Below are 72,089 nucleotides of genomic sequence, written 5' to 3'. Positions count from 1 at the left end.
TTGGTCATTTTGCTGGGTATGAAAGACAGGTGACAGCCATCCAAATTGTGCTCCTGCTCCAAAATGGTTGGGTGACTCTGGATGGTGAGAAAGGCAGAGTAGAAATGTTTTAATAAATAAGTAGTTGAGCAAGGGGAAAGCAGAAGTAGATGCGCGCCAGAGTTGTGCAGATTCTGAATTCCACAGCAAGCTACTCAGACATCAGGGTGGCAAATGATCTCTGGCAAATTGTCAGAACCATTAGTTCAAGTGGTAAATTATTTACCGGTAGAGAAATAGCTTGTTTTATAGGCTGAATCCACACTGAGACTGATCTCTGCAAGCCAATCTGTACTAGTCCAACATTAGTTGTGTATAAAATTACAAGAGGATCCACACATCGGCAACTATGACACTGCTGAAATAATTTCCTGGATTTTTCTATCAATACAGTGGTCCTGTTATGTTGACTACATTCCTACTGTTCGTTAATGGATGAATTCCTAGAACATTGTGACATCAATTCCAGTTACAAACTGGAAGTGATGTCACTACCTTGCTCCCTGGAATGAAGGGCCTTGGTGATGCCTGGATCCTGGGGATGGGAGTTAGCCTGTTGCACACGGGCAAATGTCAAACTTACTTTCATTGCCACTGCAAATGCAAAGGCATTCACAGCAGCAATGGAGTCTTCATACAGGAATTGAATCCATGCCTTCCCCTTCTGTCTGCTATTTCTTATAGTCACCACTAGTGGAACTTTAAAAGTATTTTATATATATCAGGAGTGAGGATATTGCTATAGCAGTTTAACACTATAGTGATGTATCATTGATTTTTTAAAAAAATGACAGAAAACCTCCCTGCAGTATAGGGGACAATGGTGAGAAGGAAAGCAAAAGCATCCGAATGCGGAACTGAATGTGGGTGCAGAGGTGGAGAAATCCGTATCTTTCAATATCTTTCATATACTTTCAATATATCTTCCAGGAAAGATTGTACCAAAGCAGGTTTGGGGGAACCCTCAACGGAGCAAGGGAAAACACAGAAGGTTGGCAGATGTATGACAATGTCTTGTGGAAGCCAAAATTAAATCCACTGTAGTTTGGAAGGGAATATGGAGCAAGATGTCTGTGTGGAAGCAATGTGAAATTCCATCACATCTGCATGAATGGTTTCTGATATGTTTTGCCAAGGGAACAATTCCAGACTAATTCCACCAGATGTCAGTATACTGAAATAAAAGCAAAACAAACAAAAAAATGCTCTCCTGATCTTTATCTTAAGGCAGTAATAGGTTTTCAAACAAAATTTCTTTCTAAAGATTTTTTACAACATCTGCGAGTACAGCCTGCCCTGCCTATTTTCATTCTCATTTATTTTCTCTTGCTTGCATTGGGATTGTTTACTCTGTTTTTCCTTGTCCAGAATCAGTTTCCTTGTTGCTTTCCTTTTGTCTGTTTCTTGGCCAAATGTCCCTCAGTTTCCATATCTTTGCTGTCTACAATTAGACAGGGCACTATTCACTAGATCACCACTACAGTAGCATAGCCGTATTCTGGTAGCATAGTCGTATTCCATGTGGCAATTATATATGTACTCATGGTCTTGGTAATGGGGGTTGGGTGGGGTGGTAGGTGGGGCAGGGGGCAGGAGTCATGTATCATATTTGGTAACAACCAGTCATTGTAACTTGAGAGCTGGGAAAAGGCAATATCCCCTTCAATAGAAATGCAACCTTGAGGAAAGACACTGAAATTATTTGCAATATGAGACGTATTCTATAGTATGAGTATGCAAGCGCAGAAGGTGTGATGAAGCCAGTCTAGATAAACCTGACACAGAATTACACAGGGTATTAAGTTAAGTAGCAGTGTTACAGTGCAATCCTAAATAGAGTTACGTGACTCTAACTCTGTTTAGCATTGCACTTTGAATCTGTTACAAGAATTATAAATTATACAAGCAAGGGGTCTGCAAGAATGCAGGAGGATTTCATTTTCCACTCAACCACAATTCTCTCTTTCTCTTTCCTGAAAATCCCCATAGCCTTTTCCCTTTTCCTGTCTCCTTCTCTTCTTCCCATATACCAGGCAACTCACCTTTATCTCTTCACCCCTATCTTCAGTATCCCCTCCTTCCCTACCCCTGGCAGCCTCTCCCTGGGAAAATTCTGGTCAAGTGCATAGTGCCAACAGCCAGGCCAGACCCAGTTGCATGGCTGGAAACCTGCGAAGGCTTGCATAAGGCACTTTACTTCCCCTGACTTCCCCTTGGCAGCTCCCATATGCTCACCTTCTCTTGCTTCCTTTTCTCCTTCCCATCCACCAACTAACCTACATTTTATGTGCCCCCCATCTTCAGTTAAATTTATTATTTATGTATACCCCACTTTTTTCCACAATGGAGACCCAAAGCAGCTTAAATCATTCTCCTCCATTTTATCTTCACAACAACCTTGCAAGGTAGGGGTAGACAGAGTGTGTGTGACTGACCCAAGGTCACCCAGCAAGCTTCCATGGCAGAGTGGAGGCTCTTTTTGCATGCAGCACCACCAAAATCCCACAGAACACAGTCCTCCCTCTAAACCAGCCAGTCATTTATTATTACAGCAAAAGCCAGTAAAACAAAACAAATCTGCGATAGACTTCCTCTAAACCATCGACCCACTGAGTTTGAGAGAGCACGCAAGAACAGGGTTCTGTGTTTATGGACCCCAAGGAAGGCTTGGGGAAGGCAATGGACCCCAAAGAAGGTGACTGTTGGTGGGTGCACACAATGGTGGGAAACTTACTGGAAAAGTGAAACCGGAATGCCAATGGCACAGAAGCAGGAAAGCACTCCTTTACCAATCAGCACAGTGCAGCAAAAAAAATTTAAAATTGCTTTTTTATGCTAGTGACAAAGTCAATAAATTATTACTTTTAAGTCCTGCTATTATGCAACCTTTCCCTGTGCCTTGTAGTTTTGTTTCCACGATGGGGGTGGGTGAATCCCCCTCACCCTTATCTGCTTTGCAGCAGCCTGGGACTCCCAGTTTAAACCCACCAGCCAGCAGCTGTCCTTGCACTGTGAGTAAAAGTACAGAAGGGGAGGGCTAGATGTTGGTTTTTCCTTCAAAGGAAGGGAAGAAGAGGGGGGATGGCACCTCAGCAAAGGACAGCAGCAGCAGAAGGCCACTGAATAAGCAAGAACCAGCTCTGCATGCCTGAGACCTCCTCGGTGTGGCTCTCCCTTAATAATGTCTTTTTCTTTCCAATTTTCACCCTAATCTACATAATATGAGATTAATACATAATAATATATGTTATATTGTAATATATTACAATATAATATATTAATACATAATAATATATGTTTGCAACAGCTGAGGGCCCAGAGTCTGGAGGTGACCCCTCCCTCCTCAAACCCATATGTGCACACCTGTGTGGATGTTGCCGGGCCAGCCTTTCCTTGCATTGTCCGTAAAAATGCACAGAAAGGGAAGGGTAGATGTTTTGTTTTTTCCTTCATAGGAAGGGAAGTACATGGAGGATGGCCCTTTTTTTCTGTAGTTTTTGCTAGGAAAAGCGGGAGACTAGACAGGTTGCTGGCGGACAGTCGCCCTTTCCAACTAAAACTGTTAGTCCTTGCATTGTGCGTTAAAACACACAGAAAGTGATAGTAATTGCAACACTGGCACTGATGGCAACATGCCGTCTGCTGCTCCCCTCTCTAGTGCAAAGCAAACCTTTGATCCTTAAGAGCCACTCAATGCCAATGCCATTGCCCAGGAAGCACTGAAGAAAAAATGCAGTCATGCATGCCACGCGCATCCCCTTCTCACCAACAGAGTTAACGCTAAGGGCTTATACTTACTAGAAGTTCAATACTTTGATGAGTGTAGACAGACTTGCCAATAAGGAAAACAAAATGCTGCTGGATGGTCCACCCCACTGCCTGGCCTGCCTGTGCAACTGCTACATGGTAGGAACCGAAACAAAACACACAAGCTTTTCAGTGGGGTGGGGAGGTCGTTACAGCCTCATTTCCGGATTCAGTTCATTTTTCTGGAAGCTGCTTTAACAAGCTGAACCGGAGATTTCTGCTTGTATTTTCCGCTCATTCTTTCGTTACGCGCATCCCTACAACCTACCTCCCACACTTTCCCCAAACTCCCTTTTAGTTGCCCTCTGACTGCTCACCTCTCAGGAAAATAATCTCTCCTTGATTCAAAAGATGGGCAGGCCTTGATGACTGCCCAAGCACAATACATTAATCAAGGAGCAAGAGGTTTTTCAATGTCACAAATTCAGGCCAGAGCACCATTGACTTTTATGAGGGAGTAACTAATGCGAACAAATTTTGTGACATCTGAAGGTGCCATTAAGGACCAAACAAACCATAACACATAATAACAGACTATCTCAAACCCAACCACAAGATAAGATGCTACCTGATACAGACTGGGATCAGCAAAAAGAGCAAATGTCATTTCAGCAAGCAAAATATTAACCTTGGGGGAGAGGAAAATGTAAATGTTCCCTCTTTTGCATTGCTGGTGAGACTTCAGCCTTTTGCCAGGCAGTGCTGTCATTGTCATTTATCAGGCACTAAATGTTAGCAGCAGCACAATTTTTTCTTTAATAAAGCCGGAGTCAACGGAGGAAGCAAATGGAAACCAGATCGTTCAAGACGATAACACACCATTTGTAAACAAGAAGTGTTTTTCTGGTTGAATCTTCCCATGGGCATAAATGTGAAATTGGCCTGTTGTGATTAAGATCTTTGTTATTTCCAGTTGGGGCAAAATCTGTACTACCAGTTGTTGTTTCTTGTACACTAAGCAGTGGTGATTACAAATGCGCATAGTGGAACAGAGCGTTAGGTAGCTTACATTCTCTTTATAGCCAAATAATGACTTTATTCTCGGTATGATGGATGGCTCTGGGTTCAACTCACTGAATACCATTCTTTGTGTTCTACCATAAGGTTGCCATCTTCCAGGTGGGGCCTGGAGATCTCATGGAATTATAGCAGATCTCCAGATGACAGATTTTATTTATTTATTTTACTTCATTTATACACCACCTTTTCCTCCAAGGAGGACCCAAAGCAGCTTACATCCTTCTCATCTCCTCCATTTTTTGCTCACAAAATTTTTTTGCCTGTGAGGTAGGTTAGGCTGAGGGGGTTTGACTGGCCCTGGGTCACTCAGACCCTAATCTGACATTCTAGCCGCTAGACAACATTGGCTCTCCAATTCATTCTCCTGGAGAAAATGGCTGCTTTGGAGGATGGGCGGTATGGCATTGGACCCTGCTGAGGCCCCTCCCCTCCCAAACCCCGCCCTCCAGAAGCTTCACCTCCAGAATTTCCAGGGATGCTTTTGAACAGGCCCCTTTATATATCCAAGTATGGGTTGCTCAGGAGATGTTCCTGGGGGGTTATGGTGGTTTTCTCTTCTGTTATCTTATGGGACAAAACAATTTGGTCCCAGTGGCAGAAACCATATAACAAGTCGATGGCTTAGATCCTATCTAGAATTTCCACAGGCACACAGAGGAGCAATTTTCACCAATTCCTGAGGTTGCCAACCCCACTTTGGGAATTCCTGGAGATTTATGGGGTGAAGCCTGGGAAGGGTGTGGTTTAGGGAAGAGAGGGACTTCAGCATGGTATAATGCATTAGAGTCAACTCTCCAAAGCAATCATTTTATCCAGAGGTACTGAACTCTGTCGTCTGGAGATCCATTGTAATTCTGGAAGATCTCCAGACCCTGCCTGGAAGTTGGCCACCTTACCAATTCTACCTCCTGAAAGAGACCTCTGATTCTCCCCAAGATATTCTTAGGGGTCCTCTGTCCCTCAGGAACGGCATTTCAAGGAGCATTTGCAGCTGTCACAGGAGGGAGGAATTGGCAGATATTGCTCCCTACATGCACGCGGTTAGACTGTCACACCACAGGCTAACCCTGGCTATCTAAAAGATATTTCCCTAAGTGTTGGAGAGCGAGTGTGGTATTAGAGTATTACACTACGCCAGGAAGGACCCGGGTTAAAATTCATGTTTGCCATGAAATACTCACTGGGTAACCTTCAGCTAGCTGTAATTTCTCAGTCTAACCTAACTCATAGAGTTGTGATAATCATGTTACCACCCTAAACACCTTAAAAGAACATTCTGCAGGCTAAAGGTCTAGAGCCAAATGTGGCTCAATACAGAACCAAACAGGGCTCTTGAAAAAGGAGTTAAATCTTTAACTTCAGCTATGATAGCACTTTCTAGCCCTGATCTGGATAGCCCAGGCAATCCCGATCTCATTACATCTCAAAAGTTAAGCCAAGTTGACCTTGGTTAGTAATTGAATGGGAGACCTCCAAGGAAGTCCAGGGTTGCAGAGGCAGGCAATGGCAAACCACCTCTGTTAGTCTCTTGCTTTAAAAACTAGGGGTCGTCATGTCAGCTATGACTTTATGGCGGTCTCTACCAGCACCATGTTGGAGGGGTAGGTGAGATGCTAGAAGAACTGGTATATGAAGGAAATGGCAAGAAAAGATTTTTATGGACTAAAGAGCTTATAGAGATGCTTTACAAAGGTTGCCAGACTTAGGTTGGGACATTCCTGGAGATTTGTCGATGGAGCCTGGGGTGGACAGGGTTTGGGAAGGGATTTTATTGGATTATAATGTCATAGAGTCTTCCCCATGAAGCTGCCATTTCCTCTGGGGAAACTGATCTTTGTAGTCTTTGCAGTTGTGATTCTGGGAGAACTGCAGGCCCCACCTGGAGGTTGGCAACTATATGTTTTACAGAAAGGGAAATGATGGAGACGAATAGTTGCCAGTAGTCAGCCATGTATGAACTATGCACATGCCAGTGCAATAAAACAATTTCTCAATGTGCTCCATGTGTATACTTATTGGGTATTGTTAGACTTCTTATATGTCGCTTCTTAATAAAGGACTCGTAACAACCAGCATTTGGGCTGTAGACAATTTATGGATTCTTAACATTTCACTTATCAGTAATGTTAGGTTGTATATTTGTAAATAGGCTTTGTTATACTGGCTCATCGTTGCTCCCTTGTGAATTATGAATACAAAAGATGGACCTACTGGCAAAGGTAACTGACAAGGTGAAAGCACACCAGTAGGAAAAAACAATCACAGAATGTATCAAAAATAATGTAATGGAGTATCAACTATATACAATCAAGAGAATCAATAAGAATCAAATATAAATGCAAACCCAGGTGCACTCAATCAAACCATGTGCACCTGTATATCATACAAGCAGTACAAGAAATTCAACAGGAAGACATCCAAAAGGTAAGTCCAAAAGGTCCATAATGCTCGGAAGAATCAATGAAGTTCAATGACGCTGTGTTTTCCTTCCAGGTGGAGCTGTACTAAAGGGCTGCCGCGAAGAAGCCCAAAGCGCCTGACAGACAGTGCCAGCTGGATTCTGCTGTTTCGTATTTGCCACGTCATCAGGGGCGACATATAACGACCATAAACAGAAATTAATCAAAAGTCTCAAATTACATATTTAAAGCAGTCAATTTCCAAATGGACACAATGAATCTCTCTCAGCGTCCTTGCTGTAATGACCCCAGAAAATTAGCTGTAATGACCCCAGAAAATGAAATAGAGTTGGACTGAAAAAACATAGCTCCAAAGAGTTCTGTTTAAAAAACCATTCCATGTGGATTTTTATTCCATGTAAATCCAAGTTTGGCCAGGACATGCTTTGAATTGATCCTTGACTTTTTTTACTACAATCATATCACACATACTGCTTTGTCAGAAAAAAAAAGCTAGTAGTTTCCTTTTTTTCCTTTGGATGTTGAACTGTAAAATGCTGCATCAGGCTGAAATTTATCCCATGAAAATAATTCAGCAAAAACTTGGCACTGTTGTATACATTAAAGGAACTCCAGATTGTTTTAAGTTTACCAAACTTATAACTTTGGTGGGAGGAACCAGACAGTGTGTTCACAATGAAAGAAAAATATGTCACCCAGGATTACTCCACCCTCATGTACCTTCACAAAATAATATTTAAAAATTCAACAGCTTCTACAAAGAACTTTGCAAAGAGACAATACAAATCCTTTAGCCCAAGGTCCATTTATTATCTGTTCAGATTTTTGTCCCATTACAACACATTTGGTACTCAAAAGAGTCACAGCTGAAACACTTCGGTGTTACATTTCTGGTTCAGATGCAGTATTAAGCAAACATTGCCACACAGATAATTGAATGGAGCTGAAGATCTGATTGATTGTTCTCTATTTCCGAGCGTTCATAAGGGTTTTGACACCCAGGTAAGCTCAAATCATGCAAATTTTTGTCTTTTCAAAGAATAGATGACACTACTACTACCACCACACCCCATAGTGTGTGCATCTAGTTAAAGCCCCTTTCTGGGAAAACATAGTGCTGGCAAGATTTTATGAAAATATGACCATGAAACCAATATAAATGCTTTTTATTTCACTGAGCATAATGAACAACATCTTACACAAGTCAATTAGAGAGCATTAACATTCGCATATCTTCAAGGTCGTATCAAATGTGAGCTCTTAACATTTTGATTTGAGAGCAGCAATCAGGGCTTGACTTTTCCAACACTGCTAGAGAATTCTCTTTATATGTGAAGCATCAGCATAAGAGTCTTTCACCCCAAATAAAGAAGGCTTCACTTGAGAAGAATCCAGGGGTGTGCTGATCTAATCCAAAGGCAGACTGTGAATGAGTGAGCACAAACCCATTCTTGCTCTGCCTAGGACTCAGGGTCTTTCTAGACATGCAGGTTTTTAAAGATTTGTTTCCGCAGCCATACAGCAGTTAACAAGTAAATGGGTGTTAAAAAATAAAGGAGAGCCCAAATGGCCTCAGAATGCATCTGTGGGGGGCAGAAAAAGCTCCTCCCTCCCCCTCAAGCCATTTCCCTGTGTTACAATAGCATGGGGGAATCCCCCCTCATTTTTACTGCTCCACATGCATAGAATATTTCATGTGAAACAGAAAAAATGGGGAAACTGCCCTCCCCTGCTATTTTGATATGGGGAAACAGCTTGAGGCAGGAGGGAGGAACCCCTCCTCCCGCTGTGGAGGCATTCTGAGGCTGCTTGGGCTCTCCTCTGTTTTCTGACAGCCATTCCTCAGAGGTGCTGTGTGGCTGCAGTGAACTCAATTTGGGTCCAGGGAACACAGACCCAACTCTTTAAAAACCTACACGTCTAGCTTGGCCCTCAGTGTCATCCACTTCAGCCTCCATCCAATTGGGTGGCATAGATGTGAGCTCATATTGCTCCCTTTCCTCTTTTCAAGCCCGGAAAACAAAGAACCATTTGATTTTTACTCAGGCCTTTTGCCTTATGACTAATGTCAGAATCTATCCCCAAAATCTCCTAGTGCCTGCCAAAGACTTCTTTAGTCTTCCAAACTGTGAAGCACCCAGTTCTGAATATTTGTCCACCTGGATGATCTGTCTCCTTCCTAGGGAACTGGATTGTTGCAGGACCTGCACGGATAAGTAACCCCTAGTTTACCTTCTCATTCCACCTTTTTGTCCTCTTACCTCCTGCCACTTTCTTGAGTTGAACATGGTGCCTAGTGAGTAAATATGTGTGTGCACTTAGAATGGGCAACTGGGCCCATTCTGACAAAGGGCCAGTATCTGACAAAGGGAGTGTTGACTCTTGAAAGCTGAAAATGTTGTTGGTCAGATGCTACTGGACTTCAGCTTTGCTCTATTTGTAGACAAACACAGCTAACCCTCTAAAAGCGGGCCAGTGTTGTATTTAAACAGACTGAACTGGTACAATCATGTCTAGTTTGCTCACAGAGATGCTTACCAAATGGATATCAATTCCAGAGACATAAGCAGTCATTTGTAATAAGCTTTTATCCATGGTATACTTGGCATGCACGATGATGTACAGTGGCAATATGAATGAATCAAACACGAACATCTAAATACCACTAGGACAGAATTTTCTGAATTGAACAGATCATGTATTTAGTTGTTCGTAACTACACATTACTTCTGGAAATTCTCCTCCTGCAATGCTGAGATCACCTCTGGTCCCTCCTTTTCATAGTGGAGCCATGTCTATCTTCGTCCCTAAAGCCATTTCCACCAGCTGTCACTTTTATCTGAAGATGAGGTGAAGAACAATGCGCAATCATTCGTTTCTTTAAGATCTAATCTGGCATCAATGGAAATGCACTTCGTAAGCAAAGTAACAAGGGGACTGTTCAGATATTTATATATTTATGTTTTCACTGTTAGTAGACAGAGCTAAACTCATATTATTCAACATTGTAACCATGATCCACTTATCATTCTCATGTTTAGATCTGTAATGGGATCTCTGTAATGGAATCCATGTTAAGCTGCAGGCAACTGAGTGTATAGGAAATGGTGAATCCCATCAAGATAGAGGTATAGAGTTGTACAACATTCTCTGGAGTTGCACAGACTACTAAGGCCAATCTGCAAGAGAGTAAGTATGGAAGCAGAGTTATTAGAGTCTGGAATATGATAACACATAAGCAGTCCATATAAGTTGACAAGCAGTGGGAGAGGCAGAGTCAAGCAAAGCCAACATCCAGAGCAGGTGGTGGGAACTGTGAAGCAGGAAATTCAAGTAAGCATTTGAACTCATGGCCAGGTGCTCAGGCAGTGACCTGGAGCTATTTTCAGACAGGCCAAGTCAAGTTGTCCAGCCTGTGCTGTGACCTGTGGAAGTAAAACTGCCCTCTCCTTCTTCCTGAATGGCTCAGCATAAGGGGCTTCAGTGCACAAGCTAGCAGGCAACTGGTTCAAGTTGCAGCTGGATTTAATAGCCAGAATCAACTTCCAATGGACCCGGACAGCTTAAGAATCCTCACCCATTGTACAAAGTGTTTGTTTGTGACAACCCCCCCTCCCAAATCTTTACAATCTTCAATATGCTTTGAGGCAAGACAAGGCAATGAATCATGCTGGGGAGTGTGTCATGGACTGATGACTAGGGCCTTGAATTGTTTTTGTTTTAGAAAAACACATACCGCACATGTATACACATACACACACAAGAGAGTCATGGAAGCATGATAGCTGGGCTTTGGGACTGCACAATTTGAAAACCACCTGTAAGAATACTTCCCTGCCTGCTGAGGAACTTATTTCTTTGGGCCTGGTCCAAATCCTACAGTGACAAGGGTTTGGACTTCTGCTGTCACTTTACCAGCTATAGGCTTTTGCCAAGATGAGTATTACTAAGCATTCTTGTAGAGTCAACAATTCCACAGGCTAGCTGATCTGCTCCTGATATTTATGTATTTATTTATTTTATAACATCCATATGTCACCATGGTTGTTGTGGATTTTCCGGGCTGTATAGCCGTGGTCTTGGCATTGTAGTTCCTGATGTTTCGCCAGCAGCTGTGGTCAGGAACTACAATGCTAAGACCACGGCTATATAGCCCGGAAAATCCACAACAACCATCATTCTCTGGCCGTGAAAGCCTTCGACAACATATGCTGCCACTCCAGGAACCTTATTACCAGAATGGGGGAGTTGGGGGAATTAGCAAACAAGGAGAAAGCTATGCAATAGATGGTAACAAGCGAGTGCCTCTACCATTTTTCCAGGTCCCCTCCCTGAGGAAACTGATGAGAGATGGGTGTTTCCAAAACAAAGAGTATTCTTATTTAAAGGGGAAACTCAAACATACAGCAAGAGGCAACTCACAAGCACACAAGATTCCTAGGAAAGCAGTGGTGACAATGGAATTAGATTTCAGGGTTTTTCGGGTGATAATTTTCAGAGGAGTAGAGTAGTCTGTGGAGGAAGAAGGCTTCCAACAGCCAGCGTTCTTGACCAGAGAGGCTCAGACAGGGATTCTGAGGGCACAGTGCTTGGATCTGAGTAAGTGTGTACAAATTGGCTGGGGCAAAGCCAGAATAGGGCGAAACAGACCCTGAGGCTGGAGAATGACTTCAGCCAGTAAGACAAAAAACTTAATGGTTGTCTCCTGGAATGGACAAAGGGCTTGAGTACCTTGATTGGCAGTGCCAGGGTGTGACAAAAGGAATTAGATTGGCTGCTCCCGGTGCCTTACAAAGAAACTATAGTTAATTAAACGTTCTCTGGAGTTGGCTGATGAATTTAGAGTTTTAATTAAATGTTTCCAGGAAGAACTTAAACTTATCAGAGATGATTGATGGTCCTTGATTACTGGATAGGGTTTTAGCCAGGGTTGTGATCAATGAGGACAAGGGAGATTGGAATGTCCAAGGGGCATGACTCAAAAGTGCATTTCAAGGAACTGCTTGCTTTTGGGCATGGGAGGCAGGAGACAACAACGCCTAATCACTCTGCATTCCATTTGCATGGTACGTGTGTTCCTAGACTCCCAGGCAGGAGCTCGCAACGTTCTGCCATGCTGGGCAGTTTTGCTAGTGAGGCGTGAAGCGCGTTGGATCCAAAGGCTTATGATTTTATATCATAAGTGGTTATTAAAATGGTGAAGGCTAGACGGACTGCTCACAACCTGATTGAAGTGGCTCACAGCTAAAATAATACTATAAAACCACATAGCCATTTGAACAAGGCAGCTCACAAAAACAAGCCATTTGCCCAAGGAAGGGGGTGGGGTCAAGAAGTAGCATAGTTTCTCTGGGCCTGATACAAACATGTATCCCCCTGCTGTGATGATCCTGTCCCATAAAGTTCAGGAATCATGAATTAAAAAATTCTAGATCGCATCGTAGTAATGGGCTTGCAGCTTGGGCAATCCCTTCTCTTGACCCAGTAAATGTAATCTTCAAGTTAAAATTTAGTAGATTTATCTCCTGAAGAAATAAATGAAAGCATGTAGCTTCGGAGGGGAGCCACAAATTGTTGGATATTGTGTTGCTGTAATCATTCACCTCCAGACAAGAATATCATAGAAATGAATTATTACAGTAGTGCAGTACAGAACAATTAGAGAATCCAACACTAGTTTCAATAGTGTTATAGTGCAACAGAGATAACCCTTCTAAATTCATTGAAGTTAGTGGGCTGAGAAGGGTGTAAATTTAATTAGGACTGTATTGTTGGTTTCTTTCCAATTGTTAGGATCTGTTGACAAAACTAAAAGAGCTTGACAGACCTCTTCTTGACATTAATCTAATTTTTATGACTATGACTTAAGAGCATTTTTCACTTATATAGTAAAGAGTCCAGTAGCATCTTTAAGACTAACCAACTGAACTGTAGCATAAGCTTTCGAGAACCACAGTTCTCTTCATTAGATGCATGGAGGGTATCCCTTAAAGGTGCTACTGGACTCTTTACTATATTGCTACTACAGACTAACATGGCTAACTCCTCTGGATCTTTTTCACTTATGATAGACTTCTTCTGGAAATTGCTATCCCCAAATAAACCATTGATAAATCAGTTTAGATGTCTTCAAATCAGAATAGAAAACAAATTTGAGCTTCTCTTTATTTACTTGCTTGATTCTGACTGTTTAAAAATATTGTCATTTTTTCTGTCATAACTGCAACCTGAAACATATCCATGTATGCATGTATACACCTGTATAAAGAAGTGAACTGGAATTTCTTAGCATTCTGGGGGATGAGTTGCAAATTTGCCTATTCGTGTGCATTCTCTGTGGTGCTTTCTACCTTGTAGAACTATCTGCCTGAGGCTATTAGGAAGGGTCCCACACTTACATTTTTATCATTTTACAAAATATGTAAAAAGGAATTGTTCAATATGGCATTCTTGTAGAGGAAGTAGAGCTATGGTGTAATGGATCAGCTTGGGAGGTGACCTCTATTAAGGATAATGTGTTTTATTTTTCCTTCCAGTTCTTCAATACCAGCCCTGCTGCATTATATTGTTTTATTAGGAATCTCTGTGGTTAGACTTGAATGTTGTTTTCATATCTTGTAATCTGCTTGCTGATTGAGTTGATAGCCTTATTGTACTAGGAATCTTTGCTGTTAGATTCAAATGTTCTTATCTTTAAATGTTATCGTATTTTCTAATTGGCTTACTGATTAACTGAATAGTTTTATCGTACTCGTAATTCGCCTTGAGTCTTAGTAAGAAAGGTGGATTATAAATGAAAAGAAAGAAAAAATACCAAATAAATACATTTACATCACTAGCCGTCTTATCACTTGATCACTTTTAGACAAATGTGTGAATAAGCAGCTTCCATGGGGATGCATTGACTTTAGCCACGTCTGGAAGCTCTGCCCACGATGGTGTTTGCTCTGTGAGAACTCTTTTACACATACAAACTCTCACTGGATGTAGCAGTCAGCAACTGATAAGTATGAATGTATGAACTCCATCATAACTAGTTTCCACAAAAATACCTTGGGGAGGGAGGGTGTGGAGGTCTGCTCACACATGCTGTTCACCCTTAGTAAAAATGGTTAGTCATTATATCAGTGGACAGGAGGAATATTCAATAATTCAAAAGCTTCTGAAGATGTTGGTATTGATTCTAGTAGCAGGCAACTGCCAATTCCAAAAATAACAAGGAGTAATAGAGGTGGCAGGCTCATTATCTCTGATGGTGTGATAAATCTGCACCATGCACCAGCAAGCAGGAAAAGGGAAAAACAAAAGGCGCAGCCGGTCTCCTGACAAATTTATCTCCCCCCACCAACATTCTTCTTGCATTGTTTTATCAGCACATTATAATTCAGGAGGAGTCCAGGTTTGTACCTGATGCTGCGAACAACTTTGCATTTTAATTCCACTACTTCCTGCCTGATGGAGCACTTGAGAATTCAACCTTGTTTGGAACTGAATCAGAAATAGGCTCCTATCCCATGGGACTTGCCTTTTCCATTCTAGAATGATTAGGAGGGTTTTCTGGTACTCGTGGCATGGACAGGATCTAAGTGTTGGGTTATTATTGACAGATACACCATTATGCACAATTACCTGAAATAGCTGACATTTTGGATTTAGCAAACGCCTGAACATATTTGCTGTCAGTTGGAGATTTCTTGAGGAATGTCATTTCTCATAATCAGTGCTGAAACAAGAGGCATATTGCAGGAAAGCACACACACACAAACCTAGGTCTAGAACTGACTATTGAGATCTATGTATATGGCTCTCTCTCTCCAGAAAGGAGCACACACACACACCCCAGTTTCTATAGGTGTGAACAAAGATTGTCAAACAGAACATTTACTACCATTATTTATTTGAGAAACATCATATCAACGAACACATTTCTCAAACAATGGTAGTAAAGTGAAGAGGAAAATTATATTCTTAACAGATGTCACAGCAAGTTGTTCACTTGCGGTATGAATTTGACTATGTAAATTGCCTATACACATACCTATATGCATCAAATGTTGAATCAGCTCTTAGTATTGCTTCAGGCAGGTAAAAAGAAGCACACACCAAATTAAATACAGAAAGCCTGTCCTTTGCCTTAACCCTCCCCCCAAAGAATATTTTTTAAACGGTTGCAACTAAAAGGCAGTGAAATTCTCAAACCTGAAGGAATGGAAGAATAAACTAAATGAATATGCGATAATGGCAAAATTAACATCTTTTATACATAATAAATCGATTTCAGAATTTTAAGAAAAGTTGATTTTTTTTTCAATTAGTTGAAAATCAAGAACAAAATTAAATTAACACAGAGGACGATAGAAGGAAACCTGCAGCGTCTTAGACTACATAGATAGAACAGAATGCTTTTTCTACCCTTTCCTATTCTCAGTGGAGTTCTTGCAATAAAGAACTCCTATTTCTTTTCTAAAGCTTAAACCAGGCTCCAAGCATGCACTCTGCAACTCATCCGACAAAGGGAGTTTGACTCTCAAATGCTTATACCCTGGAAACTCTTTGTTGGTCTTTAAGGTGCTACTGGACTTGAATTCTTGCTCACTCTGCAACCAGACATGCACACACATGCACTTTGCTGCACCTACTATGCAACTCTGCTAACAAAAAGAAGAGAAAAAATTCCTTGCCATGTGTTAGAAAATTCTACTACATACACCTCACTCTATTAAACATGGAGTCATATGCAGGAGTGAAGATGGGAACTGCAAGTATTCTATTCTGACTTCTGGTTGAGAAAAGCTTTCTGCTGACAAATATCTGTAAGCTTAGATCCTAGTCGTCACAAGCAACAGACAAAGAAGTAAGATTAAGTCTGGATTGTATCACTTCAGGTTGCAGATCACATGCTGAATACTCTGCCATACAAAGAATAATTTCCTATTCATAGAAAATTAATATGCCAAATACATATGCATCTGACGAAGAGAGCTGTGGTTCTCGAAAGCTTATGCCTCAATAAAGTTGGTTAGTCTTAAAGGTGCTACTGGACTTTTTACTATTTTGCAACTACAGTCTAATACAACTAACTCCTCTGGTAATATGCCAAAGAAACTCGTAGGATTGAACCCTTCTTCCTGAAATCTAGATTTCTATGTGCAAGGATTGCATGAATGCCTGAAGCTTCCTCATACTGAATCAGACCATTGGTTCATTAAAACCAACAGTGGCTCTCCACAGTTTCAGAGCCAAAACACACGTTAAGAAATACCTAGGTTCAGCACGTGTTCTCTTACCTCAAGGTTTGCCGGGATCTGTAGGCGTCCTGGAAGCTTAAAGTTTAGCATTTACAGAGCAGCAAAAAGGGGAAGGGAAATACAGACGCCTGTATTTTAAGCTTTAAGCTTCCAGGACGCCTTTAAGCTTCCAGGACGCCTACAGATCCTTTAAGCTTCCAGGACTTTAAGCTTCCAGGACGCTTACAGATCTTTAAGCTTCCAGGACGCCTACAGATCCCGGCAAACCTTGAGGTAAGAGAACACGTGCTGAACCTAGGTATTTCTTAACGTGTGTTTTGGCTCTCAGACAGAGGTTTTTCACATCACCTAAGTTATGTACTGGGTTGATTTCAGGCTGAGCTAGGCTCCTAATGCCTTTATGGTCACTGGTTGCCACTTATTGGCAGCAGCCAATCGGTCCGCAGGAATAAAGACCAATCTAAGGGCTGCAAATCAGTTACCTTGCATACAGTTGATGCAAACTGAGCATTCTAGTTGTGTGTGTTTTATTGGTTATTGCTTGAAAGGGGTGTGGGGTTTATGTGTACATATTTGGCTCCTGTTCCAGTCTGTCTGTTCCAGCTCCAATAAAGCTGTTATGAAGAACTTCTGATCTCGCTACTTAATAACCTGCTACCTGATTCTTCTTTAATTTGAGGTTTATAGGGGATGCTGCAGTCTATAAGACTGTCTTTTCCCATCTCCAAGCCTAGCAGGGCCTCATACCAGTGCTGTCCCTCAGTATCTCTTGCTGCCTTCTCCAACTTCCTTCCCCCATCTCACTTAGAAGACAATGTAGAGGAAAGTTAGCAAATTGCATTTAGTGCAGCAAAAAAATAAAGTAAAATAGATGAATGACTGGTCTGAAAGATGTCAAAAAAGCAAGGACTGGAAAAGGATCTGCTTTAAGACCTTAGAATGTGGGTGCCATTTGAGTAGACAATATTTATTTACCTACTTCAGGCATTGATAAACTTTATTTATACTTCACTGTTCTTCCCAATGAGGACCCACGGTACCTTACACGATTCTTCTCTCCTCTATCTTATCCTCACAACAACCCTTTGATTGATTTGATTTATCCAGCTTTTTGCCTACTCTCCCCGCAAACGGGTTTAGAGTGGATAACAATATATTAAAAAGTACATTAAAATTTACATTAAAATCATAAACAACACACAGTTCAATCATAAAAACTTAGATGATGGTCCCAATTTACCCAGCCACAATTCTTAAGTGGAGGAGAGGTGGAGAGAGCAGCAGTGGTCTCACTGATGGAAACTGATGAAAACTGGGGAGGGGGTTACACTATCCCCCCCCCCCAAAAGGAGAATGGCCGGAAGGCTCACACATAACCCAGCCTCAACCATTTGCCTGGTGGAACATCTCTGTTTTACATGCCCAACCAAAAAATAGTATATATTGTTGAGCCAGGTTTCCACAGACAGAGAGTTCAACCAGGTTGGAGCCAGGACCAAAAAGGCCCTGGCTCTGGTCGAGGCCAGGCAATCCTCCCTGGGGCCTTGGACCACCAGCAGATTTTTACTGGCTGATCGAAGCACCCTCTGGGGCATATATGGTGAGAGGTGGTCTCGTAGATATGCTGGTCCCAGTCTGCTAAGGGCTTTGTAGTTTAAAATAAAGACCTTGAATCTGATCCATAACTCCATAGGGAGCCAGAGCAGCTGTTGTAGTACAGGAGTTATATGCGTTCTATACAGAGTATCTGTAAGGACACGTGTAGCTGCATTCTGAACCCACTGTAATTTCCGGACCAGACCCAAGGGAAGCCCTGCGTAGAGCGAGTTGCAGTAGTCTAATCTGGAAGTGATCGTTGCTTGGATTACTGTTTTTAGGTCATAGGTTGAAAGGTAAGGTGCAAGCTGCCTGAACTGTCACAGATAGAAAAAGACAGACCTGGAAAATGCTGTGATCTGAGCCTTCATTGATAAGGAGGCATCCAGAATCACCCCCAGAATCCTAACAATTGGAGCGGGTGTAAGAGGTGCCCTGTCGAGGGTTGGGAGCTGGATCACCGAACCCAATGATCCATGACCCTCCTTCTTTGTGGGATTCAGTTTCAGTCAACTGTGCTTCAACCATCCAGACACAGCCTCCAAGGCTCTAGCTAAAACATCTGGGGCAGAGTTGGGCTGTCTACCCACCAACAGATTCAACTGGGTGAGGTAGGTTAGCCTCAGAGTGTGTGACTGGCCCAAGTTCATCCAGCAAGTTTCCATGGCAGAGTGGGGATTTGTACCTGGTATTCCCAGATTCTACACGACACTCTAATCACCACACCAGCTCTCAATACTATTGAACCAATGGTGTTTGACTTATATGTCATGTGCATATGAGGTAGTTGTGAGTTCCTGTAACCACCACCTTAAGTGCAGAATAAATCCAAGAAACCAACTGGGGGGGAGGGGTTTACCACCTTTAATAGGGCAGGCTATGAGCCACTGTTTTCAGGAGTCTAAACTGAATGATGTGACAGAATAATTTGCCTATAGAGTGGTTCATTGCCTAGAACAAATCAAGCATGAACAATATTACTTTGGTTTGAAAGGATCCTCATAAGTTTAAACTCAAAAAAGGGAGCCTGAAGAGCAGATTGCTGAAAACATTAAGAGAAACAATCAACATTTCTTCAAATACATCAGGAGCAGAAAAGAAAACTGTCCAGAGAGGCAGTTGGGCTTTTGGATGACAAAGGAATGAAAGAATTGCTTAAGGAAGGTGAGGAGATTGAATTCGTTCTTTGAGTCTCTTTTCACTGTGGAAAATATGAAGCACATACACATGATGGAGCCATGGTTTTTGGAAAGAGTGTCTGCAGACCTGAGTCAAATTGAGGTAGCAAGATAAAAAGTTGGAGGATTACTAGGCAAAGTGGAAAGCTAATAAATCTATATATTGTTGAAGGCTTTCATGGCGGGAGAACGATGGTTGTTGTGGATTTTCCAGGCTGTATCACCGTGGTCTTGGCATTGTAGTTCCTGACGTTTCACCAGCAGCTGTGACTGGCATCTTCAGAGGTTCAGCACCGAAAGACAGAGATCTCTCAGTGTCAAACTGTGGAGAAGACATTAGCAGGTAATTTATATCTACTCATGTTTGGGTTGCATCATCCTGTAAGAGTTTCCCAGGATGTGGAATGCTAATGCTTCACTGTATCCTGAGGAGGTTCTTTTGCATAAAGATTAGTGCTTGATATGCTAATCTTATCTGCAGGGCTATTGTAAGATGTAGAGTATTTTGTTAGCCTGGTGTTTTTCAGGACTGGAAACCATGCTCTATTCATTCTTAAAGTCTCTTCTTTCCTGTTGAAGTTGTGCTTATGCTTATGAATTTCAATGGCTTCTCTGTGCAATCTGAAAAAGTAGTTGGAAGAGTTGTCTAGTATTTTGGTGTCCTGTTTGAGTTAGGCTATGTTCAGCCACTGCTGATTTTTCCGGTTGGCCAAGGGCCAAGCTACAAGTGACGAATGGCACTTGAACGGCAAGTGGATTAAGTGGAGGGCAAGTGAACAGGGAGAAATACATTTGCCGTTCAAGTGTCATTCGTCACTTGTAGCTTGGCCCCAAGTCTGCAGTGTCTTTCATGTTATTTTATTCTTGTCTGGATGCTACGCTGTGTGGTCCCGATGTAAACTTGTCCACAGCTGCAGGGTATGCGGTATACTCCTGCAGAGGTGTATCATTTCTAGATACCTTGGTCATCTGCAAAGCAAACTTTCAGTTAGGTCACAAGGTCTACAGGAAACCAACTCACATGGATCGGTACTTACACAAAAACTCCAATCACCACCCTCGACAGAAAAGAGGCATAATAAAAACATTAGTAGACCGTGCAAGACAGATATGTGAACCACACTTTCTCAACAAGGAAATTAATCATCTAAACCATGCACTTCAAGCAAATGGCTACTCCAGAAATGAAATCAGAAGAGCAATTAAACTAAGGATAAACTAATCAACTAAGGAAAAACAGTCTCCCACAGGAAAAGTGTTTTTGCCATATATCAAAGGAATCACTGATCAGATGGGAAAGCTTATGAAAAAGCACAACCTAAAAACAGTATTCAGACCCACCAGAAAAATACAACAGATGCTACGATCAGCAAAAGACAGTAGAGACCCCCTTACCAGTATATGTAACTTGTTGCTAAAATCTCTTCCAGACAAATTAGTAGAAACCGTTATTAAAGAGAATTATTAAACATTCTGAGGAACAAAGCCTGCTAAGGGATAACCAGCACAGCTTCTTCAAAGGGAAGTCCTGCCTCATTAACCTCCTGGAATTTTTTGAGAAAGTTAAGAAGCATGTGGGTAACAGTGAACCACTAGACATTATATACTTGAATTTCTAAAAGGGTTTTGACAAGTCCCTCACCAAAAACTCCTGAATAAGGTTAGCCATAATGGTATAAGAAGGCAGGCCCTCCTATGGATTAGAAAATGGTTAAATGACAAGAAGCAGAGAGTAAGAATACATGGACAGTTCTCACAATGGACGGGGTCACCTGGCTCCTAAGTTGCTTTATTTTAGGTGCCAGGACCCAAACGTTTCTGTTCACCCAGGCTTCAAATTAAGATTTTTTAAACACCATTTTAACCAAAAAACATGTTTTAATCTGTCTGTAGACTGTTTTTATGATATAATGTTTTTATGCTGGGCTGGGGATTTTAATTAATATATTTTGATGTATTGTTTTTATTATTTTTATTTTGTAAGCCGCCGCTGGTAAATACCTGGAGAGGCAGTAAAAAAAGTTCTAAATACATAAACTGGTTGGCCACTGTGTGAAATAGGATTCTGTCCTAGATGGGCCACTGGTCTAATTCAGCAGAGCTCTTACTATATTCTTATGTCCTAGCATTCTCTTGCTTGTGGTTAACAATGCTACAGCACTGATCAGGCATTCCATTCTTGTTTCTTTCTCATTCATGATTCTCATAGATCCTTATCATCTGAGGTTCTGCCATAGGAGCATAAAGGGTCCACCTACCTCATTTCAGCCTGTGCAAATACATGATTTACAGCTAATTTCAGAACCAAATCCTTAATATTTGTTAATTGTGTCTTCTCTTTATGTAGGAAATGGATTAGAATAGAGATTGTGAACCTTATTTGGTCAATAAATGTATTACATTCATTACAAATCATTTGGTTTCTCAGTTTTTTGATCTGATTGATTGGATCATGTAGTTAGACTGTGAATTAACTAAGTGAAAGGTGTGTCTTATAAATGCACTACTTTGCTGCCCTGGTGGATGTTACTAATAATGGTTTCCATGGTGACTAATGTACTTCATCAGAGCAAAATATGGTGATACAAATAATTTTAAAAGGCAAGACCTATAAAACTCAGAGCAAATAAACAAAGCAAGATCTGGCAGAATTTGTTTGGTGTTGGAGGATACGCTAGTTTTATTGCTTTGGAAAATGGATTTAGAGCAAACTCACAAAAGTGCCTAGGGCATCATGTAGTACTAGAGGGATTTTGAAGATCTGTAGTCTGTAAATAAACAAAGAAGCTCTGAAAAATATTTACCACATAAAATAATCCAGAACAAAAATTTAACTACAGAATTGCAGTGCTAAAAGACGCTGGAAAATTATGTTGTAAAATAATGCCTGAATCCTAATCTTCAAACTTTCCTAATAGAGTAGGTCTTGTAATGGACGAATATAGGGCCGTTTTCACGTCTTTCCTTTTGCTGGAACATTACAGAAGACAGCGTCTTCGCGCGTGAAATCGCACCAGGAAGACGCTGTTATTGCGTGAAATTGCGCGAGAAGACACTGTCTTCCATGATAACAGCGTCTTCCTGGCGCGATTTCATGCGCGAAGACACTGTCTTCCACGATGTGCTGGCAAAAGGTAAGATGTGTGGAAACGGTCCCTATGACGATGAGCTACAGCGGTGATTTTCTTGCTGTGTTCTGAGTAGTTATAGGGTTCCTTAAACAGGGGATCCACAGAAAAATAGCAGTAATGGCAGGCAATAATGTATTGAAAGGCAGTTTTGTTAACAGTCAGACCCCTACCATGCTAAAAGGGCAGTTTATGAATGTAATATCATAAACCTCTTCCTCTTATACCATGAGCACATGACATTTCCTAGCCCAGGGTGGTTGCCAGCTTGGCTGGAGTATGGAAAACTACCAGAAGCTTAGTCAGGTGGCTGGTTATGCCCCCCATGCCCCAGAGAGTGACACATACCTAAGAACAATGAGGTCTCCCAAGAACTCCCGGCTAATCTCGTCAACACCCTGCTTCTCTTCCTTGACCCACCTACCCTTATTGGAGCTATTCAGCAAACCTGATAGCTCTCCCTATCCAGCAATTGGTGGGTCATCAAGCCCCATTCACACTTTCTGTTTACCTTAGGTATACTCATTAAGCCTCTCCTTATTGTCTAAACCTCTAGATAAGCCATCAAAACATAGTCTTTGAGGCAAGACATCAGTTTTGCTCCAGAGTATGTTTTGCACTATAACTGGGCTGTCCAACCATATGTTCAGTGTCTGTGTTCTGGACCCATACATGCACCCTCATACATGTGCAAACATGATGTGCATACATACATCTGAGTCCTCTCTTCTCCCTGCTGTGAAACACAGGTCATTTTTGCTGCTGTTCCCATGGACTTTCTCCCTTTCCAGGACTGGTCAATGTCATCGTACTCTGAATTGCTCTCACACTTCCTTCCCTGTTTTCTCAGTTAGCCCTGTGTGTGTTTTGTTCTTGCTTGCTTGCCTTTTATGTATTTTTAATAAAGAAGCCTTTCCTATTGAACATCCACCTATTTATTTGAGAGTTCTCTAAATAATCCTGGTATACATAAGTGGATATTCCCAAGTGACTCCCTCTCGCTGCCTCCTTAATGCTAATTCCACCAACTAATTAAGGAGACCGCCTCTTTGGGTAACAGTTTACCCATCATCGTTGGTCTTTCCTTTGAACATGAAGTTGCCAGCATTGAATATATTCTAGAGGAACATCTCAATAAATTCAGGGTGTCCATGTGGCATCCTATGTCCTAGGTGAACCAAGTAGAATATACCCCAGATTCCCCTGAAACAAAAGGGGATTTTGTGGCAAACATACATACCAAACAGGTCAACACTGCAAGAGCTCCCAATGCAGAGTTTAAATACCACCTATATAGATTATAGCATGCCAAAAAGAGAGAAATAGGGGAATCTGAGGAAGCCATGGAATAAAGTGTGGGGGCGGGATACAATAGAGATTTCCAGCAAGTCCTCCTCAAAGCTTTTAGCACCATTAAATGCAACCACCAGCCTTTTGAAAAATGGAAATGGCATAGTGCGCTGCTGTTCAGCTCAAAAGGTCATGGTTTGGACAGACCTCAGAAAAACAGAATCAACACATGCAGCTGCTTTATACCAGTCATATCATTGATTTATCCAGGCCAGGGTTGTCTACTCTGACTTGCATTGGCTGCCCAGGGTCTCAGCTGGAGGTCGTCCCACATTACTTCCTGATTGTTTTAACTGGAGAGGGCAGGGATTGAACCTGGGACTTCAGGCATGCAACACAGATATTCTGAGCCATGCCCCCACCCCAAAACTAGCCTTATCATCCAGATTTCATTCTGTCTTTTTCACTGCAAGGCTAACAGTCTTCCAACTGTCCTATGTATGGATGCGGCAGGACATTCCTAAACAGAATTACATTCTTCTAAGCCCATTGCACTGGAAGTATGCACAGGTAAAGAATTAGACCAATAACTGGCAGATATGCAGAGTGAGTGGATAATTTTTTTGTAACACATGGAGGTGAAAATACAGAATGAAAAAAGTGCTATTCTGTGTGACTAGAATCCAATTGCTTTGTTCCAAAAGTGCCCATTCAAATGGAATTAATGGCGAAAAGCATTGCTAAATGATGACTTTTCAGCAGTTCATCAGGAATGTGTTATCTGTTTATTATATTATTGTCCTGTTCTTACTGCATTGTTTTCAACCTTTGTAATTCAATGTTCTGCATTGTTTGACATATCATGTCCGATCCTTTTTTTGCATTGTTTCAAATTTTTGCAATCCAAGTCCTATTGCATTGTCAATGAGATGTCTCATACTGCCTGATTGTACTGGTTTATACTAGAGATGGGCACGAATTGAATTACGACCTAAAAAACCGCACGAACCAGGCTGGTTCGTGGTTTGCAAACCAGTGGTTCATGAAAGTTCCACGAACTGGTCTACTGGTTTGTTTGGGTCATAAAGGGGCAGTTTAAATGGCCATTTCCCCATTTTTAAACTTTTCCCATATAAACTTTTCCTGCGGCTTGCAAGTGGCAGGTCACTTTAAACTATCAGCTGGCAGGTGGCAGGGGGGATCCCCCTTTGCTGCCTGCCAGTTGATATTTTAAAGGGACCTTCCGCTTGCAAGCTGCAGGGCCCTTTAAACTGCCCAAACCCCAGTCCCAGCCCCACACTAAGCTTGCCTTGTGGCCCCGCAGCGTCCTCCCCCTCCTCCCACGAGGGGCGGGAAGGCCATTTTTGGCCTCTTCCACCACTGCGTGGGCCCACAGGGTGGTGGAGGAGGCCGAAAACGGCCTTCCTGTCCCTCAAATGCCCTCCCTGCCCCTCAAATGGCCACCGCGGGGGCCATTTGAGGAGCGGGAAGACTGTTTTCGGCCTCCTCTGCTGCCACATGGGCCTGCAGGGTAGCCCCTCAAATGGCTGCTATGGCAACCATTTGAGGGGTGGGAAGGCCATTTTTGGCCTCCTCCACCACCCTGTGGACCCACGCAGCAGCGGAAGAGGCCAAAAACAGCCTTCCTACCTATCACAGGAGGAGGGGGAGGACGCCGTGGGCCTGCAGGGCAAGGTAAGTGTGGGGCTGGGGACTGGGGGGTGGGGGCTGGGGTTTGGGCAGTTTAAAGGGCCCTGCCGCTTGTAAGCATCAGGTCCCTTTAAACTATCAACTGGCAGGCAGCGAGAGGGGATCCCCCCTGCCGCCTGAGAGCTGATAGTTTAAAGGGACCTGCCACTTGCAAGGCAGGAAAGGGCCCTTTAAACTGTCAAATGCCCCTTTCTCTGCCCCTGCTAAGTGACCGGAAATGGGCATTTAAACCCCACGAACCACGAACTGGTTTGTAAACTTGCCCCAGTTCGTGCCAGTTTGTGGTTCCTGGTTCGTGAAAACCCATGAACCTCATGGTTCGGTTTTTTTGTGGTTCATGCCTATCTCTAGTTTATACAGCATAATCTTCTTTGCATCTCAGTGACAAAGATGGGCCATAAATAAAGTAAATAAATACATGTCAGGAATGGTTGACAATTCATGTGAAGACCTCACATGTGATGTTGGAAAAAAAAAGTTTGTTTATATTGTCCCTTTTTTACTGGAAGAAAGTATGTCTAAATCTATTGATGTTGTAATTTAAGTGGTGAAAGGATTTCTTGTACAGTTTTCCTTTGACTTCATGAAGCCTATTAAAAGTCCATAAAAAAATGTTGGCACACATGGATATTTCGCTTCATGAACACATGATGAAATAGAAGCACAGATGATTGACATGCCTGATAATCTTCATATGGAATTTCCAGTACAAAAGTTATTTTCATGTGAGAATTGTATAATGTGTGAAAGCAGCCCTCAGTTGGTAAGAAATATTTATTGCATAAATATTCAAAGAAAAAAAATCTGAGAAATATCTCAGAGCAACTCCTTATAAATGCAACTATCCACAAATGCTGACTGTGTTGAACTAACTCTCTGGAAAAATAAAAGGCAATTCTGCAGCAACAGAGTTCCTCTGATGGAATGGCATTTCTGTTTGCTGAAAAGAGGGCAGTGGTTTCTGCAGCCGACCCCTCGCTTTGCCCCCCGTGGTGTTCCTGAGGGTCTACTGATTTGCAAGAACAAAATCTTGCGGATCTCTGTGCAGCAGGGAGGAGAAGAAGGGAAGTCCTGCTCTGCAAATACCTTGGACGGCTGGATACATTCCAGGAATCTTGTGGCACTTTAAGAATAACAAGTTTGTATTTGGGCATAAAGTTTTGTGGACAAGAGTCCACTTTGTCACATGCAGCTAGTGGGTGCTTACATGGCATGCTTGAAGATATGAAGTCATGAACATTTTCAACAGTAGGGTCAAAAGTCCTTGAAAACAAGGAAGTACACAGTGAGATGAAGTTATGTAAAATTCAAATGCAATCAAGAAAGCTACAGAACCCTTTCACAATAGCAGTAATTGGAGATAATGCAATCTCCATAGCTCAAGAATCCCAGGCCCTTGTTACATCTTTTGGAGATGCTGTTAGACTTCTTGATAAATTTAAATCTAGCAATATCACTCTGAAGTCTCCCTTTGAAGTTCTATAATTGGAGAATGGAGGCTTTTTGAACAACAGTAGTATGTTGCACGAGGTTGAAATGTGCATTTCATGGCTTTGTGACCCTGCTCTTTCCAACTTTCCCTTTCAGAACCTCTCACACACATACAGAAGTGAAGACCAACATCATGATGGGATAAATTAGACTATAGTTCATGAATGTTTAACCTTGTTTGACCTTTAAAATGCTCCAAGACTCCTGTTTATTTCTGCAGCAAGACTAACACAGCTAGTCCTCCAGAACACATCACTGGAGAGACACCCAAGAAGATATTGGGTTGGATCTAATGAGTCACTTCTACAAGGATTGCATATCTTCTCCACTTTCCCTCCACCACAGCAGACCCTTCCAACCTCATATAAATTGATTCCTGGGACTGTGGGATGTGTATGGAGCATGACCCATGCAGGTCAGTGGGTTGCCCTGAGGAGTGGGAAAGAGCGGATCACTCCTTTCTCTGTCCTAGAATCATAGAGTCATATGGTTGGAAGAGTCTTCTAGGATCATCTAGTCCAACCTCCTGCATAATGCAGGGGGTCATCTAGTCCACACCCCCAGTGACCCCTACGCCATGCCCAGAAGATGGCAAAACACCATTAACCAAACTGGCCTGGGGAAAATTGCTACCTGGCCCCAGGTGGCGATCAGCCTTACCCTGGGCATGTAAGAAGGGGCCACATGAACTAAGCACTGATGTAATCCTTTCTGCCCCCTCCCCTGTCATGATCTGTCCAGGTTCACAGAACCAACATTGCTGTCAGATGGCCATCTAACCTCTGCTTGAAAACCTCCAATAATGGAGATTCCATTATTGCTGCAGAGAGGAGAAAGCTAGAAAGATCCATAATCATCATATTCTTTCTTGATGAACACAAGTATCTGCATTTTTATTGTATAACAGGGCAGTCTCTTGACCTACTTTCAGGTTGTGGTGATCTTGTATGGCTTGCCTCTCTCTGCTGTTAGACGTTTTCCTCTCTCTAGTGTCAAGCTCTTAATTCATCCATCTTACATTCTGCAGGCCTTATGCTTGTTTTATAAATCCTTGCCTATTACGTAGTAGACTTTTCCTCTGATTTTGTACTTTGTCCTCTCTTTAGTTTGGCCAGTCCTCTTTCTTCTGACATTTACCTTTTGGTCATTTGCCAACATGAGCCCTGTTCAGTCATTACAATTTTAGCCATCCAGCTAAAGGGGAGATCTTGCATTGTATGATGTCCTTGATAATCAAGGTCACTGTTTTGTGTGAATAGGGCAACACATTTTCCAGCTCTTTGTGACTGGAAACCCAGATTTTTATTTTCAAGAATACCCAAACTGGAAAATACCCATGTTTCCATATTAATAAAAAATGGTGGCCATGCCATGCGTACCTGGAGTATTGTGGGTCGAGTGTTCTTCCATTGAACAAAATTGGGGGTACCGTAATCATGACTGAATGGGGTGATATTCTTGAGTTTTTCTGCCATAGCTTTTGTCCTCTGTTCATTAATCCAACATGCTATTGTCTCATTTTGCATTCTGGTTTCCAAACTCAGCCTTATTGGAAGAAGGTAAAAACTAAATGAGCATTGATTCCAAAGTATTCGTTTTTCTCTACAGATGCTCCAGCAAAAGCTCTAACAAGCGGGGAACAGTAGCATTGTCTCGAACCACCCACAGCCATTAAAGTTATTAAAGGCTTTGAAACTCCAGAGCTGTCAACTGTACTCCTTAAAAAATCTCACAGCTGTGTTTGGATCAGTTCTTAGCTGTAATTGAAATCATCATGGTCTGGCCAAGTGCCCTAACAGAGCAGAGTTTTTGAGGGAGGGTGGTTTCTCAGAGGAAATGTTCTCCCAAAACTACACCCAGTCTGCAGGAGGTTGAGTGTTGTCACTGGAGTTTCCTGGAGCGTGGTTGTAAGAAAGCTACAAAACAGTACTGTAGAGAAATGTTTCACAGGAATGACTATGAAACTTTACAACCGTTTGTCATGTCAATGAACTTACTCTGTTTTGAGGCAGGGAGGGGGAAAACTATACATGACATACATGTGGAACTGGTGAGGGACATATGCTGTGGGTTAGCAGCCAGCGAACTCATCCTATTGCTGGCAGATGTCATGGGAGTTTACACTTAACCACATTAAGTTGTGCAAAAGTTGCCCTGCACACAACTACTTTGGGCACAGGAATTTGGTTCTGAGAAGGGGTGCCAGCCAGCACTGCTGCAACAGAGGTGACACCATCAGCAAGGCAAGGGCCAGAGATGCTTTTGCATCCAGTAAAATTAAATGGCCAGCAAGAAACATCATAGTCTATGAAACAATGGAGCTAAGTAAAAAGAGCCCAAAGGGCTTGTCTTGTGGGAAATAAATATGGGAAAATACCAGACAAGAGTGGTCCCTGATGTGAGTCCTAACTAAAAGCTCACACTGAGAAGGAAAGAGGACACCCAGGGATATTGAATAAACTATGTATTCTGAGGTCTTTGAGGGAGGGTGTTTGGCCAGCCTGGCAGAAGAACTCAGGCTTAGAACTGTAACATTCACTCAGCTGGAGGAGAGAATATAAGTGTAGGACTGACTTTCCTGAAAAAAACATAGAAAAAGGAACATGAAGGCAGAAGGAGGGAGGCATAGCTATGGACTTGACACAATTTGGGCAATAGTTTTACAGAATCCCAGGAGTGAATAATGCAGGACTATACCAGTCATCAACATGACATGCATGTGGAACTGGTGAGGGACATTTGCTGTGGGCTAGCAGCCAGCAAACTTATCCTATTGCTGGCAGATGTCATGGGAGTTTACAGTGCAATTCTGCTTCTTGAAATTGTGGCTGGACCATGAGAAAGAGACGTTCCTTTACATTGAAAGGCAGAAAAGTGGTCCCAGGTTCACTGAGTCTGTTAGTTTCATATCTAATGTGGGGACCTCAAATTATACCACCATCTATATACAACATGAGTGTTTACAACAACAATTTGAAGGATTTAGTCCTTGATCAGTGTGATCATTATGAAGTCTCTGAAAAGATGTATTGGCAGTACTTCAGTTCATTCTCCTACTGCTGTGGAGGCTAGCTGCACGCCGCACCATGAGGCAGCAGTGTGGTGATGTAAGCCTGCTACTGATGAGAAGATAAAACTAATGGAGGCAGTAATTCTGGAAGATCGTGTGCAAATTATACCCTTAGGAGCTCAATGCTGGTTGAAGCTTAACAATCGTATGATGTTGAAAGTGCCAGTCAGCTCCTAGGCAAGACTGTGGCAGTGAAGTTTCCTGTAGAAGTGTGGAAGAATGGGAAGGATAACAACAAAACTATAAGGGCTCAAAAAAGGGTGGAATCTATGACAGGGCTGGCCTAGCTAATTATTTTAACCTGTGGTCAACCATTTACTTGTGTTAAATTCTCAATATTTAATCTTATAATTGTGTTAGGTAAATAGAAAACAATGGAAATACTAAGAAAATTGTGTGTGTGTGTTATATCATATGTATATTATAAATGTGATGTGTGTTTGTGGCAAATTGTTCAAGTCTGGATTATGGTAGATTTAAAGCCTTTGTTGCCTTCCCCTTGCCCCCCCCCTCCCTTAGACACGGAGCCCACAAAGGGCTACCAAGCTTAGCATTATGTTTTCCACAGTGGCCAACCAAGGTCCCCTAGAAAGCCCATAGACAGGAAAGTTCTCTCTTCCCTGCATTAATAACATGCCGCTTTTGAACATGAAATGTCGATTTAATCACTGTGCGTAAAAGCTGCTAATAAGCCTATCTTCAGTGAAAGACCTTGTTATTTGAGTACTGTGAAATGGAAGAACTGAGCAAACCACCGTAAACTCAATAATATTCTTAGACACATTTAAGTCACTTTGGCTTGATAGAATAAAGCCTGAGTCAAAATCACTTCTAAGTTCTGGACCCGCTCCTAAATATTATGGACCCTTGTAGTTGCATATAAATGACAGCTGTCTTCACTTTAATCCAATGCTCACCAAATGCTGGGTTAGAACAGACATACTGGTTTCATAACGAGACTCCTAGGTCAACATGAAGTACCTGATTATGGCAAAAGTTGTGCTAAATGTTAAAACAAAGTTCACTTTGAAGACATCATGCTGGTAGACTACATATACTTCTCCTCCTCTGAGGAGACCAAAGAAATCCACATGGATGTATGCAGGGCTCATTTCGAGGGGGAACAAATTGTTCAAGTCTGGATTATGGTAGATTTAAAGCCTCGTATTATCTGTGGAGGATTACGCTCTTCTTGAGTTACGAATTCTACCCCTGGCACCAAGGATATACATACTGTCATCGAGAGTGAAAGAATCTCCTACAGCTGCCTAATCCATGGACCAGTGTTCAGGTTACTCCAGCGGAAATTAGAAGGACCATTAAACTGGAAAAGGATTCACTGGGCAGACGCCATGGTACCTCAGCTCTGTTGGTGGTGACACCCACAGCAATTAGAACTGAGAGGAAGCAAATTACTGAGGAAACTGTTGGACTTGTGGATCACAGAGGGGCCACTGCCATCAAAAATAACCTTTTGTGAATGTGATGCAAGATGGAACATTACCGCCAGAGGACTGGCTAATCTATTTGAAAAGACAGTTTCAAATTTAGCAAATAGTAAAGTTAAAATTAGAAATGAAAGAGGAGAGAGGTTTGGGGTTTCTCATAAACCAGCAAGAGCATCCTTTCTGGTAGCAGTGCCCTATACAGGGATGTAGGGAAGCAGCCCCATCCAGACTCTAGCCTGCAGCTGGTTGAGGCCTTGTTCTCTTCAAGAAGAATATCACCTAGCTCTGGAAGTGACAAAGTTTTAGCAGGAGGATAGTCAGGCCAACAACCCCTGAACCAACCTCAGGAGGCTACGTGATGATATTGCAACAAATGGTGGGGAGCATGGCTTTGGCATTATATGTGAAAGTGAAAGGCTGGTGAACTCTCTTTCTTTTGGGTCAAGGAGAAACATGAACCAGGGAATATGAAACTTTGGACTGAATCCTAGAAATGGAGGGAACTATGGTGAGGAAACAATTACTCTCCATTTTATTTCCCTGATATCTGGCTAGTCCATAGTAGGGTTGCTAGCCCTGTGCCCAGATTTTGGGGGGCAGAGCCTAAGGATGGAGGAGCATCATGGATGCTGTGATGTCACTCACTTCTCGATGATCACCCAGAAAGTGACATCACTGCATCTGTAACATGGCTCCCTCCTGCATTTTTTTCTCCCTCTGATCAATTGATTGAGCATGGATGATTGAGCCACGGATGTGAGTTTGCCTGCTGTGTCCAGGCAAATTAAGATTGCCTAAGATGCTATTTATTCACCCTGAATATCCAAGATGAGGTAGCATGCAAGGTCAGATAACAAACAATGCAACAACACACTGTCTAAAGACACAGAAGTAGCAGATATAATTCATATGGCAAATTGCGAAGTTTTGTTTATTTAAATCAGGAAAAGCTCTTGTTTGATCTATGCGGTGACCACTGCTAAGATACTCAGCATCTTTGGCAACAATGACAATGGCCTGAATGGGTCAGATCTTACCTCATGTTCTGTGTGATTCTCTTAACAACCAAGTTTCAGGTGGGTAGACATGCTGATCAGCAGAAGAGCAAGACTGGAGTCCAGGAGTACCTTAAAGACCAACAAGATTTCCAGGGTGAAAGCTCCGCACTCTCGAAAGCTTATATCCTAGTAATCTTGTGGTCTTTACGGTGTTACTGGACTTGAATCTTGTTCTCCTAACAACATTAATACACCCAGTTAACAAAACTTTGCAATTCCTCAGAGACATTGACTTCATTTGTCCAGCAGTAGTCTGTAACTATCAGTAGACTGTGTGTGACATGATGTGTTTTATTACTCCTGTTTTAAAGGGTCTCTGTATTTCTATTTCTCTTTTTTATCCCACTACTCTGAGTGAAGCTATGTACTACATCCTCACTTAACTGCCTGGAGGTATAAAGATGCATTTACAAAACAGGTGCTGAAAGACCACATTTGCTACCTCATCTCCTGATGCCCTAAATCTGATCAAGGTTTGACAGCTTCTTCCAACACTTTTTTCTGAAATGCAGCTGGGCTGTCATATCAACAGCCCCCCCCCCATCTGACATCACCAAGTTGTCTTGTGCTTTGCCATGATCCTGTCATTACCATTTTCTCTAATTTATCTGTGTAGATGCTTCAGCCAAACACACACACACACTCAGCAAGAGAAATGAAATATTGATTTCCATGCTGCGTTCATAACATTTCTTAGGGGAGGCAGTCTCACACTCTGATTCTTTACAGCTAGCAGAAATAATCAGACTGAAAATGATGTGACTGACAACCTGCATCTGGTCCAAGACGTGGGCTGAGTGAACAGTAATTTGGACTGAATGGCAGTTTTCCAATCAACTTTTCCAGAGCAAAACCTGTAGCTGGTGTTCTCAAAAGGCATCTTGGCCATCTGGACTAAGAGCCTTTTCTGCTAAATTACTTCGCTGAGCACTGAGAAAATGAATTGAAAGACGCCAAGGTCAAATAACTTGTCCTAACTCCCATAGGAAACAAAGAAAAGTATACACCCAGTTCTAATTCTGGGCTTTGACCTTTAATTTATGAACCTGACCTCAGAAAGGTTGTGATTGCTATGTGTCACACAGAACTTTAGTTTCCAAATTGGAAACTAGTGGCTTTGTAGGCAATGGATGAATCTCAGCTTTCACTTACCTTAAAGCACATTCCTCATCTTGTCCTTCATGTTTGAGCACTGATGTCTGCAAAACATTCTAGAGCTGAATTTGAGGGGAGGAACTTCTGGAGATAAGAGAATGGGAATTTTATGCCAGTTACTGCTTCCTCATCCTGATCCACTCTACCTGTTTCTGTTCAACCCGCTTCCCCTTATTCTTTTTGTATTAACAAAGTATTTGTCCCATCCCCACCAGTAACTGATAAAAATTATCAGAATTCTGTACAGGATCCTTATCTGGAGATAGTATAGGTTTTTGCACCATTTCGAATTCAAAAAGGTACAATTTTCTCTACAAATGTGGCAATCAAGGACCAAATTTACAGGATTTGGTGTGGCTGGTTAGTGTTGAACTTCTGATTCTATGCCCTATATCTCTATGGTCCTGGTGATTGTATCCAGGGATAAAGTTGACTAATTTGCTATTTACTAGGGATGCATACAGATAATCATAGAAAGATACTCTGGAAACACATGTTCTTTTAATCCTCTCCAAGACTGATGTTTGCAGAAGCCAGCTGTGCACAATGTTAACTGGCTGTTGCCTTGTGACATCACAAATCCCATCTACACTGACTTCCAATTTGTTTCTGGGCACAATGCAAGATGCTGGTGTTAACCTTTAAAGGCCTGTATGGTTTGAGACCAAATTATTTGAAAGAGACTACCTATGGGTCAAGTTGCTTGAATGGTATGCAGTACAGCTTAGGTGAGCAACCTGGGGCATCATTTGGATCATGAAAGGTTAACTCTCAGACCAGGCTTGGGGCCTTGGGGCCTTCATGGACCTGGGACAGGAAACCCTTAAGTGGTGTCATTATCCTTGACTCATAGACCCTGCAGCAAGAGGGCAGCAAGTGGCACACCTCCTTCAAGCATCATGAAGTCTTGGCAAGAAGGAACCTGAACCATAGGTATGTGACAGCTCAAGCCCTGGACCCAGGGTGGCCTTGCCCATAAATTTAGAAGTGTGCAAACAAGAGACGGCATCCCACCAATGGCCCACATTGTGACTAAGTTTGGAATGGGTTTTTTTTGGCCTGCAGGTACCACAGATGTCCTTTGATCAAAGCAAACAAATAAACATGGCTCTTTTTATTACTCATCTGAAGGCATCGACTCTCCTTATTCCATACCTGCATGCAAAAACTAGTTGGGTATAAGGTTGAGTATAAGGTTGGTAAAGACAGTTATTAGAGGAGCAAGGATTTTAGTATAATATTAAACATGTACTTTACAAAGCAAAGGAAAATAACATTGTTAATAACGTATGTATCTTAATAAAGCTAGGTGTGGCTGTTGCTATGTGAATGCCCCAATCTATCTACAGCTCTATTCAGATCAAGAGATTTTGACACTTTCCTGCCCAATAGCCATGACAGTTTGGTTTCAGGCCAGGCTATGGGACACAGACAGCCCTGGTGGCTTTAGCTGATGTCCTCTATATGAACATAGAAAAAGGCCATGCTTCTTTGTTGCTCCTCCTGGATCTATCTTCAGCCTTTGACAAAGCGGACTAACAAGAGTTCCTGGGGTCACCATGCTATATGAGCTCTCTGGATTGGGGCCTCATAGCACTTTTAAAAGAACTACAAATTATTCTAAAATGGTGTTGGCAGACATGGGATGGACCTGTGGCTGATGAGGGTTCCCACATCTCCCGGTGGGGGCAGAAGATTCCCCGCTCCCACCCTTTGCCCCCCCTGCTCACCTGGTTGGCCATGTGGGGGGGAAGCGGGGAAATAGATCTGGGTGCACTCCTGGAGTGGTGCGACATCACCACTCCTGAGAGTGACATCATCATGCCTCCCATGCTTCACAGATGGCCAATTTCAGCTCCAAATGGGACAGATTGGGCCTGTTTGAGGCCCAAATCAGCCCGCTGTGAAGCACACACACATTCCTGGACCTGCATGACGATGTCACTTCCCAGAAGTGACATCATTGCACCCCTCGGAACATTCCTGCACTTTGTGCATGTGCAAACAGCAACAAAAAGGTGAGTGCTGGATCCCCCCCCCCCCCGGTCTGAAGGGTAAGAGGACCTGGCAACTCTAGGCTGCTGTCATTTGTAGTTTTGCTCTCAAATATACCAAAGATGGGGTAAATGCAACTGGAAGAAATAAGGGGACAAGAGATACTCTAATCTTGCATTTTCTACTGTCGCTAATCTGTTTAGGACTACACAGTCTCTAAGTAAGCAGGTAAATCTAAAGGTTTCTCAACAGAGTTCCAAAAAATAAACATCTCATCCAATACATATAATCTCATGAGACATGTAAGACGTTTTGATTCCCCCCCCTGAAATGGCATAAATAAACTATCCAATGCATCCTAAGCCAGCCCTCCTTAAACCCTCAGGTACCGTGCACTCACCCTCCTCCCCACAAACACTTCAGCCCTTTCCCCATGGATATTGACTCTGATCAAGGAAAGCTGTTTCTCTAACCTTTTAAGCATTGTTGGTGTTCCAGTTTCCTTGATGTACTCTTTGGAAATAGTATATAGTCACTAATATATTGACAATAAACTGAAGCAAGACATTGAACAACAGGTGCAGTAACTCTAAATTGCCAAGATAAACAAGAAGACTTTAGCCCTTTCAGAAGTTTGATTTTGGTGCATCAGCCACACATAATGGGAGTATACTTGGTCACAGTTGGTCACAGTTTTGTTTGAGTAGGGCAATACACATATATTTCAGTTTTGGTACATGTCAATGTATTCTCTCAAAAATCCATGTACACAAAAGCTGGAAAAGACATGTGCTGCCCTATTCACACAAAATGGTGGGTGCATGTGCCAGGCAGATCATGGGTAGCATAAGCTTCTATAGGGAACAAAATTGAACATCTGAAAGAGGATTTTATAAAATATTTTTATTAGGAAACAGCTAGCCATATAACCAAATAAAGCACAAATGATATGTTCACTGACTGTGTCCTAACTTGGATAGAAAGCTTGCTCCATCAGAGGGTCTGTAACCTAGCCTTCTTTCAGTCCAATTCTAAACTGAGTTCTAAGTTCATTGATCCATTGACTTTAATGGTGCAGTTCTAAGGAGAGTCTTAGAAGAGTAACTCTGCTTAAGATTGCAATTTCTGATTGTATATTTCTGCCAGAATGCAAGGGGGGAAAGTCGTTCATCATCTTCTTCCTTTTGGTTCCATCTCAGCATTTATAGTCAAGCCAGCACTGCCAGAAAAAGAGGCCCCTACTTTGCTTTTAATTTGCTGGTGTGACTGTCTGTAATTCCTGTTAAATTCTCTTCATTCCTGCAATGCAATTAGGCAGAGGAGAAGCTTTTGTTCAGCATTTGAAAAGCAATTAGTCATGGTTTTTGCTTTCTAGTTTGTTCCTTTTTTTAATTAGAGCTTTGTTTTTGGCTTTTGTTCTTATAACAGACTAGAGAACAAGATCTGTATCACCCGCAGCCATGCTAGGCTGCTGGGGAAGGGAAGGGAAGATTGGGGTAACATCTGTCTTCTTTACATTAAGGGGGTGGGGATGTGTTTCCCCCCCCCAGCTGTTGCTGGCATTTCTCATTGGGAATCACATTGTCAAGACACACATATAAAGAGAGAACGAGATTAGGGATGCTTGGTAGTCTTCAACTTCAAAAATTCAATTTATGCTTTCGCTGTTATATCCTCTGTGTTTTCTGGTGACATCTTTAGTTCCAGGCCAATGAATCAAGAATGCATATAGCAGTTCATAAGAGTAGGATTTTGAAGTCATATCAAACAACTGGCTTCTAGGTTTGGAGGTTGGAGTGAGAGATTCCAACTTTTCATCTGGCAGAACTCTGAGGCATTGGCCCAGCTGGTAGAAATTCAGTAAAGATCCCACCTTATCTTTATCTCCTTGCTGTAAATAACTTTACCTGTTGAATTTTTGCCTATCAAGCAGCACGGGGCAGTATCCCTACATCCCAGCCCTCTTGCCTTTATATTTACAATCCATATCAGAATCACAACTCCTCTATGAGAAAATAAGCTCTGAAAATGATCTTTTCTGGACATAATGAATAAAATAATGGTCCTCACCAGTAACATGTGAATGTGACTCACATTTCCATGTACCACTTTTCTTTTTCGATAGGACTCCAGTCTAGGAGAAACTTTCATTTATCAAATTTCCTTCAGTTGGGGAAATTTTAGAGACACAAGAGCCCTGCCAGAATAACAGATGGCAACCCTATATGCATCTTGCATTTCCTTACAGCCATACGTAAATATCAATGTGTTACTTTGATTTAATTCAGAAGAAGTTTTAGAAGAAAATGAGTTGTGTGTCCTCCGAGAGATTTTGGTCCCTGTCCAAACCTATGCATGTGCCACCAGAATAAGAGTCAGACTTCAAATGGGGCCTTAAATATAACATCATCCTGAAGATTACCTCAGCTTTGCCCCTCAGACATGCTTTGCCAGGCCCTTAAAGGAATAGAGCTCCAAGTATTGCCCTTCAATGCCCATGAAGCCTTTGGCAGTGCTAGGAGCTCCTTGAAGACTGAGCTGCCTCAAATTGGTTTGCCACAACTTCTTCCCCCTCTGCCTCACCACTGCTGCCCCTGCCCAATAGCAGAGGAGATACCTCTCCTTACTTCTTTGCTGCCTCAGCTCTCTTTAAATGTTGCATGGCAAACTGCACTTGGTTTCCAGAACTCTTGCAAGATTACTTCCTCTCACAAGAGCTTGGCTACCATTTTGGTTGCCCTGTCAACAGAAAAGGTGGCTGAATCCTTATAAGAATAAGAAAATGAGTGAGAGTTTGAGAAAAAGCATATGGGAATCTGGTTCCCAAGCAGTGACAGCAGTTGGTCAGCTTGAAAGCAGTCACAGGCTTGAAATGACTAGTGTCTCTCTGTTCTAAGGGCCAAGATACAAGTGATGAATGACTCTTGAACAGCAAGTGAATAGACTCACATGTATTCCTCCCTGTTCACTTGCGCTCCACTTGCACTCCACTCGATCACTTGCCGTTCAAGTGTCATTCGTCACTTGTAACTTAGCCTTGAGTCTGAAGATAGAATCAGAACCATAGAGACAGAATAAGATGTTGTCTCTTCTGCCTGAGGGCGATCAGAGGTTGTTCTTCCTCAGATTACACTTTGGAGATACTCAATGAATGTAGAGTTTTATTTATAGGACCCTTCATTTCAAAGTCACTGTCTCAAGGATCTAGGATATCAAAGGGCCAACTCATACAATGTCCTCCTGTGATAACCACCTGTAATTCTAGTTGCCAAGGTACTTTTCAAGTCACAGTTATGATTATTTTTAAATAACATAAATCACATTTTATGTGTGTGTATATGTATGCACTTTTGTGCATGTGTGTGTGCATGTGCACATCTTTCCTCTCTGACTCTGCTTGGATTTCATCTGTTTGTTTCTAGTGTTTGCATACTTGATTGAGCATTGTGCAGCTGAAACAGACTGGAAGAGGGATTCTATCGATGCTTTCTTCCTCTCTGAATGGCAATTTTTTATGTATGTATTAATTGAATCTAAAGCTTGTCTCTTCCATATTTGGCAGGTATGCTTGGCAAGAGGATTCTGGCCTCCACTAATGACAGTCCAGCCAGCATGAAGTCAGAAAAGTAGTAATAGTGGCCCCACAGTTATTTGGAACAAAATTTATAAATTCAATCAGAACAATCTACACCCAAGCTAAAGCACAAATTAAAATAAACGGAATGACTTCAGAGACATTCACACTTTCAAGACAGGGATGTCCTTTATCTCCAACCCTGTTTGCGCTTGCTCTGGAACCTCTGGCAATTTCAATTCGACAACAGGAGAAAATACAAGGAATAGAGATAGCATCTAAAACATATAAACTGTTTGCAGATGATATGTTAGTTTTCCTTATTAACCCTGAGAGTTCAGTGACTTACCTACATGAGATATTAAAGGAATTTGCACAAGTGTCTGGCTTAAAAATAAATACATCCAAATCCACTATACTACCTTTAAACATTTCATCGGAAACAAAGAATCACTTATCCTCTAAATTTAGTTATCGATGGGCAGACTATCATATTTGGGCATAAATATTCCAGTTGACCTAGATCAGCTAATGCAATACAATCATTACCAAAAGATCAAAGAAATTAAATAAGAACTGGAGCAAAGAAATAGACAACAGTACACTTAGATAGATAGATTCCATATTATAAAATCTTTTATTCTCCCAAAAATACTTTTTCTTTTATGACCAATTCCTATAACGCCACCACAAGCAATTATTAAACAATGGCAAACAATATTAAACAAGTTCTTATGGAATAAAAAAAAATCAAGAATCTCGTTTGCCACTTTAAGACAAAAAGTACACCAAGGGGTTTTTAGTTACCCTGATTTAAAGATATATGCAGTTGCATCTAGATTAGTTAATGCTCTACAGTTGCTGCAAGATAAAAAAGAACTTGATTGGATACAAATATTGACCCCAATGTACTATCCCTACACAACTCAGGAAATAATATGGAATTAAAAAAGAAATCAATGGACAAATAGAAAGCAAAATAAATTCTTAGTAGACATCCTCAAAACATGGGATAACCAAAAAGGAAGACTTCTCCTTAATGTCTCTCGATATTCTTCATTTACAATGCAGGATTGGTTTCCCCCAGGGAAAAAGCAGGAGATAAACAAATTTTGGAAACAAATTAAACTACAAGATTGATAGATATAACAACAAATAAAAGAATTTTGACAAGGGCAGAACTTGAAGAAAAAACAAACCAACAAATCCCATGGTTTACATTTTCAAATTAATTATATGGCATCTCAAATACGTCTTGTAGAGATCCTTAAAGAACAAAAAACTGATTTTGAGTGTCAGGGCTTGCCGCGGCTGCCGCTGGGCGTGGCACTGGGCGGTCTGCTCCTGACATCACAGGGGGGCCAGGGACTCTGCAGGACCCTGCTCTGTGGAAGGAGGGGCGGTATACCTCACCCAGACTCCCTCTCAGTCCACTCGCTGGCCTGCTCAACCTGGCCTGCTTACCCTCTGCGTCCTCCTTCATCTCCTCCTTCCAGAACTGTCCTCCAAGCCTCCACCCTTGCATTCTACTGCTCTCACTCCACATCATCACTCCTCACTCACACCCACCACCCCAGAGCTCTTCCCAGCCACCCTTTATAGGGTTTCCTCTCTCTGCCCCGCCCTCCTTCTAGGCTTGTTCCTTCTCCTGACCGGGCCCAGCTGTGCGTCCCTCCAGGTGTTTCCCCCCAACCACTAATCCCTCCTGGGCTCCTTTGCTTTGCTGGTAGGGTGGGGTTGAGTGCAAGCCATCCCCAGCTGAGGGCTCCTTGGCCTTGCTCACGAGGAGCTGCCCCAGCCAGCCTCTGTGCTATTGAGCTTGCCTGGCCTTGCTCACGAGGAGCTGCCCCAGCCAGCCTCTGCGCTGCCAGCTCAGCAATGCTGGGCGGGGCTACCCATCTCCTCCCCCAGAATGCCTGTGGCAGCCCCCCCTGGAGAGGCTTGGCTTCTAGCAACTCCTGAGCCAAGCTGCTGTCTTCTAGCCATGGTGTGGCTCTGGGCTGTAGAGGCTGCTTCCTCTCCCTGCCAGGTAAGGGCTCTGCTTGGGTTGCTGCTGCTGCTGCTGCTGCTGGTCCCACATTCCCCCTGCTGTGGCCCTTTCCCTCTGGCCTGCTTAGCCCCCTTTCTTCCCCCTGGAAGGTGGGACTGGCTGGTCTCTCCTTGCCCCCTCCACCCCTCTGAGGTTCTGGCCTTTTACCCCTTCCCCCTGGAGTAGGTAGGTTCTGGCCCTGGTTGCCGGCTTGGGGGGTGGGGTTGCTGCCACCCTTTTGTCCCCTGCTGTTCCCTCTTGTCAAGTCTGGGGGCTGGGGCTCAGACCCCGGACACACCCCCCCTCTTAGCCTGGACGTTGGCTCGGAGGGGCCCGGCTCGAAGAGGCGGGACATGAAATCCGCATCCAGGTGGTTGGCCCCCCAGCGGTACACTACGGAGAATTGGAATGGCAGAAGGGAAAGGTACCACCGCAGGATGCGGGGGTTGTGCTCCTTCATCCTGTGCATCCACTGGAGTGGCGCGTGATCCGTCATTAGCGTGAACGGGTTGTTGGCTAGGTAATACCGTAGTGCTCCTATGGCCCATTTGATGGCGAGGGCTTCCCGTTCTATGGTGGCATACTTCTGCTCCGCGGGCTGGAGCTTGCGGCTTATGAACAGGATGGGTACCTTTATTCCTTCTTGCTCCTGCATTAGGACTGCCCCAAGGCCTGAGGCCGACGCATCGGTTGCCAATATGAAAGGCCGCTCAAAGTCCGGGTTCCACAGCTTTGTTGTGTCGGACAGGGCGGTGCGCAGGTCAGTGAAGGCAGCCACCTGTTCCGGGGTCCAGCTGAGACGATTGGGGCTGCCCTTCTTCAGACAGTCAGTCAGGGGGGCTGAGCGGGCCGCAAAATGTGGGATGAAGCGCCCATAATACCCCATGAGCCCCAGAAACCGCCTGAGCTGCCGCTTGGTTTGTGGTTGGGGCACGTCTGCAATGGAGGCCACCTTTTCAGGTGGTGGCCGGACCTGCCCTCCCCCTATCACAAAGCCCAGGTACCTGAGTTCCTGGAACCCCAAGTGGCTTTTCTTGGGATTGGCCTTCAGACCCGCTTTCTGTAGTGCCTTGAGGACCCTTTCCAGGTGCCGTAGGTGGGTGGGCCAGTCAGGGCTGAAGATGACGATGTCATCGATATAGGCCATTGCGAAGTCCCGACAGTCCCCCAGGACTTGGTCCACCAACCGCTGGAAGGTAGCTGCCGCCCCGTGGAGGCCGAAGGGCATGCGGCGGAACTGGAAGAGGCCCCGGGGGGTGGCAAAGGCGGTTTTCTCCCTATCCTCAGGGCGCACTGGTACCTGCCAATACCCCTTCGTCAGGTCGAGGGCCGACAGGTACCAGGCTGGCCCCAGCTGCCCGACCAGGACGTCCGCCCTGGGCATGGGGTAGGCATCGAACTTGGCCACTTTGTTCAGTTCCCGGTAGTCGATGCAGAAGCGGGTCGTCCCATCCGGCTTCGGCACCAACACTATAGGGCTGCGCCACTCACTCTGGGAGGGTTCAATGACCCCCATGCGCAGCATCTCCTCCGTCTCCTGGTTCACTGCCTCCCACTGCTTCCGGGGAATGGGGCGCCAGGTCGACCGGGCAGACTGCCCCGGCTGGGTTGGGATGGCATGGTGCACTAATTTTGTAACCCCGGGGCGTCTTGAAAAGACCCCGGGCACTCGCTTCCACAGGTCCTGCAGCTGGGCCTTTTGGGCAGGGTCGAGCTGAGGGTCCACCTGTGGTTCCTCGAACTCTGGGGCCTCGGCAGTCCATGGCAGCTCACTGTCAGGAAGCTCCAGGGGGTCCTCAGCCAGCCGGCACTCCTGGCTGTCCCGCTCATACCACCTCTTCAGCAGGTTCACGTGGAGCGTCTTCCTCTGACGTCGACGAGGCCCACACTGGACCTCATAGGTTGTGGGCCCTAATACTTTTGTCACCACATAGGGGCCTCGCCAGGGGTCCCCCTCCTCCCTGGGGAAAACTGTGCGGTGGACGAGGACCTTCTCCCCTAGCTGGAAGGTTCTCTGTCGCGTACCCCGGTCGTACGCAGCCTTCTGTTGTGTCTGGGCATGGGCCAGCTGTCGGCCTGCTTCCGCTTGAAACTGCTGCACCCGCTCGCGGAGTTGGCTCACATACTCCTGGACTGGGGGAGCTGGGGGGCTGGCTTGGGGACCCCATTGCTCCACCAGGCGGGAGAGCATTCCCCGTGGCTTCCGCCCGTACAGCAGTTCAAATGGGCTAAAGCCAGTGGAGGCCTGGGGGGTCTCTCGGAGGGCAAACATCAGGGGATCGATATACAGGTCCCACTGGTGAGGTTTGTCATGCGTCATCTTTTTCAGGGCCTCCTTAACCGTCTGATTCAGGCGCTCTGCCAATCCATCTGTTTGGGGGTGGTAGGCAGAGGTGAACACCTGCCGGATCCCCAAGTTCTGACAGAGCTGACGCATGGCCTTTGCTCGGAAGGGCCCTCCCCGGTCCGTCAAGATTTCGCTGGGCAGCCCCACCATCGCGAACAGCTTGGACAGCGCCCGGACCACCCCCGGGGTCTGCATAGTTTTTAAAGGAATGACCTCTGGGAAACGTGTGGCATAGTCCACGATCACCAGGGCAAAATGGTATCCCCGGGGTGTGCGCGGCAGTGGGCCGATGAAGTCCATCGCTATCCGCTGGAAGGGCACCCCCATCACTGGCAGCAGGGAAAGAGGGGCCTTTGGCGGGCGTCTCGCTGCCACCCTCTGGCAGGTGGGGCAGGAGCGGCAGTGTGCCTTCACGTCTGCGTTCACTGAGGGCCAGAAGAAACGCTCGAGGATCTTCCTCAGGGTCTTGTGGTGCCCCAGATGCCCGGCCCATGCATGCTCATGGGCCGTGCGGAGGACTTCGGCCCGGTAGGCTGCTGGCACCAATAGCTGGCGGACCTCCCCCTGGCCATTTGGGGCGCGAGCTATGCGAACCCAAACCCCTCCTTGCTTCTCGATGCGAGGGAGCCGTTGGGCCCTCCGCTCATCCCGCACCTGCTCCTCCTCCCGAGCTGCTGTCTCTCGTAAGTGCTGCAAGGACTCATCTGCCCCTTGGGCATCGCGGAATGGGCGGTCTGCCGGGGGTCCAGCTGGGTCTTCAGCCCGTGGTTCTGCCCCTGGTCTGACAGAGGGACCCTCGTCTGGGTCGGCGGCCTCCTCCACTTGCAGAACTGGGGCGACTCGTGGGCCTGCCAACCCCCCTGCTGCCTCTCTGAGCAGCCTGTAGAACTCCGGGGCATCTCTTCCCAGCAGCATTGGGTGGGGTAAGTGGGCTACCTTGACGACCTCTATGCGACGGATCGCCCCCAGGTATTCCACCATCACCCAGACCGCAGGATACGGCAGGGTGCGGCCCATCACATCCGTCACCGGGATCCAGCGGTGCACTGGGGTGGCAGCTGGGACGAGTTGGGTGTGGATCGCCGAGACTGCACTCCCTGAGTCCAACAGGGCCTGCAGGCTCTGCCGGCCTATCCTCACGGTGGCGCACAGACTCTGTACCCTCTTGCCAGCTGGCGGGTTAATTTCCCAAGCCAACGCACATACCACGGGCGAGGAGGCTGTGGGGGCGCAGGCTTGCATCCGCTGCTCTACGGCTTGCATTAGCTCTGCCTGAGCTGTTTGGAAGGCCGCCTCCAGCTTCCCCCGTATCCTGTCCAAGCGTTCCCCCAGCCACAGTCTGAGGTCTGCTGGGGCGTCGGCGTCGGGATACATCCCTTCGACTGGTGCCTGCGTCGGAACGACTTTCCCCGTACGGGCCACCAACTTGTCAGGGCTTGCCACGGCTGCCGCTGGGCATGGCACTGGGCGGTCTGCTCCTGACATCACAGGGGGGCCAGGGACTCTGCAGGACCCTGCTCTGTGGAAGGAGGGGCGGTATACCTCACCCAGACTCCCTCTCAGTCCACTCGCTGGCCTGCTCAACCTGGCCTGCTTACCCTCTGCGTCCTCCTTCATCTCCTCCTTCCAGAACTGTCCTCCAAGCCTCCACCCTTGCATTCTACTGCTCTCACTCCACATCATCACTCCTCACTCACACCCACCACCCCAGAGCTCTTCCCAGCCACCCTTTATAGGGTTTCCTCTCTCTGCCCCGCCCTCCTTCTAGGCTTGTTCCTTCTCCTGACCGGGCCCAGCTGTGCGTCCCTCCAGGTGTTTCCCCCCAACCACTAATCCCTCCTGGGCTCCTTTGCTTTGCTGGTAGGGTGGGGTTGAATGCAAGCCATCCCCAGCTGAGGGCTCCTTGGCCTTGCTCACGAGGAGCTGCCCCAGCCAGCCTCTGTGCTATTGAGCTTGCCTGGCCTTGCTCACGAGGAGCTGCCCCAGCCAGCCTCTGCGCTGCCAGCTCAGCAATGCTGGGCGGGGCTACCCATCTCCTCCCCCAGAATGCCTGTGGCAGCCCCCCCTGGAGAGGCTTGGCTTCTAGCAACTCCTGAGCCAGGCTGCTGTCTTCTAGCCATGGTGTGGCTCTGGGCTGTAGAGGCTGCTTCCTCTCCCTGCCAGGTAAGGGCTCTGCTTGGGTTGCTGCTGCTGCTGCTGCTGCTGGTCCCACATTCCCCCTGCTGTGGCCCTTTCCCTCTGGCCTGCTTAGCCCCCTTTCTTCCCCCTGGAAGGTGGGACTGGCTGGTCTCTCCTTGCCCCCTCCACCCCTCTGAGGTTCTGGCCTTTTACCCCTTCCCCCTGGAGTAGGTAGGTTCTGGCCCTGGTTGCTGGCTTGGGGGGTGGGGTTGCTGCCACCCTTTTGTCCCCTGCTGTTCCCTCTTGTCAAGTCTGGGGGCTGGGGCTCAGACCCCGGACATTGAGATATTATTAGAACAAAAGGATTATAAACAGAAAGGATTCTTATCTAAGATTTATAACATCTTATTAGAATCAGGAAACATAAAAAGACATGTATAAAAAAGTGGGAACAAGAATGGGAATTAACAATCTCATCAGAGCAATGGGGGGAAATCTGGTCATCAAAATTATTCAATTCACCGATAATATCTACTAAATTACAAACATTTAAAATAATATCTTATTGGTACTACACACCAAAGAAATTAGCACAGCTAACAGCAAAGTACTCACCATTGTGTTGGAGGGAATGCGGGGGTACAGGAACCTATAGCCATTGTTGGTGGACATGTCCGAAAATAAAGGCCTTTGGAGAAGAAGTAACAGAGATCATACATAAAATAACTACCTATTCAATACAACCGCAACCAAAAATAATATTTCTAGACTTATGGCAAGACAATAAAATTCCACAAATTAGAAAAGAACTCATCAGTAGTCTATTTGTAGCAGCAAAAACAATAATCACAATAAGATGGAATGCTAAAGCAGCACCAAATATAGACCAATGGCTTAGTAAGGTGTGGGACCAAATGATTATGGAAAAAATTACAGAAAGAATTCAACAATCATCAGAAAAAGAAAAGGCAACAGAATTTTACAGTAAGTGGAAGCCATTTCTTGACTACATTACAACAAGCAACATACAATCTACGAACGCTATCTACCAGTCATTAACAGAAATATAAGGAACTGAAGAACAACAAAACTTTCATGGATCTATATGAGGAAAACCATTTAAAGAAAAAGAAACTTTAAATGTTAATAGTAAACTTGTAAATAAGTTATTGTTATGTGAATGTAAAAGTAAGACTTGAATTGGACTATGTGCTTGATAGCCTTTAATAATATTTTTTTTAAAAAATAGTGGCTCCACAGTTCTGTTTCCGCATCTGTAAAATGAAGACCTACCCATATATCCCAGAAGTGCTGGAAGACTGGCAGTACAATCCTAAACAGAGTTACTCTAGTCTAAGCTCATTGATTTCAATAGGCTTAGACTGGAGTAACTCTCCTTAGGATTGCACTGAAAGTAACTTACACCTAGAAATCTTCTTGAAGATGGTGATTGCCAGGTTAATATGTGGAATTGTATGGCACAGTCAGAAACACGAGAGCTGTGTAAATAGAAGCTTCCTATTTAGAGATGTTGATCGTTTTGAGTTAGCATGGCCTCACAAATTACAAAATTATATTGCATATACATATGCATATATACATGTACAGCCTCAGCCCTTGCATGTGGAAAGGTTTGTTGTGAATTAAAGGTCAGAGTTCGGTAAGAATTATTTGTAACTAAAAACAGGTTTGCCAGCTTTTAATCTGGTCCTTCTGTCTGTTCTTTTTCAAATCAGTTTGATCTGCAGCAATTATCACATGATGTTATTTAGCTTCATAACATGAAAAACATCAACATTTTTTGTGTGCCCAGCTGGCAACCTTACTAAATGCCACGTTTCATGGTGCAAGGAGCCTATGGGAGCCACCTTGGATTGCCAACAGTCATGGAGAAAAAAAATCCTATCCCTTTGATAGAGGTTTAAACTGTGGAAATGGGCAGCTGAAGCTGTTCATAGCGTGCAGTTAAGTAACATCACCTGATAAACATCATTAAGCCTCTAGTAAAGGAGCAATTGACAACCCAATCTGCCATACTATTAGATTAGATAGTAATCCTGACTAGACATGGGCATGAACAGCAATACGAATGAAAAAAACCCATGAACAGCCCTTTCATCTGTTCGCGAATGGCCCATTCGTGAGTCCCCATTCCAAACGAACAGGTGGTCGACGCAAGCCTCGTTTGTTGTGTTCGGCTGCTGTTCGGGAAGCCAGACACTCAGGTGCCTTCAATCAATTCCCCTGGCAATGGCAAGGACTGAACTCTGTCTGAACTCTTTCTGGTTTTCCTTCTGGCTTTAACCTTCAGCTTCCAGCAGACAGTCCAGTTTTTGCCACTCAGAAGAGAAATAGACAGCAAAAGGGGGGACCCATTAATCATACCTGATAGTTTAAAGGGATCTTTAAAGGGCTACAAATACGCCACCTGCCAGCTGATAGTTTAAGGGGATCTTTAAAGGGCTACGAATACAAACACTGAACATGTTCGTTAAGGGGACGTGTTCTGTTCTGTTCGTTGTTTGTTGTTCGTGGATGGCAATGAACAACAAACAGGGTGTTCGGAATTTTTTTCCTGTTCGTGCCCATGTCTAATTCTGACCAACACAAGGAGCTGCAATAAAGACAGTATATAGTCAGTAAGGAACTTGAAATGCAGTTTCTCATCAGAGAATTTAGGTAGGAGTTATAGTTGTTGGCAGTTTGATCCACAATTGCTTGCAATAAAGCCTGAGTCAGTGAAACTAGGCCTCTGTCTACTTTAAATGAACCATTAAAAGTAAAACACATATGCAGCAGCAGCAGCTCCATGTCTCTCTCGTAATAATCAGTTAACATCATCAAGCTCAGTTTCCTCTACATCCTAGAAGTGGTAGCCAGTAGGGGTGTGCCTCAAGGAAATTTCAGTTTCTGTTTCAGTTCTAGGGGTTTAGGAATAATTCCATTCCATTATTAGTTTGTTCCAGATGGCCTGGTGCTGGCTCAGATGTCAACTGTTTGGTGTTTTTGTTTTCATGAGTTTCAACCCATGGTGCATGCACAAGTAGGCATTGGCCACATACTCACCCTTTTCAAAGGGTGGGGGGATGAGGCTCTGGGGCAGCTATATTCATGCTTAACCAAAAACTGCATCAACCATTAGTCCTCCTCCTAGTCTAAAACATTGATCCACAGAGTTTTTCCTCAAGCACAATAATATACACACAACACACAACAACAATGGGCCCATAGAAGGCGAGTATTTGTGGGTGGAGCAGTAGGGCATTCCCAAATAGGAGAATGCTTCAACAAGTACAGTCCAGTAACATTAAAAATAATCCTGCTTCATGTTCACTTTTTTCTTTTTCTATAGTGCCAAGAACTTACGTTTTTGTTCTGCTGTTGCCTGTTGCCACTGTTTTCCTTGTGCTTTGTAGTTTTGTTACTACAATGAAGGATGAATCCAAGTCCATCCTTTTGATGCTCAGCGTTCCACTGCAAAATGGGGCATTCTTGGTGCCAATCTCCATTGCCCAAGTGCAGGCAAGCAAGCAGAATGATCGTCTAAATTCGTAAAAATCATAAGCCCCTTGAATCTAATGTGCTTTAATTTGCATTAGCAAACTTCCCAGCAGGCAGAATGTTGTCAAATCCCACCCAGGAGAGTGAGTCATGAATGGAATGTGAGTAAAAGCCAAGCGACTGGGTGTGATTGGCTCCTGCCTCCCCATGCTGCAGAATGGGCTGTCTTGACAATAGAGGTGCTCATGAGTCACCATCCTGAATATTCCAAATTGCCCTCTTCCTATTGATTAAATCCTGTCCTGCAATCAAGCACCATCAATCAGCTCTGATAAGTTTAAAATCTCTTCCTGGGAACATGTCATCAAAACTGTAAATTCATCAGCTAAGCTCCAGGAACATTTAATTATCTGCCATTTCTTTGTAAGACACCAAGAGTAACTAATCTAATTCCATAAACTGTTTTAAGAAAATAAAATAGCAATTTCCAGGTGTATTTTGGGCTCATTTTTTCTGTTATGTATACCCCTGTAGCCAGTGAGGTGGGCTGAGACATCAATACATTACTTTTTTAAATACATGTTACTACTAGTGAAAGTGCAGAAAGAAGATGTAGGTTGGTGATGGCAGCAGTACATTTCTTACAATGTGTACTTCAGGCCTCTGCCCATTTTATTGCAAGCAGCATTTTGTGCTCATAGATTAGTTGTATGCAATTTTTTCCTCAAGTAACCTACAGTTTCTGCTACAGGCTTAAAAATCTGGTTTGATGTGGGGAATCTTGATGAGAATATTTAAAGTAAAATGCAGTCTGGGTAAATTTCTGCTGAGCTTCATGGATATTCCAAATGGTTTTTTTCATGTCTAGTTATTGCATGTCCAGATGTCTTTCCTCAAAGAACATATGAAACTTATACTGAGTCAGACCATTGTCCAGTAATTGTCTCCTCTGTCTGGAGGCAACTCTCTGGGGTTGAAGAGGGGCCTTTCACATCACATACTACCTAATCCTTTCAACTGGAGATGATGGAACCTTCTGTATGTTGCAGATGTATGTTGCATGGCTCAGTTCCAGATGTTCTGCAACTGAGCCATGGCTTCTTCCCAAACAGGAAGTTGTTATAAACTTTAGAAAAATGTTCTATTTTTATTGATTTTGCTCTTTAGAGTCTCAGTGCTTTCACACTGTACCACTGAAGCACTATAATTTTTTTAAAGTGACCAACTCCTGCCAGACAACCCTTGCTCCTCTGAGAACGATACTATGCATTTCATAGACCTTTCACTTTTAAAAATTCTTTCTTTTTCTTGAGACTTTATGATTCCTCTCTAGTGTTCCAGTGTACCATCCTCCCTTCCCAGTTTGGCAAATGGTATAGCCTTCCAAGTGCTAGATACAAGGGATTTTTCCTCGCAAAGTGGAAAAGAATTAGTTTTAGGTGGGAAGTCATGTTGGTCTGCAGTAGAACACCGGGATTTGAGTCCAGTGGCACTTTAGAGATCAACAAGATTTTCACGGTATGAGCTTACAAGAGTCAGGCAGCTCTGACTCTCAAAAGCCCAGACCCTGAAAATTGTTTTAATTGTCAGCTGCCTTGAGCAGAACTCTGAAGAGGTGGCATAGAAATATCTTAAATAAATGACACACACACACATCTGTTTTTACACACATCTGTTTTTACATTCTGGTCACCTTTTCTGAAACAGGGCATCTGGTTTTTGCATTTCCATTCCCCGCTAATCCCCCCACCCAACCACTTCTTCCTTGGATAATACAGTGCCACTGATTCTGAGATCAAGATGTCATTGGGAAGCTTACAGTGACTAGTATTCTTTTTTTTAAATGTCAAAGATGGAAGTAATCAACAGTAACAAGGATTCTTGGTGTCTCAACTACTGTGCACTCTTTCTAGGCATCAAAAACCAGTAAGGTGATTATTATCCTGATACTTGTCTGGCTAGCATGATTTGACTCTGAACAGACATGTCTTTCTATTCTATATCTAAATTACATGAAATATTCATGCAGAAAAAGGAAAACAGAAAGACAGTCTTACGGGAACTACCAGCAGTATAAGGCCCTGACGCCAATTACTTTTTGCTTTGAAAAAACCACAATGTTTAAAAGATATGAAGCACAATCATGTGCATGTTGTCTCCAAAGTAAATTGCTCATGGGTCAGTGATTTTACTCCCAGATAGGTATATTTAGATATGCAGCCTTTTATAGGTCAATTCACACATTACAAATTCTTTATGTCCCCCATGGTCGTTCAATAGGATTGCCAGGCAGTGCCTGGCAATCAGCTGGAGGGTTAGGGAGCATTGTGGGAGAATTTTTTTTAAATGCAGCCTTGTGTAACTAGAAGTTCTTACTAGAAGTGACAAAGGGTAGCTGTAGGAATTTCCAGAATCTCTCTGGTAAAACCATAGCTTTTCTGGTGATTCTTAGAACTACCCTGGAAGTGACAAAAAGTAGCTCTAGGAATAACAAGAAACTCTATGACTTTGATTCAAATTGGGACCATGGCATGTAGGTAGTAGGGATTTGAACATTTTCCCATGCACTATTTTCCTTATGTGAAATGATGCTGGGTATTTGCTATTTGCCAGATGAGGAAAACCTTTGCCAAAATGCAGGTTTGAATCTCCTGGGTGAATCTCTTTCAGCCTAACCTACTTCACAGGGTTATTGTGAAGATAACATGGAAGAGGGAAGAGAGTCCCTATTGGAGAAAAAATATCTGTAAGAGGAGAGGTAGTACATGTACTATGTCTTAAAGATGCATAGATGTTAACAAAAATATTGATTTTAATGCAGCATTTTTATAAAAGATATGTACACATGCAACTACATTTTCTCTTGGATAATTTATTTTTGTTCTTTTTCAGTACTTTCCCTACTCAATCAGCTTGCCAATACAGAACTGCTGCTAGTCTGTGGAAATCACTTTTATCCAGGGTCTATTCCCCCCTCCCTCATGATTTATATTGAGAACTGGGGCTGTCATGATTGCCATAATCAATGAAATTGTCACACTAATTCAGACTTGCTCATCTGAAAACTGGATTAGCCTATGTATCTGCCCTTAAGGGGAAAGTGTCAAAGCTGATAGGCTAGACCTAAAAATAGGAGGCATCGCGGTCTCTATTGATCCATTTGCAGAGCACAATATACTTAGTCAGGTGCTTCATAGGCTAGGTTATGTTTGGAGATGCAAAAATAATGACATGTTTAGAATCCTTTATGGGAAAGAGCTTAAATTTGAGACAGCTGTCAAGGTAGGTTGAAACTCATGGCAAACCATCAGCAGAATGCCCCTTTAATTGCTAGCTTGGGATGTGTGGCTGACAGCCTCAGAATACTTGTGCGGCAATTTAGAACCATACTCCAATGCGAGCTGTTTCATAGCCTCTCAATGTGTATTCCTTTTGATTTAGCTGTCTCAGTTATATGACATTAAAATTGGGCATACGCGCCTCAGCTATGTGAGATCAGATGTAAATTTTAGGTTTACCAAAGCAGGTTTTTTTTGTTTACACAATGCTAGGTTCTGCCGGACTACTTTCATTCATTTCAGTGGGCAAATTCAAATGGCAATGAATGGAGATTGAAGACTGCACAGCAGAAGTACTTCAGGGAATTGTACCCTATTACTATTCATCAAATATTGCAGGGAAGACAGAAGCCATCACCCATGATCAAAAATGGGAAATAGATGTGGAAAAGCTATTAGAGAAAAAAATAGAAAAATTCTAACAGTGTTCCTTTATAAACCCACAGTTTGGGTTATATCACTTTGAAGAGCATATCATAGAACTGAAACAGGAAGGCAATAAAATTGGCTACAAATTGGGTAAAATGCTGCCTCCCATTCAGGGGAGCCTTCCATGTTCTCTAGTATTGGAAATAATGACAGCCAATGGCACAACCAAGGGCCATTTTTGTTTCCCAAAATGGATAGTGCTTCTATCTAGGAAAAAAACATGTTAGGTATGTGTCGATGGCCACTAGTGATGATCTCACATGTGAGTTTTGCATTTCATGTACGAGCAATGGCCAATTGTGGCACCCCACTACATGTTATGCAGTCAAATAGACCCATGTAGTTTTGTCCATTTTTGTACAGGAAGAGGTTTGCATTAGAGAAAGCAAACCCGCTATGCTCCATGCATTTAAACGAGAATGGGACAAATTAACAGACTACTAGTAGTGATTAACTAAGCTTAGTTAGGACAATAAATTACTACATCTGGAGAAATTTAGGGTATGTCTATATGGGAGCTTCCAAGGCTCCTCCCTCTACTTTTAGCACTCTATGAAAACGAATTGCCTTTCCAGAAGAACAAACACTGAGCTGAAGGAAAGGTCACTTAACTTCATACCTTCTTTTGGATGAACTTCATACAAAGCATAATTCATTAGTTGTTGTAGATTTTCCAGGCTGCATGGCTGTGGTCTTGGCATTGTAGTTCCTGACATTTCACCAGCAGCTGTGACTGGCATCTTTAGAGGTGTAGCACCGAAAGACAGAGATCTCTCAGTGTCAATGTGTGGAGAAGATGTTAGCAGGTAATTTATATCTACTCAGGAAGGTGGGTTTGGGCTGAGTCATCCTGTAAGAGTTTCCCAGGGTGTGGAATGCTAATAGAAGGAAGCTTCACTATATTCTGAGTAGGTTCTTTTGCATATGGATTGGTGGTTGATATGCTAATCTTATCTGCAGGGCTATTGTAAGAGGTAGAGTATCTTGTTAGTCTGGTTAGTCTGGGCATGGTTTCCAATCCAGTTTATCTCTGAATGTAAGTTGGTGAAGGGCAGCAATATGCAGAGGCTGGCCTCTTATGCCTCGCTGTGGCACCTGTTGGTCACAATGGAAAAGATGCTGGAGTGGATGGATCATTATTCTAATACAGCAGAGCTTTTCTTAGATATACTCACTGCAACTACCTGTTGTTGTCACCAGCTCTGCTGAACAAATAAATTTAGCCTTAGGAGCAGTCAGTAATATGGTGGCCCGTGAAGGTCTCACTAAAACAATTCAAGCAGATGAAACTGCACATAAAGGCCTGGAATGAACAATGAAAAAGGAAGTTCTTTATTGGTGCCTGCCTTGTTCTATTATACACATTTCCAAGCGCACAGACGAGAACTCTCTTCAAGTCAATATATGAAGCAAAACCAGCCACTGCTCTCAGCAGTGCTGTTCTTATATGTAGGTGATGATAACCAGCATCTATGCACTATAGACTTGTGAGGTGATTTGGCCAAATACAAGAAGCAATTATTAGCTGGATTTTGTATTTGACACATAGCTATTAGCAGAAGCAGTATTAGATGGGTGTGATCACTATACTAAAGAAACTATGTATGAGTATATTTGTCAGAGAATAATTACATTCTTTAAATTGTTAATCTAACTTAGGGGGTCTCAAAATGCTAAATTTCATGCTGCTTCAATATTTTCATATGAAATAGGTTACTCCTATGAAAAAAATACTGATATTTTTGCACTGTAATTTTTGGCCTGAATATTTACGGAATTCCTCATTCAAAGAATGAAGCTGTTTCCACATGAAGCCTTTTCTCCACCTTGGCTTCTAAACTAGAGTGCTTTTGTTTGTTTGTTTAGCATCCATACAATATTGTCCTCCACTTCTCCACCTTCCTGGGTCTCCCCTACTTTGCTCTGATGTTTCCCAATCCTCTTATGATAGATCTACCCTGAAAGACTGCAATCAAAACATGTTTGCCTGTGGATTTTTTGAACTTCCCACCCACATCTGTGCCAATTTGTTGCAGTCCAATTGATGTTGTGTTAAGAAAGCAGCTTGTCTCTTTGGCAATTGAGAATCCTGAAGCATTTTAATGGTTGGTTCTTAATGGCTTGTTTGGTTTTGTTCTACTGTTTTAGATGTGAGCTGTCTCAAGCTGGTCTCTGGAGACGTGATGTACCAATTTTCTAAATAAAAAATAAAATAAAAGGAACAAAGCAAGCTATGGCTTTCGTATGTACACATGGGCCTTCTTTGGATCATAGCCCATTAATAATAATTAAGATTTAAATATACAGTTTTCACTAAATGCCCAAAGGGCTTCACATGCATTATCTTAATAATTTTTACAGCAAACCTTGGAAGATAGTATTATTATTTCCTTATTACAGGGTATGGTTGCTGGGTCTCTCATTATTGTGGCAACCTGGTATTTTGTTTGCTGACACCTAAAGTGGTGGTGGGAGGGAATGGGGGAGGGGCTGGGGTACACCGATGTCACTTCCAGTGAAAACTGCAAGTGATATCTCAGGAAGTTCTAGGATTTACAAAACTTTATGTCAGTATAATGACATGATGCTGCATGCAGGAAACGTCATCCCTCAAATTCTCCCTGTGCTATGTTTCCCTGATATAAGCTCTGATTTCCATATGAGGAGTACTCCTTAGTCAATTGCAGAACTCTATAATTTTTCATCCCTGAAGGGCCCAATCTATATACTGCACAAGGTGAAAATCGGTTCTATTGTACTTCAAAATTCCTATTAGGAAAAATGCAGGGTACACACCATTTCCCAGCATTGCAGTTCTGATCCAAATTCTTCCCACCCCTGCAGCTGCTGTGAAAAGTAATTTAAAGAGTTGAACAGAAGAGATCTAAATCACAGATCTCCAGTTGCTCATTTAGTTTTTGGCCTCAGATGGAGAAAGGAAACCAAAATTACCTAGTGAGCATGGCTGCATTTAGTTTAAATTGGGAACTTTCAGGCTCATAGCTCAGGCCTGGTCTGAACAATACAATTCCAACTTGGTGATGTGAGGTTAGTCTTGAGTACTTGCAACTATTATTGATAGGGTTGCTGTCTGGTGGGTGAGGACATGGGGGTGTGTTGGTGTGACACTATAGTGAGACCTGGCAATCCTAACTAGCGATGGGCATGATCCAAAAAAAATTAACGATCCAGTTGATCGTGGATCGGCGCCAGTGACGATCCCAAATTAACGATCCACACTGATCATCTCCCGTTCCCAAACCGTGGATCGTGGAGGCCAAAGCAGGTGGGTGATGGTGGCGGCTGCCGGGCCTGGCTGGCACAGGGAGACGGCAATGAGTCGCCTCCCCTCAGGTCCCATTCAGCAACACAGGAGGTCTGTGTTTGGCCGTCAGAGCTGCCTATCAGGGTTTGCAGGGATGAGATTGGAGTGCCCATGGCTACAGAACACCCCTTCCCCCTCCCTCCCCATGGTGTCTTCTCCCAACTTGTGACTGCTTTGCTGCTCCATGGTTGGAAGGAAGCCCTGCTGATCAAGGAAAGCTGGGCTTCCATTAGGGTTTCCAGGGCGACAGAAGGAGGGCAAACAGAGCTCAGGCTTTCCCCTGGCTCTGTTGCCAGGGGAATAGATTGCTGGCGCCTGAGTGTCTGGATCCCCAATCTGAGACCAAACGCAACGATCCAGGCCTCTCCCAAAAGCTGGATCGTTGGCTGTGGACGATCATGATTAGAGATGGACACGATCTGCATTACAATCCAAAAAACCCCACGATAATGGCGATCATGCGATCGTGACTCAGCGGATCATGATCAGCCACGGCCACGGCCAATGATCCAGTGATCGGGAGGGGGGCTGGATCGGGGCTGGATCGTGCTCGGATCGGGAAGCCAGACACTCAGGCGCCAGTAATCTATTCCCAGGGCAACGGAGCCAGGGGAATGCCTGAGCTGGGTTTCCCCTCCTTCTGTCGCCCTGGAAACCTGAATGGAAGCCCAGCTTTCCTTGATCAGCAGGGCTTCCTTCTAACCACGGAGCAGCAAAGCAGTCACCAGTTGGGAGAAGACACCCAGGGGAGGGAGGGGAAAGGCGGTGTTCTGTAGCCATGGGCACTCCAATCTCATCCCTGCAAACCCTGATAGGCAGCTCTGACAGCCAAACACAGACAGCCAAACACGAACACAGATGCCGCCGGCATCACCCACTGTTCTTTTCTCACCAGCGCGCTTCCTTTTGGCCTGGCGGGCGGGCACATGGGGGGTGCCGCCAGCAAGCGGCCAGACCCCCTGCCCCCTGAGGGGAGGCGGCTCGTAGCCGTCTCCCCGTGGCCACCGGGCCCGGTGGCTGCCGCCAAAACTCACCTTCCCACATAGCTGGGAATAGCAGTGCGCCCCGCTTTGGCCTCCACGATCCACGGATCGGGAACGGGAGATGATCGGTGTGGATCGTTTAGTCGGGATCGTCACCGGCACCAATCCACGATCAGCTGGATCGGCAATTTTTTTTGGATCGTGCCCATCTCTATTCATGATCCGCCGGATCATGATCATGCGATCGCCATTATTGTGGGTTTTTTTCTATCGTAATGAGGGTCGTGCCCATCTCTAATCCTAACTACTGATCATGCAAACATATAATAACAGCAGCAACAACAGTAACAACAATAACAACAACATTCAATTTATATACTGCCCTTCAGGACAACTTAATGCCCACTCAGAGCGGTTTACAAAGTATGTCATTATTATCCCCACAACCAAACACCCTGTGAGGTGGGTGGGGCTGAGAGAGTTCCAGAGAGCTGTGACTAGCCCAAGGTCACCCAGCTGGCTTCAAGCAGAGGATTGGGGAATCAAACCCGGCTCTCCAGAGTAGAGTCCTCCTGAGCTCATAACCACTACACCAAACTGGTGTGTTGATTGTCGTGTCAATAAATGGTATATAGAATTTTAAAATCTTATGCCAATAAAGGGATTGATTGATTGATTGATTGATTGATTGATTGAATTTTTAAAAACCCTTTGCCCTTTGTGTTCCCTTCTCCTTTTCTTGGAATTCTAGAGCTTCCATATCCCATGTTTCAGTGTTAATTTTTTAAGGGAAGTTGTAGAAGTGATATCCAAAGCCTGTACTTTGAAGAACCGTAAGACAGATGGTTAGATAGTTTCCATTTCTTCAAATAGTTTGGAATCAGAACTCTCTGTCCAGAAGCAATTGAAAGCTTTGTTCCCTGGAAATATAATGCAAACTTGCTTAAGTGCCAGGATGCAAATATTATTATTGCCGGGGGCAAAAAAGATCATATGAAATCCTCATGGAAACCTTGAGGTAGATTCCTGAGGTGGCAAGCTACCGATTCAACAGGAGAAATACATTTGGTTATGAATGAACAAATATGTCATGTGAAAGCACAAATCTCCCCATGATGTCTCTATTTTCTAGTTTGGGGCTTGTATCCAGGCAATAAGTTTGAATGGATCCAAGGATTTCTGCCCACAAAATGCGATTGTGGTCTTGGAGATCTCCTTCTTCAGGAATAGGATTTCAAGGGCATCTCAGGCTGCTGAGGGAGAGAGGCACAAAAATCATGTTCCATGGGCAGAAATCCTTGCGCCCACAGAAATGTTAGTTTTGATCCAACCTTAGACCTCAAGCTTTAATCACTGCATCAATTTTTTAAAAAAATCTGAACACGCATTCTATTTATCTCAGACGAGCAATATTTATGCTTCATTCGCCACATAAATCTCTAATACAAATTATGCTATATCTACCTACTTTTTGGCAGCAGTCTAATCTTACTAAATTTATGATTAACTTAGAGGAAATCTAACCATTCTATTCGTTTAGCTGCTGATTGATCTCCAGCTGCATGACCATGTAGGTATGATATTCATAAGGTATAATAACACTTTTATTAATTCCAAATGGTAGAGATGGAACCCTATCTGCTTCCAATTTGCAAGCAGTGAATTATGTCAAGGCAGCAAACTTTTTTCCTCTCCTTAACAATGAGGAACCAAGGTAGTATGATTTAAAATGTCAGGCTGTGGGAAGGATTCTTGTAATTGCTCAGCCTGAATACAGCTATATAACTGAGCAGATATTTGAAGGCAGTCCAACCAATAACATGGTTTCAAAAAGAATACACCAGAGGGTTTTAACCTGTCATAAAGTATTTCATTTGCTTTTAAATTGTACCTGCAAGCTGATGGCTTCCAGAGTGCTATTAGGTCATTCTTATTGGTACAAGAAAAAGAATGATTTTTTAAAAGTCCTTTGTTTTATAACAACATCCTCCTCCTTGTTTATTTCTGGGTATGGCTTTAGTTTGTTGCTGGGGTAGATTTAAAAAAATCTGCCTTGGTTATCACAAAGAAGCATGTTGTTATATTATCTGCTCCAATGACAAAAAGAATCAGTCAAAAGGTAGGTTAAGGCCACCAACTGGACACATTGGTTCAGATTTTGGCTGATCTGTGAACTTCCTACATCACTGTTAAACAAGCTATTTCTCAGCTTCAGCCTAGCCCACCCCAACCTTTATGATATATTCAACATAGGTACTATAAGCCTTCTTCCACATAGCTGTGTGGAACATCAATAGAGTTTGCCCTATTTTTATCTTCACAACTTTGTAAGGGAGGTTATGCTAAGAGATGACTGGTCTAAAGTCATACCTAAGTGGAAATTTTGACTGGTGCTTCCAGTCCAAGTCCAACACTGGATCAACTGTGTACCACACTGGCCTCCAACATGGAGTCAACAACATTGTCCTTCTTTACAGTTCTGGACTGTAAGGCTACAGAAAACTAGAAGCTGTAGCCAAAGAATTATCTGGCAGGTTCAAGTAAATGTCTGATCAAATGCCCACCATTACTTCATGGATGTTGCTTTCTCAAGATTGCTAGATCCCAGTGCTGCAGTGTCAGTAGAAGCCATATCCCCCAGAGTCTAGACCAGGCATTCCCAAGCCTATGGGCACTTCTGTAATTTTGAGAAATCTTAGTGGGTGCCATCACAAAATGGCTGACATGGAAGGTGAGACTAATCACAAAATGTCTGCCTTGAGGGGGTGGGTATTAAAGGTTGGGAGGTTCCAAGCCAATCATCCCTCTTATGATGGAGTAGTTGTTTCTGAATGCAAACCCTCTCAAAGCTGGCATTCCTGTGGCCTTCAAGAGCACCTCCTGTTCCTGTGAGGTGGAGGAAAGCCAGGATGGGCACTTAACTTCAAAGAACAGGTGTTTTGCAGAAGAAGCAAGTGAACATTAATGACACTAACAACAACAGTGTGCCTATATACCAACCTTCCGGACAGGTTAGCAGTAGCACTACACTAAGAGCGACAAAGTAAGTCAGTGTTATTATTATCCCCACAAGAGCTGGGGAGATGAGGCTGACAGGAGAGGTTTACCCAAGGCCACCTGCAGAGCTCATGGTAGCAGTGGGAGTGGAACTAGCAGCTGATTCGTAACCCAGCCACTTAACCAGTATGCTACAGCAGCATTAAGAAACATGTTAATGGGCACCATGATGGCCATGCATGCCATGTTGGGATTGCCTGCTCCAGACCTAGCAACCACTCCTTTTAACCTCACTGAATTTTTATCAGCCTTCTTAGGACTTCTCCCTTCTCCTTCCCAGAGCATACATCCTTCCCAGCATTTTTTTCAAATAAAAATAATAACTGTGAGGGACCTTGATTCAGATTGGAGCTGTGGGGTATGGGGAAGATGGTTTGACTTTTCACAGTGCATGGCTTTTCCAGTCAAACACAATACCCTGTGTGAAAGACAGAGAATAGATTACCTCAGTGCCAAAATGGACAGTGAGAGAGAAAGGGCAACAAAATGGAGGCCTGATGACCACACTATGTAGGAACTTAGCCTTTAGCAATATCCTCTGAAAGATTTAGCTGACAACATTCCATTCCCTCAAAGAAACCAAACTGCAACTGTTTAATTCCCCAAGCATCTGAACACTCCAGGTCAACCAGTAAGTGTCAGATGCTTTACTTTCACAAGTGCTATATAATATATCGCTGTATTTATATGAAGCATTTCCCCAATCAAATCTCAATCTTTTCTGAAGTCTCAGATTTTGCTTGAAGATTTTGCACAACCTTTACAGACTGTTGGTTAATTACTGCTCAGTACTTGACTCTTGCAATCCCCCCTCCTACATAACATGTCAATTAATTCCTTCATTAACTTCTGTCCAGTCTCAGGGAGGAAAGGGTGTTTTTCCCCTTAGTGTGAGATGCATAGTTTTTAAAACTAAGATCTATCCTTTGCATGCTGAACTTTATTGAACTTGCGATACCGTAGGTGCAAAAAGACATCAGCTTGCTGTTCAGTGGAGGGGTGTAATATTTCCAAAAGGGTTTTGGCAGTGCTTATGGTCACAGAAAACCTCTTCTGTTCTAAGCCAAACCACAGACTGCCAATACAGTAAAGATCCCTGTGCAAAGGATCCATTTAAAATTCCAAGAGCATCTTAGCAGCAACATGAAGTCCTGAAACAGGGTCACCCTGACTGACAAGTACATGGACCGCTGCCTATTTCCCACAACACTTTGCACCAAACTATTGTACAATTGTGCTGCTGCTTGGGAGCAACTGAGGTGAATCAGCAAAGTCTTCTGTATGCACGAAACCATGATGTTTGTGCTCTAATCCTTTCTAGTCATCCTCATTATGTTCTTTCCTGAGCCTGCTTCCCTTCAGTCTTGGTTGCTTCCACACAGTGAGGGTTCTCTGTATAGCTTCCATCGATGCTGTGGATCTAGAGACATTTGGAGTGGCAACAGAGGGTCCACGTAGCAGTTTCCACACACACATAATAGTGGAAAACATAGTTAGGGAGAAAATGTTCTGGTCAAAATGAATGAGAATAATATAAAGACACTTTCAAGTCAATATTGTTCTTGGAAAGAGATTAATGCAGTGATTAATTTACCAGGTTTTTAAAAGGTGTGTGTGTGTGTGTGTGTGTGAGAGAGAGAGAGAGAGAGAGAGAGAGAGAGAGAGAGAGAGGATTTAAGATTCCACCCCCCCTCCCCAGCCCAACTCTCTCTATCCCAGGTTAAAACAGACACTGTAAGAGGCAGCTTCTCACACAGCCCCTAGAATGGAATTTTAATGCTATTCTTAATTGTGGCAATGAACAACATAAGTGAAAAATCAATAGGCTTGTTTCATTTCAGCAATAGGCTCTCAACAAGAGACTCAATCTATTGCAAAATTAAATCTTTTTTGCCTCTTTAAAAAGTTTTTAATCACTTATTAGACTCCTATAATCCTTTGAAAAGTTTTTCCTTTAGAAGCAGTTTTAAATGTCTGAATTAATTTTACCATGGGTAGAATCTGAAGGTAGGTGCATAAAGAATGGCCATGAATGAAAATTCAACCACAGTTATGATCTCAACAATGCTTTCCCCACATAGCAACAAAGGTTTCATCAACATCATTACAATTACTAAAGTGTGGTTCAGGATACCTCTTTGGGTGATCTCTCAAGATCATGAACACACTTCATTACTTGGGGCAGTCTCTGGTCCATTCTGCCCAGGGGCATCCTCACAATCAAGTCGTTGCTGTTAGCAGAATGTGGAATTACAATGGAAGATCCTTATATTGGTGGTGGTTGTGCTTTTGAAATAATTTCTCTTTCAGATTTTACCATTCACATAAGGGGTTCTATTGTGATAATGCATTTGATTCTCTCTATGTTTACTGACATTGGTACATGTTTACTCCTACCTGAGTAAAAATAAAGAACAGACCATCGTTTGCATCTTGATTTTTACATATTTTGTATATTCATTGAAGCACATTTCAGACGTAGGTGAGAATGGTGCCTGATGGCTATGATGGTCTGTTCTTTATTTTTACTCAGATAGTACGGCTGTACGGTAGAGAGGTCATCCCAAAGAGGTGTATAAGTAAAGGGATAAGACTATAGACTTTGCTTCTATGTAGTGTCAGTTGGTATAAGTACAATACAACTGGATAGTCTATATGTTGTTTAATATGTCAGTCTTAGAACTGCTTATGCTCTGTTTAGCATTTCTTCAACTCTGTATTAGATACCTGATAGTTTTAAAGCTATTCAAATTTGCATTTATATACTCAATTATATTGTTTATTGAAATGTCTTTGAAACCATTTTTCAGGTGTTTAGGAAGATCTGTTCTGTCCATTCACAGCTCCCATCTCTGGATTTAAGCATCCACAGATCAGAACCACTGAGCTATTAGGATATAAAATAAAGTTTACACAATTAACTCTGGTCACAAAAAGGTCCATTATCTAGAAAATTAAGGTGGCTGGAACTGGTAAGATGACTTTCCAATGGCATGAACTTTTTATAAATCTTCCGGTTGTTTGGATGTCCTGGCTTTAAGCCACAAAAGGTCAGTTACCATATGTTAAAACCTTATATAGTAGAAGAAGGGATTTGGTGGTAAGTATATTCACCTGAACTGGCATGCTTCTACCTTCCTCAGGAGGAAGGAGATCATCATGCCAGCATCTTTCCTACAGGTAAGGGAAAGTTTTTGGCAACTCAGCAAATTTTGCTCCATTAGGTCCTGACAGCATCTTTAATTTGGCTTCAAAGCTGCCTCATACTGAGTCAGACCATTGTTTATAAGCCACTTTGGGTCTCCATTGGGAAGAAAAGCTCAGCATAACTGTCCAAATAAAATAAAATAAGTCCCTCTGGAACCAGGGAAAGTTCAGTCTGAGTAAATATATCTAATATCAAGCCATTGGTGGATACAATATATGTCATCTGAACAACTAAAAAAATGAGAATCCCACATTCCAAGGGCACTTCTGACATTCCTTCCTGATTTCTGTCACATACGTGGTTGAGTGAACCACAATTCAGTGCCCTGCCTACAATTTTACTTTACATTACAATCTATGGAAGAATTAACAGGATATCAGAATTTGTATGGCATTTAGTGATCTATTGTACATGTATGGCAATTCTTTCTTTGGAAAAGCTTCTCTGGATGCTATTTAAAGTGTAACTTTATGAAGACAAACAGCTTTTTTTTGCTTTGTCAGGCTGGCAACCATGCTGGAAGCACACAAAAGATCCCATGGCTATTTCTGTGGATTGGAAAAGGAGCCTGTGTGAAGCACAGGGGAAAGTTTGCAGGCCTTATCACTTCAGCAAGCTTCAGCTGCCTTACTCATTCAATTGTTTCAGGCAACATCCATTAATCGAAGAGTTCCGATGTGTCCCTGTTGCTCGGCAAAAACATATTACTACTAAACAGAAGTCTGTTGTGAAGCGTCTGCCTCTAGCACACTTGTGCTGTTCACAGCTATGATGTCACCTTAACAATGATTTCCAGCTCATCTGCTTTAATCTCCCCAGTGGTGGGAAGGTAGATTTGAAATAATGTATCACATGTAGCCTGTTATGCTTGAAGGCAGGACCAACTTAGTGACCACATTACTAAGGACTGTGAAAGGCTTTAAAGGAAGTAAGCAGGAGCTAATAGCTAGATAACTTGTACATACAGTCCCCCTGAGGTCAGCCATCAGATGCTCATGGAAAATATGAAATACGAAGCTGCTGTGTGGCATCAGAGAATCTAGGCCAGTAGCATCCATGGCAGAAGTCTTTCCTAATCCTGCCACACAATTATCTTAGGAACTGAAACTACACTATGGCCGTTTCCACACACGTTAAATAATCCACTTTCAATATGCTTTAGTGCACATTTGTAACTGATTTTCCATGTGTGGAACAAAAAACCCACTTCTAAAGGATAACTAAAGTGCACTGAAAGTGCATTATTCAATGTGTGTGGAAACGGCCTATACAAAGCATGTTTTATCCATCATCATCTACTATGAATCAAGCCCAACTTTCATTCCATCTATTAGAAATAGTTACATTTTGTTTGTTAGAAGAGTTACCCAGTCAGAAGCATTTTCTCCAATGTGCAGTAATTAATCTTCAGGCAATCAAATTGTAGAAAAGATAGAACTTAGTTTATTGAGGTAGATTCCATTCCATTGGAGTAGAAAGAAAGAGTCCTAGTCTAAATTTATTTATTTATTTATTTATTTATTTATTTATTTATTTATTTATTTATTTATTTATTCAATTTATATACCACCCATCCCCAGGGGCTCTGGGCGGTGAACAGTTAAAATCGATAAAAACAAGAACTAAAATCAATATACAAATAATAAAACAAATTAACAAGGTGCAGTGGTGGGGAGAACCTTCCCCACCCCAAAGGTGGGAGGCCGACATGGCACCGCCCCCTTCAATCACCAAACGCCTGGCGGAACAGCTCTGTCTTACAGGCCCGGCGGAATGATAATATGTCCCGCTAGGCCCAGGTTTCCATTGACAGAGCGTTCCACCAGGCTGGGGCCAGGACTGAAAAGGCCCTGGCCCTGGTTGAAGCGAGGCGGGCTTCCTTAGGGCCGGGGACCACAAGTAAATATTTATTCGCTGATCGGAGTGATCTCCGGGGAACGTACAGGGAGAGGCGGTCCCGAAGATATGCTGGTCCCAACCCACTCAGGGCTTTAAAGGTAAGAACCAACACTTTGAACCTGATTCGGAATTCAACTGGAAGCCAGTGCAGCTGGCGCAGGACAGGTGTGATGTGTGACTGGTAAGGTATACCAGTCAGGACCCGTGCCGCCGCATTCTGGACCAGTTGTAGTTTCCGGATCAGGCCCAGGGGTAGCCCAGCATAGAGTGAGTTACAGTAATCTAGCCTGGAGGTGACCGTTGCATGGATCACTGTAGCCAGGTCCTGGGGCGTCAGGTAGGGGGCAAGTTGCCTGATCTGACGAAGATGAAAAAATGCAGACTTGGCAACCGCCGTGACCTGGGCCTCCATCGATAGGGAGGCATCCAGGAGCACACCCAGACTCTTTACCACTGGCAAAGTTGCCAGTGGTGTCCCATCCAGGGCAGGGAGCTGGATCCCAACATCTGGCAGCCCCCATCCCAGCTGCAGGACTACTAAAGGTAAACTTTCCCTATTGGGCACAGCCAGCTAATCCGGCTTCACGCTTGCATGCAGGTATGTGGATGAAGCCTTTGTGGCAGGAACTCTGAAGACTACATCCATTCCCTTGGAAGGCCATGAGACAAGAAGGGAAGAATCTCCCAAAGGAAAGAGAGAGAGAGAGAGAGAGAGAGGGAGGAGGAGGAGGAGTCAAGAGGCATTCGTACCTTAGACAAAAAGGTTACTATCAAGATAATTACACATGCACACACAGAGACATGCAGCACCCCCAATGTCCAAGGAATATTGAATTGCCTATTCCATCTCTATCAACCACTGTACCTGAGAAGACTAGGAGCTCCATTCCAAATAGACTGTCTATACATTTAAGAGTCTTCCATGCCCAGGAATTTCATCAAAGCATAACTGACTTGGTAGCACATGAGCAACTCCACAGCAATTCACCTGGATTCCAAACCCAGCTGAGGATATTTTGATTACAACTTCACTGCTAGGTTGTCATCATCAACAACAATATTTCTAAAATGAAGCCACACAGAAGGTGCACAACCTAGTAACTTAATTGTAGCCACAAACAGACCTAACTGAAATCATTATGGTGAACTGGCTGATATCATGAGCCAACATAACTGAGCAGAACTGGAAAGTGAAACTGCTCTTTCTAAGGAGCTGAACTCCAGCACTTCCTAGTGTGGCAAGCTCAGTGAGTCAAGATGACATGGTCTTAAAGATCATTTTGGTTGATGTTTTATGCACATTTTCTGGCATTCAATATCCTTTTTTAAAATATGTCAACCAGGACGGCACACAACATTACAAATATAGCTGCATCATAGGTCTATAAAAGGGCACTATGAATAGGGTTGCCAGGTTCTCACAAGGGGTGGAGTATCTGCCACCACTGGCTTCCATTTCTCACCACCGCTTTGGAAGTCACAGGGAGGAAAAAAATTAAAAATTGCAGTGGCCAGCAATGTTATGTGAATCCTCTCTACAAATTGCCAAAAACCCTGTGGCAAAACAATAGAGTTTCCAGCAATTTCTAGAGCAGACTGGTATAAGTTACGAGTTTTTCCCCAGAAGTGACATAATGCCATTGATGGCTGCTGATGACTGGCAACCCTACCAGCAACATCCCTTGTGCTGCTATGTCACTTCCAGAGAAAGGAAAGTGATGTAGGGTGGTTCTAAGGATTGCAGGAAACTCTATGATAAAACTGTAGAGCTTCCAGAGATCCCCAAAGCTACTCTACATCATCAGGGTTCTCCCCAGAAGTGACATAGTGGTGTAAACAATGCCTGCGAAAGGCCTGGCTGCCCTTGTAACCACCCTGAGGATCCATTTTTAGGAAGAAAGGACTAGATACACATCTTTTAATAACAAAAAATATGTGGAGGGAGGAGATGGGAGGAAGAGAAGGGGAAGTTCTCATTGAAATCAGTGGGAATGGCAATGAAACTAATAATAAAAATAGACATTTGTAATATATTGAAACCAAAGGTTTTAAAATTTAAGCAAATATGAAAACTAGGGACTTGCACATCCTTAGGTACGAATCTGAGCATTTATGCTGTTATGTAGCCAAGGAAAATGAGGCACCGGGGACAGGAACTGATATTTTTTACTCCTGAAGCCACCCTTTCCCCCGCCCCCGATCTTCCATTTGACATTATGTGCTTGTGATTCCTTACTATTAACAACTCTGCTATGTTCCTCTGCCTTCCTTTTACTGCAGCCAGTCCCAGGCAATTAGTTTCTACAATCCCACCAGAGGGCTTGCAGATATCAGCACTCTCAAAGGTGATGCCAATGTTTTTCAAAGCACCTGTCGTAAGAGGCAAAAAATAAAAGAAATTTCTGCCCTACTTGCCTGACAAGTAGAATTATAAAACGAACCTCTATTTTCACAACCTTGTTACTTTTTTCATCTCTCTTTCTATAAATGTATGTCAAAGACAACCAACAAGGGCCTTGTTAATTCATGCAGTTTCCAGTGCACATTTATTTCCTTCCCTCCTTATTAGTAATGGGGGAAAAACATGTTGTGGGCTCTCATTGTTGATTTCTTTCTTTATTTCATTTATACCCTACCTTTCTCCCCAATGGGGACCCAAAGTGGCTCACATCGTTCTCCTGTCCTCCATTTTCACAACAACCCTGTGAGGTAAGTTAAGCTGAGAGAGTGTGACTGGCCCAAGGTCATCCAGCAAGCTACCATGGCAGAGTGGGGATTTAAACCTAGGTCTCCCCTACATTATGCTACATGATGAAAATTAGTACCAGGCTGTAAATTAGGAAAGCAGGATTTTTTGAAAGGTTTAAAGGTTGTCAAAAGATTAAAAGGTTATGATTTCCACATACATATTTTAACAGGCTGCTGTAGCACAGTGGGTAAGTTGTTGGGTCGCAAATCAGCACTCTGCTGGATTGAATCCCTCTGCTGCCATGAGCATTTAAATATTTGAGATAAACTAACAAACAAATAATGCTGAGATGCTATAAGAGTGACTTATATAAGGTAAAGGTAAAGGTAGTCCCCTGTGCAAGCACCAAGTCATTACTGACCCATGGGGGGACGTCACTCACGATGTTTTGGCAGACTTCTGTTATGGGGTGGTTTGCCTTTGCCTTCCCCAGTCATCTACACTATACCCCCAGGAAACTGGCTACTCATTTTACTGATCTCAAAAGGATGGAAGGCTGAGTCAACCTTGAGCCAGCTACCTGAACCTGGTTTCTGCCGGGATCAAACTCAGGTCGTGACTCGTGAACAGAGCTTGGACTGCAGTACTACAGCTTATCGCTCTGTACCATGGGGCTCTTGACTTATACAAAATTCACATTAAAAGTAAAAGTAGTTTTGAGGGAGAGAGAAATGTGCAAGTTGTTCAGACCAGCCTCTGACATTGTGGTACTGTTAAAGTAACAAGGAAATGCCAATGGTTATAGTGATAGCCTAGAAGTAGGGTGTGGAATATTGCTGGCTTGTAAACACCACAATATACAAGTGGATTGGACTCAGCTTTCAGTTTCCCCTATCTATCACATTTTTATTGTACTCTTCTTCCAAGTTACTTGGTGCAGCATAGATAGTTCTTCTCCATATTTTCCCCTCACAATAAGTCACCCACTGACCTTCATGGCTTAGTAGGGATTTGAACCTGGATCTCCCAGATCTCCCAGATCTAACCTTTCTCCCATGCTGGCTTTCTGTCCTGTGATCCTGCATAACACATTTGATCCCTCTATGCTCATGTTACCCGCATAATTGCAGCTGGCACATATATGTTTACTGTCCTGCAAGTTCAGTTTGAAAATAAGACAAGCCTCTTAGGAAAGAAACTGTCAAAATATGACAGAAAAGTAAAACACAAACGGTGGCAGCCTATAAGATAGAGAAATACTGAGTTCCCTAACTCCTGAGTTCCCTAACTGTGTGAGGGGTAGTGAACTGACCTGACTGCCTGTCTGGTGAATTCCCTGGAGGAGGAGAAAGGGTGCCCTGGATTTGGGTCAGGGCTCTCTGCCTTTTAAATAGGGGCTAGATGGGTGGATTATTGTGACTGCCCTAAACTGCCTGTGAAACCCCAAACCTGTGCAGGTAGATTTATGGTGGGCAGGAGAGTGAAAGGGGATCACACAGTCACGCTGAAAGAAGGGAAGGATAAAAACGCACTAGTTAGAGAGATGGATTTTTACAGAGAAGTTCATCTTAATTTGTTTCAGCCTTCATATATTTGTTCATCTAGAAATTCTATCATTAAGAAAGGGGCTGTAGCTCATTGGCAGCTCATCTGCTTTGCATGCAGACGTTCCTACGTTCAAACCCTTGCATCCCCAGTTAAAGCCCTGGTGATAGGCAGTACAAAAGACCTTGACCTGAAACCCTGGAGAGTTGCTGCCAGTTGCAGTAGACAAAACTGAACTTGATAGAATAAGGCAGCCTCATGAGAGTGTAGCAGTGTATGATCTCAGGGCTCTTATCCTGATTAAGCAACAACAATAACAACAACAACATTCAGCAGGTGGGGCTGAGAGAGCTTCTAGAAGCTGTGACTTACCCAAGGTCACCCAGTTGGCTTCAAGTGGAGGAGTGGGGAATCAAACCTGGTTCTCCAGATTAGAGTCCCACACTCTTAACCACTACACCAAACAAGCCCTATACCAGCAAGGAATTCAGTCATATCCCCTTTTTAAGTACCTTGTGCCATTTGCTGGTCAGTTTTGCCTGCCCCTTCCCATGGCAACCCTTTGGGCCTTCCAAAATCCTGTCTCTGACTGTCAGGGAACACTCATGAATAGCGGAGGGGGCAAAGCAGGGCGAGGAGAAGTCTGCAGTCAGAGAGAGAAATCAGCAGATACCACACACACACACTGCTGATAAAAAGTGCCCTTCTATTGGTGGAAAAAGACTAAAGGCTCCAACCTTTCTATCTCAAAAGAAATGTGAGCTTCACTCTACAGAGATAGCCACTATACAGTAACCATGTTCACTCTCAAATGTTGCCAGTGGGGTGTTGGCTCTCTTAAACTAATTTCAGTCCCTGATTTACCTTATGAACTTTGTAATGAGTCCAAGATTAAGTAGTATCCAAGTGTTGCTGTCCCACGATAACTTTTTATGTAAATAACGCTCCCTCCCAAGCTCCCTGTCCTATTATCATAGGCACCTGAATAGATCTCGCTTTTTTCCTTAGTCCCTTAACTAATGAATTCCAAGAGTAGATCCTGCCTTTTAGGAAAGGCATAATCTTGCTCCCTACCAGTATTTCCAAACAGAATGTAACCTCTCTTTACTAGCAGTTCTATATTCAGCACATATCAAGCATACAGCTCCATCCATATGTCTCAGTGCACCAATGGCAATCCACAGGCAGCCTCTTGTTGGTTGTCCCACCACTTAGGGCAGCCTGTCTGGCATCAACCAGAGCCTAGGCCTTTTCCATTGTGGCTGTAGCTCTGTGGAATGGGATCCCTGAAAAGGTGAGGGGAGCCCCTTCTTGGAGATCTTCAGGAAGTGCTGTAAGGCTTGCTTATTTGCAAGGGCTTTTGATGGGGCATGAAGGGCAGACATCTTTTTAAGAGAGGCGGGAGAGAGATTTGGGCCGTTTCCAGATGGCTTACCTGAAGCCGCTCCATGCCGCAATGTTGTGGATCGTGCTGGGGAAAATGCGAAATATTGCGTTTACTCGTGCGAGTTTTGCGCGACGTCGTGCAAAACTCGCACTAGAAAACGCTATATTTCACGATTTCTCCGGCACGATCCACAACATTGCGGCATGGAGCGGCTTCAGGTAAGCCATCTAGAAACGGCCATTATCTTGGTTTTAATTTGGAAATTTTAAAATCATTTTGCTACCTTGAACAATGTGCTACATCATTAAGCTACCTTGAACAATGTGGAAAGGCAGGATATAAATGCTTTAATAAATAAAAAATAAACACAATTTTAACTTCCTACCATCTTAGATTTCTATTATTCAGTTTTATACCAAGTTGTGAAGCCCTCTTGAAATCCAGAACAGTTGCAGGAAAACTGCCTCTTTGCTCCGCACAATTGTTATTCCTCCTGTGCATGCAGGAACTACCAGTGACTTAGATTGGTTGATTGCGTCAAAATTGTTCCTAATAGATGTAATTAGCAAGGAACTTGTGATCCTTAATTGAGATTGATGGGATGCTGTCATGCAGTATTAGTATTACAATTGACCTATCTTGACAAGCTGTCCCTTCAACACCATGCTCACCTGAAAGATTTTCTGAACATATGAACAATTGAATCTTAATATCTTTGTTCAGCTAAATATGAAGTAGTCTACTTTTTCCTCTATGTAAAGCAGATTAAAACAATTTTGTTTTAAATCCTGCTTTGAACCTTTACTACATCTCTTCCTTTTGTTACCTTAAACTTTTACCTCAGGAGGGCCCTGGTCACAACCAACGCTCCTTTTTTTCTTCGCAAACACAGAACTTCAGGTATTCCCTACCTCCTCCAGACTTACACCTCAGTTGAGAAAAGCTTCCGATTGGGGTTTGGATCCCACAGCTAATCTCACCTCTGGCATTTTGCCCCCTTTGTGTGA

This window comes from Eublepharis macularius, chromosome 5, assembly GCF_028583425.1.
Source record: "Eublepharis macularius isolate TG4126 chromosome 5, MPM_Emac_v1.0, whole genome shotgun sequence".
Classification (NCBI taxonomy): Eukaryota; Metazoa; Chordata; class Lepidosauria; order Squamata; family Eublepharidae; genus Eublepharis; species Eublepharis macularius.
This window is presented reverse-complemented; position numbering follows the sequence as displayed.